Source organism: Lolium rigidum, chromosome 2 (genome assembly GCF_022539505.1).
Source record: "Lolium rigidum isolate FL_2022 chromosome 2, APGP_CSIRO_Lrig_0.1, whole genome shotgun sequence".
NCBI classification, from domain to species: domain Eukaryota; kingdom Viridiplantae; phylum Streptophyta; class Magnoliopsida; order Poales; family Poaceae; genus Lolium; species Lolium rigidum.
The window spans coordinates 6,131,582-6,203,670 of record NC_061509.1 but is presented as its reverse complement, the minus strand read 5'-3'; positions in this window follow the sequence as shown (position 1 = coordinate 6,203,670).

The window sequence follows — 72,089 nt, the reverse complement described above, 5'->3', positions numbered from 1 at the left end:
GAACAAATAAAAATTGAACCTGTTGTTGCAATAGTTAAAGATCTTGTGACTGAAAATGTTGAGGATGGTCATATTATTTTCTGTGAAGATGCTTCTAATATTGTTTCACATCCTAATAAACCCAAACAAGCTAGTGTTCCTATGCTATCTGTTAAAATTGGTGATCATTGCTATTATGGATTATGTGATATTGGTGCAAGTGTTAGTGCTATTCCGTATGAGCTTTACACGGAGATTATGCACGAAATTGATTCTTGTGAACTTGAAGATATTGATGTGGTTATTCAGCTGGCTAATAGAGAAACTATTTCTCCAATTGGTATTGTTCGAGATGTGGAAGTTCTATGTGGTAAGACTAAATATCCTGTCGACTTTTTGGTACTTGGTTCTCGCTGCTAGTGATTATTGTCCTATCATTTTTGGTAGACCTTTTCTAAATACTTGTGGAGCTATTATAGATTGCAAGAAAGAGAAAATTTTGACTAAATTTGCTGGTGAATCTTATGAGTTTAACTTCTCTAAATTTACTAAAACTCCTTATAAAGCTGATTTGCCTAGTAATGATTTTAAAATGGAGGAGTGTGCATCTATTGTTCTTGTTCCTAACAATCCTTTGCAGCAACATTTGGAGGATAGCGAGAGTGAAATTTTTAGGAAAGAAAGAGATGAACTTGAGGAAATTTTTCTTCGCCAACCTATTCTCAAGCATGATTTACCGGTGGAAGATTTTGGTACAACACCGCCGCCTAAGGAAGATCCTGTTTTTGATTTAAAGCCTTTACCTGATAATCTTAAATATGCTCATATTGATGATAAGAAAATATATCCTGTTATTATTAGTTCTAAGCTTACGAGTTTGAAGAAGAAAGATTATTGCAAATATTGAAGAAACACCGAGGTGCTATTGGCTATACTCTTGATGACTTGAAGGGGATTTCTCCCTCTATTTGCCAACATGCTATTAATATGGAAGATGATGCAAAGCCTGTTGTTGAACCTCAGCGTCGTCTAATTCCGAAGATGAAGGAAGTGGTAAGGAATGAGGTATTACGACTTCTTGAAGCTGGTATTATATATCCTGTTGTCGATAGTAGATGGGTTAGTCCTGTACATTGCGTTCCCAAGAAAGGAGGTATGATTGTTGTGCCTAATGATAATGATGAGCTCATTCCTCAAAGAGTGGTTGTAGGGTATAGAATGTGCATTGATTTTCGAAAAGTTAATAAAGTTACTAAGAAAGATCATTACCCTTTACCATTTATTGATCAAATGCTAGAAAGATTGTCTAAAAATACTCATTTTTGCTTTCTTGATGGTTATTCTGGATTTTCACAAATTGCTGTTAAAGCTAAAGATCAAGAGAAAACCACCTTTACTTGTCCCTATGGAACTTATGCTTATAGACGTATGCCTTTTGGTTTATGTAATGCTCCTGCTACTTTTCAAAGATGCATGTCTGCTATTTTTCATGGTTTTTGCGAAAGTATTGTAGAGGTATTCATGGATGATTTTTCTGTTTATGGGAATTCTTTTGATAGTTGCTTGCGAAACCTTGATAAAGTTTTGCAGAGATGTGAAGAAACTAACCTTGTTCTTAATTGGGAGAAATGCCACTTTATGGTTAATGAAGGAATTGTATTGGGACATAAAATTTCTGAGAGAGGTATTGAAGTTGATAGAGCTAAAGTCGAAGCAATTGAGAAGATGCCCTATCCGAGGGATGTTAAAGGTATTCGTAGTGTTCTTGGTCATGCTGGGTTTTATAGGAGGTTTATTAAAGATTTCTCCAAGATTTCAAAGCCTCTTACTAATCTTCTTCAAAAAGATGTACCATTTGTTTTTGATGATGATTGTAAGGAAGCTTTTGAAACTCTTAAGAAAGCCTTAACAACTCGCTCCTATAGTTGAACCTCCGATTGGAATTTACCATTTGAAATTATGTGTGATGCTAGTGATTTTGCTGTAGTGCACTGTTCTTGGACAGCGAGTAGATAAAAAACTGAATGTTATTCATTATGCTAGTAAAACTCTTGATGCTTGCTCAAAGAAATTATGCTACAACTGAAAAGGAATTATTAGCTGTAGTCTTTGCTTGTGATAAATTTAGATCTTATATTGTTGATTCAAAAGTTACTATTCATACTGATCATGCTTGCAATTAGATACCCGATGACAAAGAAAGATGCTAAGCCGAGGCTTATTAGATGGGTACTTCTTTTGCAAGAATTTGATTTACATATTGTAGATAGGAAAGGTGCTGATAATCCTGTTGCTCGATAATTTGTCTAGATTGGAAAATATTGCTTATGATCCTGTTCTCGTTAATGATAGTTTTCCAAATGAACAATTGGCTGTGATAAAGGTGAGCTCGCGAGACGAGTCCTTGGTATGCTTGATTATGCTAACTTTATTGTTTCCAAGTACTTGCCTCCAACCTTTTCAGCTCAGCAAAGGAGGAAATTCTTTTATGATTTGAGGCATTATTTCGGGATGACCCACACTTATATAAAGAAGGAGTGGATGGTATTATGCGAAGATGTGTTCCCGAATATGAACAACAAGAGATATTGAGTAAATGTCATGGCAGGTGCTTATGGAGGACATCACGCCGGAGATAGAACCGCGCAAAAAGTTCTACAATCAGGTTTTTATTGGCCAACTCTCTTCAAGGATGCGAGAAAGTTTATTTTATCTTGTGATGAATGCCAAAGGGTTGGTAATATCTCCAGACGCAATGAAATGCCTATGAATTATACTCTTGTTATTGAACCGTTTGATTGTTGGGGATTTGACTTCATGGGACCTTTTCCCTCTTAAAAAGGTAACACTCATATACTTGTTGCTGTTGATTATGTTACTAAATGGGTGGAAGCCATACCTACAAAAAGTGCTGATGGTGAGACCTCTTTAAAAATGCTTTTAGATATTATTTTCCCTAGATTTGGAGTGCCTAGATATATTATGACTGATGGAGGTTCTCATTTTATTCATGGAGGTTTTAGAAAAACTCTTGCTAAGTATGGTATTAATCATAGAATTGCTTCCGCTTATCATCCTCAAACTAGTGGTCAAGTAGAATTATCAAATAGAGAGATTAAATCTATCTTGCAGAAAACCGTTAATAAATCTAGAAAGAATTGGGCTAGTAAATTGAAGGATGCACTATGGGCTTATAGAACTGCTTATAAAAACCCCATGGGAATGTCACCTTATAAAATGGTTTACGGAAAAGCTTGTCATTTACCTTTAGAGCTAGAACACAAAGCTTATAGGGCTGTTAGAGAATTAAATAAAGATCCTAAACTTGCTGGTGATAAGAGGTTGCTACAATTAAGTTCTCTAGATGAATGGAGAAGTGAAGCTTATGAAAATGCTAAACTCTTTAAAGAAAAAGTTAAAAAATGGCATGATAGGAGGATCATCAAAAGAGAGTTTAATATTGGGGATAAAGTCCTATTGTATCGGTCTCGTCTCGGATTCTTTGCGGGGAAATTACTCTCGAAATGGGAAGGACCATATGTTGTCGAGGAGGTGTATCGCTCAGGAGCAATCAAGATTAGCTCTCTCCAAGGCAATGCTACGCAAGTGGTGAATGGACAAAGACTCAAGCATTATATCTCGGGTGATTCTTATAATGTTGATGTTGATATTATTCAAGTGGAAACACCGGAAGCTTTCATCAAAGGACAAATTGACAGTCCGCCGGAACTCGACTTTGAATAGGTAACAGTACTGGTAATGAAAAGTACGCAATTTACTTTCCGAACAATATTTTCGCTGTTTTTGGAAAATATGAGAAATTACGAGTTCGAAACGGAGTGGAAAAGACGCACGAGGGGGCGAAACCACAGGCCGGCGCGGGCCCCAGCCTGGCCGCGCCGACCTATGGTTTGGCCGCCCCGTCGCCCCTTTCCGACTCTGGTTCAATCTGGTACTTTCCTTTTGTCGAGAAAATTTTTGCTATATAATCCCCCGGACCCCTGGAGGTCCGTATATCGTGTTTTCGACGTGTTTTGTTTCGAGCTGTTTCTGCCAGGATCTGTTTTTAGTCTAGAAGCACCATGGTCTCCAAGAACAAGGGCAAGGAGTTTCCAGATGAAGAAGATCGAGATCTTGGGTGGAAAGAGGAAGACAAGGACGTCAAGGAAGAGGATGAAGAAGAGGTGGAGGAAGATTCGCGCGCACACCCGCGTGCTACCATTGCAAGCATCAAGGTGGTGGACAACACTTTTAGTGCAAACAAGAGCGCAAGGATTCGCACTGGAGGAGCGGTTCCACGTCATTATCTAGCTCCGAAAACATCTCCATCAGGCACTCATCACCCCTTCCACAATCTAATTTTCAATAACCAAATTGAAGGGACTCCCAAGGCAGCATTGCCTAGCCAGTGGGATATAGATCGCTCTAACACTGCAGGAGAAAAGGAGCCTGAGGCTGAAGAGTGGGGAAATAACTCCAAGAGCTGGGACTCGCCATTGGACAGACTCTCTAACCGCGTCGAGCACAATTCGAGAGATGATTCGCAATCTCATATACGGGATTGACGAGCTTCGGGAGCTTATTGAGAAGCTTGTCGAGAATTCATCACCACCATCGCCGAAGGAGTAATTCATCATCGGTATTGGCATCCCCTTGGTTTGTTCCAAGCTTGGGGGAGTGCCGCGGTATCACATTATCACTACCTTTTACTTTTATTGTCAAGTAGTGTCATATCATGAATAGGGAAGTTATCGTATGAGATGGGTTGCAGTGTGGAGTATCTCTCCTTTAGTTTGTCTATGTATCCCTTGGTGTGAGTTATCGTTATGGAATATTAATGAGAAGTCTTATCATTTACATATTGCACATCTTATTTTAGTTTGCACTCTCTATGACTCATCTTGTTGTTAGTATTGGTATTACTTTGGGAGCATTGAATAAAACTATTTGGTTTTGGCAAACTTAGCATTGGTCAATAGCAACAACACTTTGAGGTGTAAATAGAAAAGAGAAATACATGTAGATGTTTCATTGTCTTTCTTGTTAGCTCATAGCTCATTATTCTGAAGTTAAAATTGTTTGTGCTTACAAGGAAGATGCATGATTGTTTCTATCATATGTATATTTGTTTGTTTCCCTCGACTCTTATGCTTGCTAATTAACCTTGCTAGCCAAAGACCTCGTATCGAGAGGGAATACTTCTCGTGCATCCAAACCTTCAACCAAACCTATGTTATTTGTGTCCACCATACCTACCTATTACATGGTATTTTCTGCCATTCCAAGTAAATACTTCATGTGCTACCTTTAAACAATTCAAAACTTAGTATCTCTTATTTGTGTCAATGTTTCATAGCTCATGAGGAAGTATGTGGTGTTTTATCTTTCAATCTTGTTGGGCAATTTCCACCAATGGACTAGTGGCTTCATCCGCTTATCCAATAATTTTGCAAAAAGAGCTGGCAATGGGATTCCCAGTCCCAAATTAATTAAACTAAATAGACACTCCTCCATGGTATGTGATTGATGGACGGCACCCGAAGGATTCGGTTAGCCATGGCTTGTGTAAGCAAAGGTTGGGGGAGTGTCATCATCATCATAAAGCTAAAATAAAAAGGCACTCCTTCATGGTATGAGATTGTTGGCAGGCACCCGAGGATTCGGTTAGCCATGGTTTGTGAAAGGAAGGTTGGAAGGAGTGCCACACAAAATGAAAATATTATGGGAGCCGCTCTTAGGAGGTTGTCTGGCAAGGGGGTTAGAGTACCCGCTACCAGTCGTTGACAACAATAAACACCTCTCAAAACTTTACTTTTATTATCTCTATATGATTTCAAAACTGAAAGAGCTCTAGCACATGATTTAATCCCTGCTTCCCTCTGCGAAGGGCCTGTCTTTTACTTTATGTTGAGTCAGTAAACCTATTTCTCTCCATCTCAAGCAAGCATTTGAGTAGTTGTGATCAAACCATTATATTGTGATTTGCTACATCATGTCTTTTATTCTTCCTTGTTTAGTACGAGTTTTATCTGAATGAATATAGTTTTGCAAGTTATCCATGATTATGAAGAGACTATTATGATTGAGTATGCAAGTTGTGCATTATAAACTTTAACATGAGAGTGCTGCTCAATAAGATAAATATAATCTATTAATTGTTCTCTGACCAAGAACGAAGTTTGCCATTACCAATTATGATTTCTCATGCACCTTTACTTGTGATTACCTTATACTTGTTTCAATATGAGTTATAAGAGGTTGTTTACTATAATGTCCTGTGTGAATGAATATGATGCTTCTTGTCCGTATTTTATTTATCGACTCTTCACTCCATAAACATGTGGTCATGTCTATTGAGTTCAGTTTCGCTTGGGGACAAGCGAAGTCTAAGCTTGGGGGGAGTTGATACGTCCAATTTGCATCACTATTTTATATCATAATTTGCTGTTATTCATTGATATATTTCATATTTGGACACAATACTTATGTTATTTCATCTATTTTGCATGTTTCATCATTATTGGAGGGTCGAACGCCGGAGCCAGGATTCTGCTGGAAAAAGCACCGTCAGAACGCAATATTTCGGAAGATCAACTGTGGAAGGAAATTATACCAAAAATCCTATTTTTCAAGATGACGAAGGAAGCCACAGAGGGTACCTCACGGAGAGTTACAGCCGCCTCTGCGGGGCGGAGAACACCAGAGAGAAAAGAGCTCTCCGGCGGGCAGGAATCCGCCGGGGAAATTCCCTCCGGGAGGGGGAAATCGACGCCATCGTCACCGTCATCGAGCTGGACATCATCTCCATCACCATCATCATCATCTCCACCATCATCACCGCCATCTCCTCCGCAGCACCTCGTCACCGCCGTAGCAATTTGGGTTTGATCTTGATTGTTTGATAGGGGAAACTCTCCCGGTATCGATCTATACTTGTTGTTGATGCTATTGAGTGAAACCATTGAACCAAGTTTATGTTCAGATTGTTATTCATCACCATATCACCTCTGATCATGTTCCATATGATGTCTCGTGAGTAGTTCGTTTAGTTCTTGAGGACATGGGTGAAGTCTAAATGTTAGTAGTGAACTATGGTTGAGTAATATTCAATGGTGTGATATTTAAGTTGTGGTGTTATTCTTCTAGTGGTGTCATGTGAACGTCGACTACATGACACTTCACCATTTATGGGCCTAGGGGAATGCATCTTGTATTCGTTTGCTAATTGCGGGGTTGCCGGAGTGACGAAACCTAAACCCCCGTTGGTATATCGATGCGGGAGGGATCGCAGGATCTCGAGTTTAAGGCTGTGGTTAGATTTATTCTTAATTACTTTCTTGTAGTTGCGGATGCTTGCAAGGGGTATAATCACAAGTATGTATTTAGTCCTAGGAAGGGCGGTACATTAGCATAGGTTCACCCACACAACACTTATCATAACAATGAAGATTATTTAGGCTGTATGTAGCGAAAGCACTAGACTAAAATCCCGTGTGTCCTCGAGAACGTTTGGTCATTATAAGTAAACAAATCGGCTTGTCCTTTGTGCTAAAAAGGATTGGGCCACTCGCTGCAATTGTTACTCTCGCACTTTACATACTCGTACTTTATTCAACTGTTACATCAAAACCCCACGAATACTTGTCTGTGAGCATTTACAGTGAATCCTTCATCGAAACTGCTTGTCAACACCTTCTGCTCCTCGTTGGGATCGACATTCTTACTTATCGAAGATACTACGATACACCCCCTATACTTGTGGGTCATCATACCCCCACAATACCTGATTATGGGTAGGGCTTAACTGGAAGTTTATATATTTTAGTATGGGTTCCCTCTAAACAAGCGTCATAGGGGTTATGCCGAGGCTGCCTCCGTGAAATGTGAAATGACGTGAAAATGAGGTGAATGTCCTACCCAAGCCCTGTGCAGTTCCCGGGATAGCAGATTGCTATCACTGGGAGGCCAAACTCATGGGGTAGGTGCCTATACTAGGGTATGTAAGTGAAAGGTTAATGGTTGATGATCCGCATACTGAGTATGATTATTCAGGGCTATCCCTGACGGATGCAATCAAATGTTGTGGCACAAGTGTACAACCTCTGCAGAGTGTAAACCTATTCGAATAGCCGTGTCCGCAGTTATGGACGGTTGGATGGCCATACTGTTCCGTTATCAGATGTTTCTAATAATGAATGGTGAATTGAAAGGTGGTTTTGACTTGATCACAACAAAGTTGTGGGAATGACACTAATGTTTCCACTTGAGTTAAGTTAGGCAAATGCGGAGTCTTTTATTAATTAGTGCTTATGAGATAAAATTGGCTTTATGCAAATAAACCTAGAGTTTAGAATCCCATTGCTATAATTAAAAGTGCTTACACTAGTATTAGTTTGCGAGTACTTTAAAGTACTCATGGCTGTGTCTCTGGCTATTCAAATGGCCAGACTATGAAGAAGAGCAGCAGTATCAGGATGACGGACAACATGACGTCTACGATAACTAGGATCGTCTTCTAATGTCAAGCGTTGCCTGTGGAATAGATGGACTACTACTACTTCGCTTCCGCCATGTGTGGTGTTGATCATTAGATCAACTATTATTGTAATTTTGGATCATGTGATCTATTATTGTAAGACGACTATGGTTTGTAATGAATGATGGTTCTGTAATATCAACTGTTATGTTTTGCAAAAACAATCTTCCTGGGATTGCGATGTATGGCATAATAGGCATCTGGACTTAAAAATCCAGGTGTTGACAAGTTGGTATCAGAGCCATTGTTTGACCTTAGGAGGCCCTAGTTAGAATGGACGTCTGAAAAACTTAGTTTCCAGAACAAGTGAAGTGAATATTTGTGAAAAACTTATTCACACTCTTATCCTTGAGATCTTTTTCAAAATGTGAAATTCATGCTTTACTTTTCTTTGAAATTCTACATAAAATTTTGACACACTTGCACTTCTCTAACTTACTCATCTAATTCACTTACAGATGGAGCAAGTCAACAACACCAAGGTTTACCAGCTGGGCAATGGCGGGAGCCTGATTTTCGAGAGGGACTTGAATGCTTTGTCTGAGCATCTCGGGCACCCGCACCCGGAGTTCTTTGGAACTCAAGTCAACGACCAACCAGGAGGAGAACTACAGTGGATTGTAGTTGCAGATCTGAGAGGCAAGATGGAGCCTCCTATGTCTGAGAGGATCCATTTTTTCCATCAGGGAGAACAACTAGCTAGATGGACTAGCTAGAGCCCTGCACTAAGCACTTGCCCATCTGTGTGGGCAGAATGTGACTCAGATCCAGGGGACTCGCTTTGCTCACTTTGCAAGGCATGAATCCATTGGAGGACCCATGGACGTGCAGCCACACCCCGAGCTGAAGTATCACGTGGAGCACCTGGACTTTATGCTGCACGAGACCCGCAAGGAGCTGGACAACTCCCGCGTCTACGCCAACCAGACTCACCTCCACATGTCGCAGCAGACCGAGACCATCAAGATGCTTGCCAAGGATCGCAAGTCACTCCGCCTGCAGCGTGCCAAGAAGGACTCCACCATTGCGCGCCTCCACGCAAAGATAGCATCCTTGGAGGAGACTGTCCAGGCACAGGAGACTCAGTTGAGGGCGCTGGAAGAAGAAGGCGAAGACATTCAGGGAGGAGCAGCCTACCTGAGTGATGATGATGACTTTGAGGAAGATGAGACCACTGATGTGGAAGACTATGAGTTCATGGAGGCCGGAGAAGATGACTTCATCGAGATAGATGATTGATGATGAGTAGTTTCACTTGAGCACTTGCGTAGGTGTGAGTTTGTATCAGGGTCCCTTGTATCGTAGCATGGAGAAATGGTTCTTAAAACCATTGATGTGTTAGCTTGTAATGTGTGTTGTTTGAAATGAATGAAAGTGTTGTTGTTTTCAATGTGACAAGTACTCAAGTTTAAAACTTCTAAACTTACCCAAAACAAGACATAGAAAATTCCCTCTTATCTCATGATATATCTCAATGTTCAGATGGCCCCTCCAACCCGCAGCACCAACCAAGATGCAATGTTGCAGATGCTGCAAATGATGATGGCAGATAGAGAAGTGGAAAGAGATGAGAGGCAGGCAAACCTTGCTGCACTGCAACAGCTGGCTCAGAACAACCACGACCATGGAAACCATGATCATCCGGGATCTAAGCTGAAGAATTTTCAGAACACCAACCCTCCTATGTTCAGCAAGACTGAAGAGCCACTAGATGCTGATGATTGGCTCCAAACCATGGAGAACAATCTGGAAGTTGCGGGAGTAGAAACCGCAGAGAAAGTACTGTTTGCCACTCACTATTTGGCAGGACCTGCCAGAGCTTGGTGGACAAGTGACCGTGCAATGAATGCGTGACAAATGATGACTTGGGAGGATTTCAAACTCAAGTTCAGCAAGTACCATGTGCCCCCGGGTCTAATTAAGAAGATGAGGGATGAGTTCAAGGAACTCAAACAAGAAAGGATGTCCGTGGTGGAATACCACGACAGATTCCTCACTCTGTCAAGGTACGCCCCGGATGAGACCGACACCACTGAGAAGAGGAAGGAAAGATTCCTGAATGGACTGCATGATGAGATGCAGACTGTACTTGTGAACATTCCATTTGCTGATCTAGAAGCCCTTGTGGACTCAGCCATTCAGATGGAGGGAAAACTCCACCAAGCCAATGAGAACCGCAAGCGCCGAATGATGAACCAGAGTGGGCCCAACAATACCGCAAGGTATCGCCCTAGCTCAGGTGGAGGATTTGCCCCAAGAAACAACAAGCCACATGTGCCGCTGTCACGTCCAAGTTTCCCCAATCGGAGTGGAGGACACCCAAGGTCAGGAGGCCACAACAACAACAACCACAACAACAACAATCACTTCAACCGTGCCCCGATGAGAGCCCCCGGCAACCACAACAAAAACCACACCGCTCCAAGGACTGGGAGTAATGTTGTCCCCGTCACCCCGAAGGACAAGTCAACTGTGACTTGTTATGAATGTGGAATTGTGGGTCACTACTCCAACGAGTGCCCCAAGAAGCTTGCCAAGACTGCCCCCAATACCGCTACACCTGCTCAGCAGCAACGCCGTGTCTCAACCAGCAGAAAGTTTACCCCTGGCAACCCGAACAACCGCAGCGGCCGCCTCTTTCACATGCACACCGAAGAAGCCCAGGAAGCACCAGATGTCGTGTTGGGTATGTTTTCTGTTAACTCAGTACCTGCAAGAGTGTTGTTTGATTCTGGAGCATCGCATTCGTTTGTTACTGAAGATTTTACATGCACTAGTAAGATTCAACCAATCATTTTGAAGCATGTCATGATAGTTCAAATACCTGGTTCAACTACAAAAGCTAGAAAAAATTGCAAAGATGTACCCATCAGAATACATGAAATAGATTTTTATGCAAATTTGATTGTTCTTGGAACAAAAGGTTTGGAAGTAGTATTGGGTATGGATTGGATGTCAAAACATCATGGATTGATTGATTGTGCCAAGAAGGCCATCACCATGACTAGTAGCACCGGTGTGTTAGTAGAACACGTGTCTGAAAGGCTGCCCAGAAAATTCACCTGCAACCAGAATTTAGCCAAGCCAACCTTGGATCAGATCAGGGTAGTCTGTAGATAACCTGATGTGTTTCCTGATGATCTACCCGGTAGGCCCCTAGATCGGGATATCGAATTTATCATTGAGTTAATCCCTGGAACAGGACCCATCGCTCAGAGAGCCTATAGTATGAACCCAGCAGAGTTAGTGGAACTGAAGAAACAACTGGATGGCATGCTGCACAAAGGTCTGATTCAACCAAGTGCGTCGCCTTGGAGATCACCGGTATTGTTTGTGGATAAGAAGGACGGTACCACTCGTTTATGTACGGATTACCGTAAGTTGAACGATGTCACCATCAAGAACAAATACCCCTTGCCAAAGATAGAAGACCTGTTTGATCAGTTGACCGGTGCCAAAGTGTTCTCTAAGATTGATCTTAGGACTGGTTACCATCAACTGAAGATTCGTGCAACCGATATCCCCAAGACTGCCTTTACCACCAGATGTGGATTGTATGAGTACAATGTCATGTCATTTGGATTAACCAATGCCCCCGCTTATTTCATGAATCTCATGAATAAGATCTTTATGAACTTTCTGGATAAGTTTGTCGTTGTCTTCATCGACGACATCCTAATCTACTCCAAGTCAGAAGAAGAACATGAGCAACACCTGGAGATAATCTTGGAAACCCTCAGGGAGCATAAGTTGTATGCCAAGTTCAACAAATGTGAGTTTTGGTTGAAGGAAGTAGGATTCCTGGGACATATCTTGTCTGCAGGAGGAATTGTTGTGGATCCCGCAAAGATCAAGACCGTTGAAGAATGGAAAGCCCCAACCACCCAGACTGAAGTCCGAGCATTTCTTGGACTAGCGGGATATTACCGCAGGTTTGTTGAAGGATTTTCAAGCATAGCAAGACCAATGACTCAACTGTTGAAGAAGGACAAGAAGTTTGAATGGACTGATAAATGTGAAGAGAGTTTCCAGAAACTCAAGAGCAGATTAACCACAGCCCCAATATTGATCATGCCAGACATCACCAAGCCATTTTACGTCTATTGTGACGCCTCCAAGATTGGTCTTGGATGTGTGTTGATGCAAGAAGGAAAAGTGATATGATACCTGTCTAGGCAACTGAAGCAACATGAGCAGAATTATCCAACCCATGACTTAGAGTTAGCAGCAGTGTTTTAGCCCTGAAAGTATGGCGTCATTACCTCATGGGTAATCGATGCGAGATCTATTCGGATCATAAGAGCTTGAAGTACATTTTCATTCAGAAGGAGCTGAATATGAGGCAGAGAAGATGGATAGAGTTAATCAAGGATTATGACATGGAAATTCACTACCACCCCGGCAAGGCCAATGTGGTAGCGGATGCTCTGAGTAGACAGCCGTGTCAACTGAACTCCATGATCGCAGAAGCGCAACCTAGTTTGTATCAGGAATTTGAGCAGTTTAGACTGGAGCTAGTGAGTGAAGGATTCCTAGCAAGCATTGAGCTCCAGCCTACCTTGATCAGTCAGATAAACGAAGCACAGAAAGGAAATGCCAGCATTGATGGAATCAAGAGCCAAATAGTTGCAGGAAAGGCACCGGGATTTGCCGAAGATGAAGAAGGAGTTCTTTGGTACAATGGACGCCTATGGGTGCCATCAGATTCAGAGTTGAAACAAGTCATTTTGAAGGAAGCCCACGATACCCTGTATTCCATTCATCCTGGTGGAACCAAGATGTACCAAGACTTGAAGGAACAATTTTGATGGCATGGAATGAAGAGAGAGATTGGAAGTTACATAGCCAAGTGTGATATCTGTCAGAGAGTCAAAGCAGAACATTAGCGACCCGCAGGATTACTGCAGCCACTACAGATCCCTGAATGGAAATGGGATTCTGTAGGAATGGATTTCATAACTGGATTGCCCAAGTCAAGTAGAGGAAATGATTCTATTTGGGTAGTGGTCGATAGATTAACCAAGGTAGCTCATTTCATCCCAGTCAAGACCACCTACCAAGGCCCCAAGCTAGCAGAGTTATATATCTCCAGAATAGTGAGGCTGCATGGAACACCAAAGTCAATTGTGTTAGATAGAGGATCTCAATTTACCTCAAGATTCTGGCAGAAGGTACATGAAGGACTAGGAACCCGTCTGAATTTCAGTACCGCTTATCACCCGCAGACTGATGGACAGACCGAAAGAGTCAACCAGATACTGGAAGATATGTTGAGAGACTGTGTGCTAGAATATGGATCTAAATGGGAAGACTGTCTGCCTTATGCAGAATTCTCATGCAACAACAGTTATCAAGCCAGTTTGCAAATGGCCCCCTTTGAAGCCCTGTACGGAAGGAAGTGTTGTACCCCTCTGAACTGGTCAGAAGTCGGAGATAGTCAAATCTTTGGACCAGATATTCTCCGAGAAGCTGAAGAGAAGGTTCACAAGATCCGCGAATACCTCAAGACAGCCCAATCTAGACAGAAGAGTTATGCTGACAACAGACGCCGAGAAATGACTTTCAATATCGGAGATTTTGTGTATCTCAAAGTATCACCCCTTAAAGGAATGCAGAGATTCCAACTTAGAGGAAATCTTGCACCTAGATATGTTGGACCCTTCAAAGTTCTGAGTCGCCGAGGAGAAGTATCCTATCAGCTGGAACTGCCGGAGGAAATGGTAGCTGTGCATGATGTGTTTCACATCTCGTTACTTCGGAAATGTTTAGAAATTCCTGAGAAGACGGAGGTTTTCAAAAACATCGATCACAGATCGGTGGATATCAACAAGGACTTGACCTATCGCGAAGTACCTATTTGTATCCTGGAAGAAGCTTTCGGAACCACCCGCACCAGGAGTATCAAGTTCCTAAAAATCCAATGGAGTAACCATACCGTAGAAGAAGCCAGTTGGGAGCGAGAAGACTATATGATGACTGAATTCCCAGATCTCTTTAGCTCCTAGTTTTCTTTAAGATCTCGGGACGAGATCTTTTGTAAGGGGGAAGGGTTTGTAACATCCCAAAAATTTCAAATCAATAAAGAGAAGGAGTTTTCTATTACCCAAAATTTGGAACCAACAAAAACTTAAATAGGATAATGTGCTATGCATAGTGTTCATGCTTGATTCTTGTGCTTTTCCATGATATGTGTTTGAAGTGATTGACAATATGTCTAAACCCTAAACCATGATCATTTAAGATCAAAGAGAAGCAAAGAAGAAAAACAGAAAATGCAAATAACCTCACATATGAGCCTATGGCTATTTTTGCAAAACTCTAACCTAGGCCATCTTAGCTTGTGCCAATGGTTTGGAAACATAACTAAACTCAAAAGAATACCTTTTGAATCAAAGAAACCCAAATCAAATCAAAAGAAAATTCAAAACCATGCAACATGTGATAATGGTCAAAACTGGTTTTTATATCAGGGTACCCACTTTGAGCCCCTGTATTAAGAAACTTTTGAACTAAAATCTCTAAAATCTTTGCACCTCATCCAAGACCTCATCAAGTTGAACACTTTTGATGTTGACCACTTTGACTGGTTCCTTTTCTATTGCTTAATATAAGAGTGCAAAGTGGCAACCTCAAATCAGATTCAAGATCATGCCATTTTGGGATTTTCTCAAACCAGCTTCTTTTTGCACACCACCACCACCAACATGTGCCAAATATTAATTGAATCACATCCACCAAATTTTTTGGCAAAATTCCAATAAATTGCTCTTGCGGCCATTTCATCGAGCACTTGGCATGCACTAATCTGCCAACCCTAGACACTCTAATACCCAGCAGATTTTAGACTAAATCATCCATGCTTTGGTCATCATTAGTCCTCTCCTGCACCCTTTACACCATGCCAAGCACCAGAGACAAGGTTTGAGCATGATCTCATCAACGACAAGACCATGCCGTGGCATCATGCCACTCAACCATGTCATCCTCCTCTCCTCTCCCATCCAGCATGCATCATCATGTCCTGGAGACTCTCCTTGCTTTGCTGAATGATACGTCTCCGACGTATCGATAATTTCTTATGTTCCATGCTACATTATTGATGATATCTACATGTTTTATACACATTATATGTCGTATTTATGCATTTTCCGGCACTAACCTATTAACAAGATGCCGAAGAGCCGATTCTTCGTTTTCTACTTGTTTTTGGTTTCAGAAATCCTACAAAGGAAATATTCTCGGAATTGGACGAAATCAACGCCCAGGGTCCTATTTTTGCACGAAGCTTCCAGAAGACCGAGGGGGAAAGGAAGTGGGGCCACGAGGCGCCGACACAATAGGGCGGCGCGGCCCAAGCCCTAGCCGCGCCGGCCTAGCGTGTGGGGCCCTCGTGTGGCCCCCCGCGTTGCCCTTCCTCCTACTTAAAGCCTTCGTCATGAAACCCCCAGTACCGAGAGCCACGATACGGAAAACCTTACTAAGACGCCGCCGCCGCCAATCCCATCTCGGGGGATTCTGGAGATCACCTCCGGCACCCTGCCGGAGAGGGGAATCATCTCCCGGAGGACTCTTCATCGCCATGATCGCCTCCGGAGTGATGAGTGAGTAGTTCACCCCTGGACTATGGGTCCATAGCGGTAGCTAGATGGTCGTCTTCTCCTTATGTGCTTCATTGTTGGATCTTGTGAGCTGCCTAACATGATCAAGATCATCTATCTGTAATACTATATGTTGTGTTTGTCGGGATCCGATGGATAGAGAATACTATGTTATGTTGATTATCAATCTATTACCTATGTGTTGTTTATGATCTTGCATGCTCTCCGTTATTAGTAGAGGCTCGGCCAAGTTTTTGCTCTTAACTCCAAGAGGGAGTATTTATGCTCGATAGTGGGTTCATGCCTCCATTAAATGCGGGACGAGTGACGGAAAGTTCTAAGGTTGTGGATGTGCTTGTTGCCACTAGGGATAAAACATTGATGCTATGTCTAAGGATGTAGTTATTGATTACATTACGCACCATACTTAATGCAATTGTCCGTTGTTTTGCAACTTAATGCTGGAAGGGGTTCGGATGATAACCTGAAGGTGGACTTTTTAGGCATAGATGCATGCTTGGATAGCGGTCTATGTACTTTGTCGTAATGCCCAATTAAATCTCACAATACTTATCATATCATGTATGTGCATTGTTATGCCCTCTCTATTTGTCAATTGCCCGACTGTAATTTGTTCACCCAACATGCTATTTATCTTATGGGAGAGACACCTCTAGTGAGCTGTGGACCCCGGTCCTATTCTTTTACATCGCATACAATCTATCGCAATTGTTCTTTACTCGTTTTCTGCAAACAATCATCTTCCACACAATACGGTTAATCCTTTGTTACAGCAAGCCGGTGAGATTGACAACCTCACTCGTTTCGTTGGGGCAAAGTACTTTGGTTGTGTTGTGCGGGTTCCACGTTGGCGCCGGAATCCCTGGTGTTGCGCCGCACTATATCCCGCCGCCATCAACCTTCAACGTGCTTCTTGGCTCCTCCTGGTTCGATAAACCTTGGTTTCTTTACGAGGGAAAACTTGCTGCTGTGCGCATCATACCTTCCTCTTGGGGTTCCCAACGAACGTGTGAGTTACACGCCGTCAAGCTCTTTTTCTGGCGCCGTTGCCGGGGAGATCAAGACACGCTGCAAGGGGAGTCTCCACAATCCAATCTCTTTACTTTGTTTTTGTCTTGCTTTATTTTATTTACTACTTTGTTTGCTGCACTTAAACAAAACACACAAAAAAATTAGTTGCTAGCTTTATTTTATTTACTGTCTTGCTCTCTATATCGAAAACACAAAAAAATTAGTTACTTGCATTTACTTTATCTAGTTTGCTTTATTTACTACTGCTAAAATGAATACTCCTGAAAACACTAAGTTGTGTGACTTCACAACCACAAATAATAATGATTTCCTATGCACAGCTATTGCTCCACCTGCTACTACAGCAGAATTCTTTGAAATTAAACCTGCTTTACTGAATCTTGTCATGAGAGAGCAATTTTCTGGTGTTAGTTCTGATGATGATGCTGCCCATCTTAATAATTTTGTTGAACTATGTGAAATGCAAAAGTATAAGGATGTAGATGGTGATATTATAAAATTGAAATTGTTTCCTTTCTCATTAAGAGGAAGAGCTAAAGATTGGTTGCTATCTTTGCCTAAGAATAGTATTGATTCATGGACTAAATGTAAGGATGCTTTTATTGGTAGATATTATCCTCCCGCTAAAATTATATCTTTGATAAGTAGCATAATGAATTTCAAGCAATTAGGTAATGAACATGTTGCTCAAGCATGGGAGAGAATGAAATCTTTGGTAAAGAATTGCCCAACCCATGGACTGACTACTTGGATGATCATCCAAACCTTCTATGCAGGACTAAATTTTTCTTCGCGGAATTTATTGGATTCAGCTGCTGGAGGTACCTTTATGTCCATCACTTTGGGGGCGGCTACAAAGCTTCTTGATAATATGATGATAAATTACTCTGAATGGCACACGGAAAGAGCTCCACAAGGTAAGAAGGTAAATTCGTTGAAGAAACCTCCTCCTTGAGTGATAAGATTGATGTGATTATGTCTATGCTTGTGAATGGTAGATCTAATGTTGATCCAAATAATGTTCCTTTAGCTTCATTGGTTGCTCAAGAAGAAAATGTTGATGTGAATTTCATTAAAAATAATAATTTCAACAACAATGCTTATAGGAACAATTCTGGTAATAACTATAGGCCATATCCTTCTGCTAATGGTAATGGTTATGGTAATTCTTATGGGAATTCTTACAACAATAATAGGAGTGTACCCCCTGGTCTTGAAGCTATGCTTAAAGAATTTATTAGTACACAAACTGCTTTTAACAAATCTGTTGAGGAAAAGCTTGATAAAATTGATATTCTTGCTTCTAGAGTTGATAGACTTGCCTCCGATGTTGATCTTTTAAAATTGAAAGTTATGCCTAATAAGGATATTGATAATAAGATTACTACTACAGCAAATGCCATCCAAGTTAGAATTAATGAGAATATAAGATTAATGGCTGAATTGCGTGCTAGGTGGGATAGAGAAGAAAATGGAAAACTAGCTAAAGAGAATAATGTAGCTAAAGTTTGGACTATTACCACCACAAGTAATGTTGATTCCTCACATGTTTCTGCACCTCCTACTATCAATGGTAAAATAATCGGTGTTGGCAATGTTTCTACTCCTAGTGCAAAGCGTACAAAACTGCCTGAAATTGCTAAAACTGCTGGAAGCTCGCTTGTGATAAAACTGCTGAAAATTTTTCCAACCTTGGGGACAATGATTCCATTGCTGTAGCTCATAATGATTTAGATTTTGATGATTGTCACATCTCTGAAGTTATAAAGTTCTTACAAAAACTTGCTAAGAGTCCTAATGCTAGTGCTATAAATTTGGCCTTTACAAAACATATTACAAATGCTCTCATAAAAGCTAGAGAAGAGAAACTAAAACTTGAAACCTCTATTCCTAGGAAGTTAGAAGATGGTTGGGAGCCCATCATTAAGATGAGGGTCAATGATTTTGATTGTAATGCTTTATGTGATCTTGGTGCAAGTATTTCTGTTATGCCTAAGAAAGTCTATGATATGCTTAACTTGCCACCATTAAAGAATTGTTATTTGGATGTTAATCTCGCTGATAATGCTAAAAAGAAACCTTTGGGGAGAGTTGATAATGTTCGTATTATGGTTAACAATAACCTTGTCCCCGTTGATTTTGTTGTCTTGGATATTGAATGCAATGCATCTTGCCCCATTATATTGGGAAGACCTTTTCTTCGAACCGTTGGTGCTACTATTGATATGAAGGAAGGTAATATTAAATATCAATTTCCTCTCAAGAAAGGTATGGAACACTTCCCTATAAAAAGAATGAAGTTACCTTATGATTCTATTATTAGAGCAAATTATGATGTTGATGCTTCATCTCTTGATAATACTTGATTCACACTTTCTGCGCCTAGCTGAAAGGCGTTAAAGAAAAGCGCTTATGGGAGACAACCCATTGTTTTTACTACAGTACTTTGTTTTATATTTGAGTCTTGGAAGTTGCTTACTACTGTATCAACCTCTCCTTATCATTTTGTTGTGCCAAGTAAAGTCTTTGATAGTAAGGTTCATACTAGATTTGGATTACTTGCGCGATTCTGATTTCTTTCTTTGTCACGAATTTCGACCTGCCTCTCTGTAGGTAGCTCAAAAAAATATGCCAATTTACGTGCGTAATCCTCAGATATGTACGCAACTTTAATTCAGTTTGGGAATTTTCATTTGATCATGTCTGGTGCCATTTTAAAATTCGTCTTTACGAACTGTTCTGTTTTGACAGATTCTGCCTTTTATTTCGCATTGCCTCTTTTGCTATGTTGGATGAATTTCTTTGATCCATTAATGTCCAGTAGCTTTATGCAATGTTCAGAAGTGTTAAGAATGATTATGTCACCTCTGAACATGTTAATTTTTATTGTGCACTAACCCTCTAATGAGTTGTTTCGAGTTTGGTGTGGAGGAAGTTTTCAAGGATCAAGAGAGGGAGATGATACAATATTATCAAGGAGAGTGAAAGCTATAAGCTTGCGGATGCCCCGGTGGTTCACCCCTACATATTTTAAGAAGACTCAAGCGTCTAAGCTTGGGGATGCCCAAGGCATCCCCTTCTTCATCGACAACATCATCAGGTTCCTCCCCTGAAACTATATTTTTATTCAGTCACATCTTATGTGCTTTGCTTGGAGCGTCAGTTTGTTTTCGTTTTTGTTTTGTTTGAATAAAATGGATCCTAGAATTCATTGTGTGGGAGAGAGACACACTCCGCTGTTGCATATGGACAAATATGTCCTTAGGCTTTACTCATAATATTCATGGCGAAGGTTGAATCTTCTTCGTTAAATTGTTATATGGTTGGAATTGGGAAATGCTACATGTAGTAATTCTAAAATGTCTTGGATAATGTGATACTTGGCAATTGTTGTGCTCATGTTTAAGCTCTTGCATCATATACTTTGCACCCATTAATGAAGAAATACATAGAGCTTGCTAAAATTTGGTTTGCATATTTGGTATCTCTAAAGTCTAGATAATTTCTAGTATTGAGTTTTGAACAACAAGGAAGACGGTGTAGAGTCTTATAATGTTTACAATATGTCTTTTATGTAAGTTTTGCTGCACCGGCTCATCCTTGTGTTTTTTTCAAATAACCTTGCTAGCCTAAACCTTGTATCGAGAGGGAATACTTCTCATGCATCCAAAATCCTTGAGCCAACCACTATGCCATTTGTGTCCACCATACCTACCTACTACATGGTATTTCTCCGCCATTCCAAAGTAAATTGCTTGAGTGCTACCTTTAAATTTCCATCATTCGCTTTGCAATATATAGCTCATGGGACAAAATAGCCTTAAAAACTATTGTGGTATTGAATATGTACTTATGCACTTTATCTCTTATTAAGTTGTTTGTTGTGCGATAACCATGTTCCTGGGGACGCCATCAACTCTTTGTTGAATATCATGTGAGTTGCTATGCATGTTCGTGTTGTCTGAAGTAAGAGAGATCTACCACTTTAATGGTTAGAGCATGCATATTGTTAGAGAAGAACATTGGGCCGCTAACTAAAGCCATGAATCATGGTGGAAGTTTCGAGTTTTGGACATATATCCTCAATCTCATATGAGAACACTAATTGTTGCCACATGCTTATGCATTAAAGAGGAGTCCATTATCTGTTGTCCATGTTGTCCCGGTATGGATGTCTAAGTTGAGAATAATCAAAAGCGAGAAATCCAAAATGCGAGCTTTCTCCTTAGACCTTTGTACAGGCGGCATGGAGGTACCCCTTTGTGACACTTGGTTAAAACATGTGTATTGCGATGATCCGGTAGTCCAAGCTAATTAGGACAAGGTGCGGGCACTATTAGTATACTGTGCATGAGGCTTGCAACTTGTAAGATATAATTTACATAACTCATATGCTTTATTACTACCGTTGACAAAATTGTTTCATGTTTTCAAAATAAAAGCTCTAGCACAAATATAGCAATCGATGCTTTCCTCTTTGAAGGACCTTTCTTTTACTTTTATGTTGAGTCAGTTCACCTATCTCTCTCCACCTCAAGAAGCAAAAACTTGTGTGAACTGTGCATTGATTCCTACATACTTGCATATTGCACTTGTTATATTACTTTACATTGACAATATCCATGAGATATACATGTTATAAGTTGAAAGCAACCGCTGAAACTTAATCTTCTTTTGTGTTGCTTCAATACCTTTACTTTAATTTATTGCTTTATGAGTTAACTCTTATGCAAGACTTATTGATGCTTGTCTTGAAGTACTATTCATGAAAAGTCTTTGCTTTATGATTCATTTATTTACTCATGTCATTACCATTGTTTTGATCGCTGCATTCATTACATATGCTTACAATAGTATGATCAAGGTTATGATGGCATGTCACTCCAGAAATTATCTTTGTTATCGTTTACCTGCTCGGGACGAGCGAGAACTAAGCTTGGGGATGCTGATACGTCTCCGACGTATCGATAATTTCTTATGTTCCATGCTACATTATTGATGATATCTACATGTTTTATACACATTATATGTCGTATTTATGCATTTTCCGGCACTAACCTATTAACAAGATGCCGAAGAGCCGATTGCTTGTTTTCTACTTGTTTTTGGTTTCAGAAATCCTACAAAGGAAATATTCTCGGAATTGGACGAAATCAACGCCCAGGGTCCTATTTTTGCACGAAGCTTCCAGAAGACCGAGGGGGAAAGGAAGTGGGGCCACGAGGCGCCGACACAATAGGGCGGCGCGACCCAAGCCCTGGCCGCGCCGGCCTAGCGTGTGGGGCCCTCGTGTGGCCCCCCGTGTTGCCCTTCCGCCTACTTAAAGCCTTCGTCGCGAAACCCCCAGTACCGAGAGCCACGATACGGAAAACCTTACTGAGACGCCGCCGCCGCCAATCCCATCTCGGGGGATTCGGAGATCACCTCCGGCACCCTGCCGGAGAGGGGAATCATCTCCCGGAGGACTCTTCATCGCCATGATCGCCTCCGGAGTGATGAGTGAGTAGTTCACCCCTGGACTATGGGTCCATAGAAGTAGCTAGATGGTCGTCTTCTCCTTACGTGCTTCATTGTTGGATCTTGTGAGCTGCCTAACATGATCAAGATCATCTATCTGTAATACTATATGTTGTGTTTGTCGGGATCCGATGGATAGAGAATACTATGTTATGTTGATTATCAATGTATTACCTATGTGTTGTTTATGATCTTGCATGCTCCCCGTTATTAGTAGAGGCTCTGGCCAAGTTTTTGCTCTTAACTCCAAGAGGGAGTATTTATGCTCGATAGTGGGTTCATGCCTCCATTAAATCCGGGACGAGTGACGAAAGTTCTAAGGTTGTGGATGTCTTGTTGCCACTAGGGATAAAACATTGATGCTATGTCTAAGGATGTAGTTATTGATTACATTACACACCATACTTAATGCAATTGTCTGTTGTTTCGCAACTTAATACTGGAAGGGGTTCGGATGATAACCTGAAGGTGGACTTTTTAGGCATAGATGCATGCTGGATAGCGGTCTATGTACTTTGTTGTAATGCCCAATTAAATCTCACAATACTTATCATATCATGTATGTGCATTGTTATGCCCTCTCTATTTGTCAATTTGCCCGACTGTAATTTGTTCACCCAACATGCTATTTATCTTATGGGAGAGACACCTCTAGTGAACTGTGGACCCCGGTCCTATTCTTTTACATCGCATACAATCTACTGCAATTGTTCTTTACTGTTTTCTGCAAACAATCATCTTCCACACAATACGGTTAATCCTTTGTTACAGCAAGCCGGTGAGATTGACAACCTCACTGTTTCGTTGGGGCAAAGTACTTTGGTTGTGTTGTGCAGGTTCCACGTTGGCGCCGGAATCCCTGGTGTTGCGCCGCACAACGTGCTTCTTGGCTCCTCCTGGTTCGATAAACCTTGGTTTCTTTCTGAGGGAAAACTTGCTGCTGTGCGCATCATACCTTCCTCTTGGGGTTCCCAACGAACGTGTGAGTTACACGCCATCACTGAACACGAGGGACACCTCCCTTGGCCAAGGAGAAGCCAGCAACAGCCAGGCCAGGACGTGCCCGTGATGTCCAGACCATGCCAGCACGCGCACGGACACGCCCAGAGCGCGCCAGAGCGTCGACTCTCCCCGTCATCCTCGTCCTTCCCTTGACCCCTCCTTTCGCACACGCACGCAACAGTGACCCAGCAACCTCCCAGACATGCTCTCCTGCGCCGGAGAGGACGGTCGCCGTCGTCACCATCGGCGACTTCCACCACGGTACTGCGAGCTCACGTCAACCTCCCGCTCACGTCAGTGCATCATTTTCAGCGCCGTCAAGCCCTCCGTGCTCGCCATGACGTTGCCAACGCCCCTGTGTCATCGCTCGAGCCACTCCACCACTGTATCCTCGTCGCCATGGTCGACTTAATCCATGCGCCTCGGCACCACCTCGCAACTATAAAAGGAGGCCACCCCGCCTCAATTCTCCACACCAATCTCATTCTCTCATCTCAGAACCACTCCTCGAGCTCTCCCTCTTCCCAATTCCACCCGTAGAACACCAATTTCTCGCCGGAGTGCTGCGGAGCCGCCGCGGAAGAAGAAGAGGATTGGCGCCACCCCAGGCGTCGCCGCTTGTACCAGGAGGACCGCCGTCGTCCACAACTTCGCCGTGCATCAACGCCGCTCGTCGCCGGCCACTGGTTAGCCCTCCGACCCCCTGGTGCTCGCTGCCAGTGAGCTCGCGCTCGTCGTCGACGACGACACACGCCAGCCGCTCGATCTGTTTCTAATCCAACGCCTCCTATTGATCCATACCGCTTCGTTGTTAAATAGCCGCTGACAGTGGGTCCCGCTGACAGTGGGTCCCGCTGACAGTTAGCCCACGCGTGCGAGACGCGCAGTTGGGCCGGCCCACCTTTATTTTTCTCGCTGGCCCGTTAGTTTTTCCCGCGCGAGCCCACAGTTCAAATTTTGATTTAACTCATTTAGTTGAATGCAATACTGGTGCCATTTTCAAATTTGAATAAAACCAAATCTTCTGAGCCAAATTTTATGAATTTGATATTGTTGGAAAGCTCAGGAAATTCTCTAAACAACTACACTGGTCTCAACCCTAGATTCGTTGTAGCATTCATGTAGTAAAAATAACAAGGCAGTACCTTCTCAAACTTCAAATATTTATTAAAAATCAACCATGAGTTATTTTGAGTTGATTCCACCTCTCAAAATTCACATTTCCAATACTCTATATGAATATGTAAAAATATGACAGTGGTGTTTACCATGATCATGGGCTAGAGCAAAATAATGGCTATGTGGCCATTTCTAGTCCATTTAAACTACCCAAAGTTATTTCTTAAATACTATGAGAGGTATTCTCTCATTTAAATCATTGTCTCAAGTAATTCAATATGAGATAATAGCTTAGTATTTAGAATCTCATATTTAATTACTTTATGATATTAAATTACTCCAAATAGTATTTAAATTTTATGAGATATAGTATCTCATTTAAATCAATTCCTCAAATGGATAAATATGAAGTGTTGACCTTGGTCAACATATGTTCATGCTTATCATTTGAGGATATTAAACCTTAATAAGAATCAATGAGAGGAAATTATTTCTCAAAGGAAATAATTAGAAACTCTAATAAATATTTTCAATGAGAGGAAATTATTTTTCTTAAAAAGAAAATAAAACCAATCACCATGTTAATAATTTTAAGAGGATAGGATTGTTTGTGTGATTCCTTTGTGTGTTAAAGTCTAGTGCTTAAGATTTGTTTGGTGATTGTATACCTCGTATCCGTTTATAGACGCTAGTACCGAGAGCTTCGAAGAAGAGGAGGTCTTCTACGAGGAAGAAGAAGAAAACTTTGATCATTGTACCACTCAAGGCAAGCTATACTCTTGCAAGCTACACTAATGCAAAGCTCTACTAAAGCAAGGCACCATTGCACCATTACTTTATGTTTAATGATCCAATCCCAAGTTTTATTCTTGCAAGTTTTTACTTTGATTATCAAAGCTTACTTTTATAGTTAACTTTGGTCTAAGTATAGAGTACTACAAGAGTATCAAGTTTAGCCTAGAGAGCTACAAGTTAGCTAGCACCCCTCATGACTAGTTGCTAGTGCTAAAAACTAAAATTGATTACTCTAGATGGGAACATGTGAAATCAAATGACTTTGAAAACCTTGGAATGATGAGTCATTCTATTGAAAGATTTTGAAGGTGAATATGACTTGAATGACATGGTGAATCTGACAAAACTGATGATTGGGTTCGGATGTGATACCATTCCAATTTTAGAGTACCCCCACATTACCTGATTATGGGTAGGGCTTAACTGGAAGTTTATATATTTTAGTATGGGTTCCCTCTAAACAAGCGTCATAGGGGTTATGCCGAGGCTGCCTCCGTGAAATGTGAAATGACATGAAAATAAGGTGAATGTCCTACCCAAGCCCTGTGCAGTTCCCAGGATAGCAGATTGCTATCACTGGGAGGCCAAATACATGGGGGAGGTGTTTATACTAGGGTATGTAAGTGAAAGGTTAATGGTTGATGATCCACATACTGAGTATGATTATTCAGGGCTATCCCTAACGGATACAATCAAATGTTGTGGCACAAGTGTACAACCTCTACAGAGTGTAAACCTATTAGAATAGCCGTGTCCGCGGTTATGGACGGTTGGATGGCCATACTGTTCCGTTATCAGATGTTTTCTAAAAATGAATGGTGAATTGAAAGGTGAATTTGACTTGTTCACAACAAAGTTGTGGGAATGACACTAATGTTCCCACTTGAGTTAAGTTAGGCAAATGAGGAGTCTTTTATTAATAAGTGCTTATGAGATAAAATTGGCTTTATGCAAATAAACCTAGAGCTTAGAATCCCATTGCTATAATTAAAAGTGCTTACACTAGTATTAGTTTGCGAGTACTTTAAAGTACTGATACGTCTCCAACGTATCTATAATTTCTTATGTTCCATGCTAGTTTTATGACAATACCTACATGTTTTATTCACACTTTATAATGTTTTTATGCATTTTCTGGGACTAACCTATTAATAAGATGCCACGGTGCCGGTTCTCGTTTTCTGCTGTTTTTGATTTCAGAAAAGCTGGTTTACAAATATTCTCGGAATTGGACGAAACAAAAGCCCACGGCCCTATTTTCCACAGAGTGTTCCAGAAGACCGAAGAAGAGTCGAGGAAGGCCAGCAGGGGGCCCACACCATAGGGCGGCGTGGGGGGCCCCACTGCCGCGCCGTGATGTGGGGAGGGAGCCCCCCGGCTCCCCCGATGCTGCCCCTTCGCCTATTTATTCCTTCGTCCCCGAAAACCCTAGTACAGAGAGCCAAAATACGAGAACAGTTCCAGAGATGCTGCCGCCGTCAACCCTATCTCGGGGGGTTCAGAAGATCTCCTCCGGCACACTGCCGGAGAGGGGAATCATCACCGGAGGGCTCTACATCACCATGCCCGCCTCCGGACTGATGCGTGAGTAGTTCATCCTTGGACTATGGGTCCATAGCGGTAGCTAGATGGTTGTCTTCTCCTATTGTGCCATCATGTTTAGATCTTGTGAGCTGCCTATCATGATCAAGATCATCTATTTGTAATGCTACATGTTGTGTTTGTTGGGATCCGATGAATATGGAATACTATGTCAAGTTGATTATTGATCTATCATATATGTTATTTATGATCTTGCATGCTCTCCGTTGCTAGTAGAGGCTCGGCCAAGTTGATACTTGTAACTCCAAGAGGGAGTATGTATGCTAGATAGTGGGTTCATGTCTCCATTGAATGCGGGGAGTGACGAGCAACCCCTAAGGTTGTGGATGTCTTGTTGCCACTAGGGATAAAACATCAATGCTTTGTCTAAGGATATTTGTATTGTTTACATTACGCACAATACTTAATGAAATTGTCTGTTGTTTGCAACTTAATACTGGAAGGGGTGCGGATGCTAACCCGAAGGTGGACTTTTTAGGCATAGATGCATGTTGGATGGCGGTCTATGTTCTTTGTCGTAATGCCCTAAGTAAATCTCATAGTAGTCATCATGATATGTATGTGCATTGTTATGCCCTCTCTATTTGTCAATTGCCCAACTGTAATTTGTTTACCCAACATGTTATTTATCTTATTGGAGAGACACCACTAGTGAACTGTGGACCACGGTCAATTCTTTTACATCTGAAATACAACCTACTGCAATCATTGTTCTCTTTTGTTTTCTGCAAGCAAACATCATTCTCCACACCATACGATTAATCCTTTGTTTTCAGAAAGCCGGTGAGATTGACAACCTCACTGTTAACTTGGGGCAAATTAGTTTGATTGTGTTATGCAGGTTCCACGTTGGCGCCGGAATCCCTGGTGTTACGCCGCACTACACTCCTTCACCAACAACCTTCACGTGATCTTCATCTCCTACTGGTTCGATAACCTTGGTTTCTTACTGAGGAAAAACTCGCTGCTGTAATCATCATACCTTCCTCTTGGGGTTCCCAACGGACGTGTGCTTTACCGTCACAAGCAGCTACTTTTCTGGCGCCGTTGCCGGGGAGATCAAGACACACTGCAAGGGGAGTCTCTCACACCCAATCTCTTTACTTTGTTTATTGTCTTGCTTTATTTTATTTTCTGTCTTGTTTGCTTTATTTATATCAAAAACACAAAAAAATTAGCTAGTTGCATTTAATTTATTTTGTTATCATGTCTAGTCCTGTACTTGTTACTCTGTCACCTGAGGAATTGATCTTTACTTTTAAACAAGGGGATGAGGAGAGTTTTAAAGAAGCTTGGTCTAGAATTTTTGATTCTTATGGTAAAACTGAACCTAAAATGACTCTAAGCCTACTTCTTAGTAACTTTTATTTTGCGCTTATTCTTCGCTATAGATATGCTTTGGATGCTGTAGTGGGAGGAGATTTCCTTCACTGCGATGGGGATCAAGCTTTTAATGCCATAAAAAAATTGGTTGCATCATCTAGCTCAGCTAATAAATTTGATTCATCTCTTGCTAGCATTCATGATAGATTAAACACTCTCGATACAAATATATCTTGTTTAAAAGAAGGGTATAATCAGATTCGTGAATATTATGATTATGTTCCAGTAAGCTTTGAACCTTCGATGTGGGTCCCTACTATTAAGGTTGCTATTTGTGGTGAAACTTTTTATGCCCGTTGTGATATTATGTCTGAGTTTTGCCTTATGTCTAAAAATGTTTATGAATCTTTCAAACTTTGGGGACTTACTGAAGGTGGAGAAGGAATAACTCTTGCTGATAATTCTGTTATAATTCCTAAGGCGATAGCTGAAGGTGTGTTCAAAACCTTTCTTGGAAGAACGGTATCCACTGATTATCTCGTTATTGAATGTGTAGGGACAGGACAAATCACACTTGGAAGATCCCTGCTGAAACTCTTGGGAGCAATCGTAGATGTGGGAATAGGCACTCTAAATTTTACCTCTACACCCGGATGCGGTCATGTATTCCCTAGACCAAAGAGTAAGAATAAGAGTAAGAAGGGTAGGCGTAAAGCCCTTGGTAATAATGTTAATGATTCTTCTCTTGATGTTACTTGATTTTCACTTTCTGCGCCTAGCTGAAAGGCGTTAAAGAAAAAAGCGCTTACGGGAGACAACCCATTATTTTATTTCTGCAATTTTTGTTTTATATTTGAATCAAGGTGTTTGTTACTACTGTAGCAATACCTTTGTATCTTTATTTTCTTGCATTGTTGTGCCAAGTAAAGTCTTTGATAGAAAGTTGATACTAGATTTGGATTTCTGCGCAGAAACAGATTTCTAGCTGTCACGAATTTGAGTTTTTCTCTCTGTAGAAGAATCGTAAAATCCTGAAAAAATTCATGAGTAATCCTCAGATATGTACGCAACTTTCGTTAAACTAGAGCTTTTCCATCTGAGCATGTTAAGTGCCTCTAAAAAATTCGTCTTTACGGACTGTTCTGTTTTGACAGATTCTGCCTTTTATTTCGCATTGCCTCTTTTACTGTGTTTGAGTGGATTTCTTTGCTCTATTAAATTACAGTAGCCTTGGGTAATGTCCAGAAGTGTTGGGAATGATTGTGTCCTTGCTGAACATGTGAATTTTTGATTATGCACTAACCCTCTAATGAGATTGCTTTGAGTTTGGTGTGAAGGAAGTTTTCAAGGATCAAGAGAGGAGGATGATATAATATGATCAAGAAAAGTGAAATGTATAAGCTTGGAGATGCCCCCGTGGTTCATCCCTGCATATTTTAAGAAGACTCAAGCATCTAAGCTTGGGGATGCCCAAGGAATCCCCTTCTTCATCAACAACTTATCAGGTCACCTCTAGTGAAACTATATTTTCATTCCGTCACATCTTATGTGCTTTAATTGGAGCGTCCGTGTGCTTTTATTTTCGTTTTGTTATCTTATTTCTCGGAGTAAATTGGATCCTAACATGCTTGTGGGGGAGAGAGACACACTCCGCCTTTTCATTTGAACATTTGTGTTCTTCGTTTTATCTTTCATGTTCATGGTGAAAGCTGAAAGCCGCATCACTTATTGTTATTTGGTTGGAAACAGAAAATGCTTCATGTGGTAATTGGTATATTGTCTTGAATAATTTGATACTTGGCAATTGTTTTGAGCTCTCAAGTAGATCATGTTTAAGCTCTTGCATCATGTAGTTTAAATCTATTAGTGGAGAACTACCGTAGAGCTTGTTGAAATTTGGTTTGCATGATTGGTCTCTCTAAGGTCTAGATATTTTCTGGTAAAAGTGTTTGAGCAACAAGGAAGACAATGTAGAGTCTTATAATGCTTGCAATATGTTCTTATGTAAGTTTTGCTGTACCGGTTTATACTTGTGTTTGCTTCAAACAACCTTGCTATCCAAAGCCTTGTACTGAGAGGGAATGCTTCTCGTGCATCCAAAACCTTGAGCCAAAACCTATTTCATTTGTGTCCACCATAACTACCTACTATGTGGTATTTTTCTGCCATTCCAAGTAAATACTTCATGTGCTACCTTTAAACAATTCAAAACTTTATTACTCCTTATTTGTGTCAATGTTTTATAGCTCATGAGGAAGTATGTGGTGTTTTATCTTTCAATCTTGTTGGGCAGACTTTCACCAATGGACTAGTGGCATATACATCCGCTTATCCAATAATTTTGCAAAAAGAGCCGGCAACGGGGTGCCCGACCCCAATTAATTAACTTTCATTAATAATTCTCTTCACATGTTTTGCCCTGATTTATCAGTAAGCAACTTAATTTTGCAATAGACACTCCTCCATGGTATGTGAAATGTTGGAAGGCACCCGAGGATTCGGTTAGCCATGGCTTGTGAAAGCAAAATGTTGGGAGGAGTGTCATCTATAAATAAAACTAAAATACATGTGTAAACAAAAGAGAAGAGGGATGATCTACCTTGCTGGTAGAGATAACGTCCTTCATGGGAGCCGCTCTTTGAAAGTCTGTTTGACAAGGGGGTTAGAGTGCCCACTACCATTCGTTGACAACAACAAACACCTCTCAAAAATTTATTTTTATGCTCTCTATATGATTTCAAAACTTGAAAAGCTCTAGCACATGATTTAATCCTCGCTTCTCTCTGCGAAGGGCCTTTCTTTTACTTTATGTTGAGTCGGTTTACCTACTTCTTTCTATCTTAGAAGCAAACACTTGTGTCAACTGTGTGCATTGATTCTTACATGCTTGCTTATTGCACTCATCATATTACTTTGTGTTGACAATTATCCATGAGATATACATGTTGAAAGTTGAAAGCAATTGCTGAAACTTAAATCTTCCTTTGTGTTGCTTGAAAACCTCTTATTAAGAATCTATTGCTTTATGAGTTAACTCTTATGCAAGACTTTTTGATGCTTGTCTTGAAAGTACTATTTATGAAAAGTTTGTGCCATATGATTCAGTTGTTTAGTCATTATCTTTTTGTTAGAAAACTATAGACCATTGCTTTGAGTCACTTCATTCATCTCATATGCTTTACAATAGTATTGATCAAGATTATGTTGGTAGCATGTCACTTAAGAAATTATTATTTTTATCGTTTACCTACTCGAGGGCGAGTAGGAACTAAGCTTGGGGATGCTTGATACGTCTCCAACGTATCAATAATTTCTTATGTTCCATGCTAGTTTTATGACAATACCTACATGTTTTATTCACACTTTATAATGTTTTTATGCATTTTCTGGGACTAACCTATTAACAAGATGCCACAGTGCCAGTTCTCGTTTTCTGCTGTTTTTGATTTCGTAAAAGTCTGGTTTACAAATATTCTCGGAATTGGACGAAACAAAACCCCACGGCCCTATTTTCCACGGAGTGTTCCAGAAGATCGAAGAAGAGTCGAGGAAGGCCAGCAGGGGGCCCACACCATAGGGCGGCGCGGGGGGCCCCACTGCCGCGCCGTGATGTGGGGAGGGAGCCCCCTGGCTCCCCCGACGCTGCCCCTTCGCCTATTTATTCCTTCGTCCCCGAAAACCCTAGTACGGAGAGCCAAAATACGAGAATAGTTCCAGAGACGCCGCCGCCGTCAACCCTATCTCGGGGGGTTCAGAAGATCTCCTCCGGCACCCTGCCGGAGAGGGGAATCATCACCGGAGGGCTCTACATCACCATGGCCGCCTCCGGACTGATGCGTGAGTAGTTCATCCTTGGACTATGGGTCCATAGCAGTAGCTAGATGGTTGTCTTCTCCTATTGTGCCATCATGTTTAGATCTTGTGAGCTACCTATCATGATCAAGATCATCTATTTGTAATGCTACATGTTGTGTTTGTTGGGATCCGATGAATATGGAATACTATGTCAAGTTGATTATTGATCTATCATATATGTTATTTATGATCTTGCATGCTCTCCGTTTCTAGTAGAGGCTCTGGCCAAGTTGATACTTGTGACTCCAAGAGGGAGTATTTATGCTCGATAGTGGGTTCATGTCTCCATTGAAACTGGGGGAGTGACAACAACCCCTAAGGTTGTGGATATGCTGTTGCCACTAGGGATAAAACATCAATCTTTGTCTAAGGATATTTGCATTGTTTACATTACGCACAATACTTAATGCAATTGTCTGTTGTTTGCAACTTAATACTGGAAGGGGTGCGGATGCTGACCCGAAGGTGGACTTTTTAGGCATAGATGCATGATGGATGGCGGTCTATGTTCTTTGTCGTAATGCCCTAAGTAAATCTCATAGTAGTCATCATAATATGTATGTGCATTGTTATGCCCTCTCTATTTGTCAATTGCCCAACTGTAATTTGTTTACCCAACATGTTATTTATCTTATTGGAGAGACACCACTAGTGAACTGTGGACCCCGGTCCATTCTTTTACATCTGAAATACAACCTACTGCAATCATTGTTCTCTTTTGTTTTCTGCAAGTAAACATCATTCTCCACACCATACGATTAATCCTTTGTTTTCAGCAAACCGGTGAGATTGACAACCTCACTGTTAAGTTGGGGCAAAGTAGTTTGATTGTGTTGTGCAGGTTCCACGTTGGCGCCGGAATCCCTGGTGTTGCGCCGCACTACACTCCTTCACCAACAACCTTCACGTGATCTTCATCTCCTACTGGTTCGATAGCCTTGGTTTCTTACTGAGGGAAAACTCGCTGCTGTACTCATCATACTTTCCTCTTGGGTTCCCAACGGACGTGTGCTTTACCGTCACAAGCAAGTACTCATGGCTGTGTCCCTGGCTATTCAAATGGCCAGACTATGAAGAAGAGCAGCAGTATCAGGATGACGGACATCAAGATGTCTACGATAACTAGGATCGTCTTCTAACGTCAAGCGTTGCCTGTGGAATAGATGGACTACTACTACTTCGCTTCCTCTATGTGTGGTGTTGATCATTAGATCAACTATTATTGTATTTTTGGATCATGTGATCTATTGTTGTAAGATGACTATGGTTTGTAATGAATGATGGTTCTATAATATCAACTGTTATGTCTCGCAAAAACAATCTTCCTTGGATTGCGATGTATGGCATAATAGGCATCTGGACTTAAAAATCCGGGTGTTGACAGGCCGGCCCATCGGCCGACAGTCGATCGATCGAGTCACAGATTCGTAAATTTTTAAAACGCGTATTAGTTGTAAACTTGCTGAAAAAATGTACAGTATAATTTTAAAAATATCATGAAAGTTTGTTTAAATTTAAATGTATTTAGACACTATTTAGTGTATATATACATCCAAATTTAGACAAATCCCCAACATCCTTTTATGGACAAAGGGAGTACAATATACATAATATTATAACATGTTTCACATAAAAGCATGCCAAATTATATGTATATACAAATATAACGAAGGATAGCTTGGAACGGGATGGAACATCTTAAATAGCGGGGAATACAGTTCCCCCATATCACTACTAGGGAAAACGCTACCGCCCGTGCACCAAAAAATGGTACCGCCAACGCACTAGTGCTAGCTAGCGGTAACACGCGGGTGGTATTGCGTTATTTCCAGCGCACCAGGCTAGCCCATCGGTGTTAGCATCATATATCGTCGGTGCACCACTATGGTGCGCCAGCGGTAATTTTTCAGAATTCAAAAGAAAAACCCTAGATCTAGATCTGGTCGTCGCTCAGGAACTGTGGGCGTGGTGTTGGAGGGAGGGAGGTAGGGAGAGGAGGTGGTCGCCAGAGGGAGGGATGGAGGGAGGTGGTCGCTGGAGGAAGGGAGGGAGGGAGGGAGAGGAGGTGGTCGCTGGAGGGAGGGAGAAGGGGGAGGGGAGGGAAAGGGGGGAGAGGAGCGCTGGTCGCCTGAGAGTTGCTGGAGGTCGTATTTGGGAAGCACCGACACACCGATATTTGCTGCGTCAACGATAATATAGAGCCGACAGAATACTTTTTTGGTGCGTCGGCAGTAGCTATGTGCCTATAAGCCTTTTCCTAGCAATGTATCCATTTCTTAATACTCCGTCCATTCATAAAAAAAATGTTGAAGATTTTCATAATTCAGATATTCTATATACTAAATAGTATATGAATACTTCTAAGTTTAGATAAAATTGTGATATTAATATTATTATATGAACAGAAGAAGTAGATGAATTTTCCACGGATTCAGTGGCTCATTGCCATATCCTAATCATACGCAAGCGTGTCGCCGCGTAAATTAAATAATACCACGTGCGTGCTAGCAGTCAAGTCAAACACAAAGTACACTATTCGAAGGAAAATAGGAGCAGTAGCGTCACCCTGTCGCTGTCGGTAACATCCTCTCCAACAAAGTACAGCAGTTGAAGCAACTTGAGGGTTGCACGTCCGAAAACTCTCTTTTACCAACGCCGGCACCTACCGGTGTCCGTCCCTCCAATCAAGAGGCGCCAGCGCTGAGAGTAGAGCCCCCTCGCTTTTGTATGCGTTTTGTATAGTTCTATCCTGTGGCGCGCGTATATCCCTTTGGGCCCCACCCACGTGTCCAATTTTCTGGTTTTCTTTGGACTCCACTCACGTGCATCCCTCACGTTACCTGCGTGTCCCTTCAGTGCAATGTGAACGTTGCAGGGTGGAAAAATTGTAGTACTGTAATAATTTATAGACAAATATGGAGTCAATACTCTCCAAATTTCAAACTAGATTATGCAACCATATTGAATCAGTATTTAATTTTTTTATTGAAACTAGTACAAATTGTGAAACCAGACTGGAACACGTTTAAAACTATAGATTGATAAGTGAAACATGACCGAAATTGTGAAATCAGATTGGAACATGTTTAAAATTATAGATTGTAAAACTGAAACATGACCAACATTTTAAAATTTGTGGAACGAGATATCATTAGGTTTCACCTTTTCACATTAGTTTCAACCTTTTCAAACAAGTTTCATAAGTAAAGAAAACTCAAAATTTAAATATCACTGTTTTCATATCGGTTTCACATCTTATTCAAACATTTGTCGAATCGGATTGAATTTTTTTCATATCAGTTTCAACTTTTTCACCGATTTGTGATGTCTATGTGGGAAATATTACTGAAACTAGTAGTAATTTTTAGAACCGGATTGAAAAATGATTGAAACTAGATTAAAATTGTGAAACTTGACTGGAATTGTGAAACTTATCAAGAACTAGACTGATCCAAGAAACTAAAAGTTTTACGTCTATTCATATCGGTTTTAGTGCTTCTAGAGAAGTTTCACCATTATTTCACATGAGTTTCACAAATATATCAAGCCCAAATTTTGATACTAGTATTTTCATATAAACTAGTAGGAATTTTTTGAACTGGATTGGAAACATAATTGAAACTAACTGTAATTATGAAACTTGTCGAACTAGATTGATACAAGCAACTGAAAGTTTTACATTTTTCACATCAATTTCACCACTTTCAATAAAAGTTTCACCCTTATTGGACATAAGTTTCACAAATAAATCAAGCATAAATTTTGATACACGTGTTTTCATATAAACTAGTTGTAATTTTTGAAACGAGATTGAAACTATGAAACTTATCAAACTAGATTGTTACAAGAAACTGAAAGTTTCACTTGTTTAACATTGTTTCACTAATTTCAATAAAAAAGTTTCACGTTTATTTCACATGAGCTTCATAAGTAAATCAAGTCCAAATTTTCGTACTGGTGTTTTCACATCAATTTCATTGTCGTTTCACTAATTTTCACTCAGTTCCAGATAGGCTTCACAAAACATACCCCAAGCACATTCATCAATTTACAAAGTGTAAGAACAGTTTTACAAAATTACAAAACAAGAGCAAGAAACCATTTTGGTTTCACAACCGGGTCTGCTTTGGAAAAATACATGAACACAATCAACTTACAAGGTTTCAAATGGAGCCCCAAAAAAAGACACCACAAAGCTGCACCAGATCAAACAAAAAAAAAAAGGGATCTGAGAACTTAAATCCCAAACCTAGCCAAGATGTGGAGAATGCCGTTCACTTCTTGGAACGTGCGGTTGGTGATGTTCATCTCGAGTTGCTGTAGTCGTGGGCGCAAAGCCGTCGTCAAGCTTTGACGGCCGAGCCGCCGGATCTGGAGCCGGAGGAGTAGGTCGTGAGGAGGTTCTTGCCTTCCAACCTGGAGGTACCGCGCCCGTGGCGGCGGAAGGGAGCTCCGTTCCAGCGTCTGCCGTCGACTCGTGGTACCGCAGCCCGCACCACTGCTCCTCTCACATGCGGGATGCGGTGGCGTCAGACCTGGTGATGGTGGCAACAAATCTGATGGCGGCGACACCACTTCGGCTACCACCTCGTCGTCACCGGGAAGAGCGAGATGGGGAATGAGCAAAGAGAGAGAGAAGAAGATTCGTGGGTGGGTGGATTTTCATTACTGTACGTGCTGCGGGACCATGTATTCTACATATCTTAATCGGTATCCTCCACCGGCCCAAACAGTTCCCTAAAGGACCTCACCAATCTTAAAGCCATAGTGGATGGCCGATGTGACGCCGGCACATACCGGCGCCTGTAGAATCGCCGGGTTCGTTGCACTTCAAGCTAGCAAGTCCGTACGCGTGGGTGGTCGGAAATAGCTAGCGCAGACACGGTATGCATGCAATTTGGCACATGCACACCTCCCAGGTCGTCCATCAAGGGAACTAAACACTAAAACGGCCGCTGGATGATGACCATCCACATTCCACATAGTATCAATCCTTCTGCTGCTTTTATTATTACATTGTCAAATCCACATCCCGCGTTGTACACTGCACCTGGCTGTTTGACAAAGGCATACTGTGTATATATAATCAGAGCCAGAGGTACACATATCCAGTTTCGTTTCCCTCGGACTAAAGCGGCGCCGACATTCTTTTCCTCTCCTTTCAGTACATACAGCGGCGCCGACATGTTCATGTATACTTGCTTCCTATTCGGCAAATAAAAAATGTATATTTACTTCCTAGCTTCTTGTACCAATACTACGCATGCGTCTATGCGGCGATCGGAAAACGACGAGGCGAGGATAGCGACTGCACGTACTTATCTAGGCGGTACAACAAAAGAAATTAGATGCCTGCTCTCTGTACGGAGCCAAACAACGACTATTCAAACTTTATCTGAAACTAGCATAATACCCGTGCGTTGCTACGCATGAACCAAACCACAGTGATGAAGCCACGCATAACTTATGTAGTTAACTGACTACATGGTATTTTTAGCTATATAAGAAGAAATCATGCAAAAAATAATATTTTTTTATATAAATACATAATATATAACTACACATTTTTTATTTTCCTACACAAGTCTTACACATGTTTATGTCTTGATTTATGTGTTCTAAAATGTATATGCAATTGATTTGCATTTGCCATGTTATGAACTTGCTACTGGAAGGAGGAAAAGGGACTTCGCAATTGATTTTATCAGGGGAGGTTGCTGCGACCGTCTATATTTTTCTTACACAATCACTCTCTCATCGATACCTTCCCCTCTTTTTAACTCGTCTTTTCCTCTTTGAAAATAAAACTTTTATTCTTTCATTCAATTTTTCTTTTTTCTAAAGGATATTTGAAAAAAGTTTTAAACAATTGGAAAAACAATTAGAAGAAAATAGTGAGGCAGCCAATCGTGTGTATTGTACATGCAAAAAAAAATTGTTTAAATTTTGTGAGACTTAGAAATATGTATGTAAAGTACAACGGGTTCATATGTACCCTACCCATTGTGTACTTTGAAGGGTGCCAGGGCAACGCATTTCGGACGTCCAAAAGTGGTCGTGAGCGTCCGTTTGCGTCGCCCCGCGGACATATTATCTCCGCGCGTCCGTTTGCGTGTGGGTGTGGTCCTAGCGGGGCGACCCAGTTTTAGATTTGCAACATATTTAAAAAGCATAGAAACTACTACATAGAAACTATACAAAGTAGTTGTAGAAACCTAGACTACTTGCCGTGCGGCCGCTAGGGCTCGGTGCGCCGCCGCGTCCTCTACCGAGCACGGCCGCCTCGCGTTCGCGGCGTAGTCCTTGAACGTCTCGAAGGAGTCGACTAACGCCCTCTGCTCTGCCGCCTTCTCCTCCGGGGTAGGCGCATCAGGATCATCGGAAGACCATTAGATGTCGTAGTCGTCGTCCTCTGCGGCTGCGGTAGCCGCCTGTTATCACCAGATTTTGGCTAAATCAGGAGGTGGGCCGCGATCAAAATGGGCTTGGAAGATTACACGTGGAAGATCTTTGAAGCGGCCTTGCTCGGTGAAGTTGGGCCAGATTGCCCATGTATCTTTAATTATAGTAGATTGTATCTAGATTAAAAGTTAGAGTTTTACCCGTGCACGGTTTAGTGCACGCCCACATTAGAAAGTCCCCGGACTATAAATATGTATCTAGGGTTTATGGAATAAACAACAACCAACGTTCAACCACAAACAAATCTCGGCGCATCGCCAACTCCTTCGTCTCGAGGGTTTCTACCGGTAAGCATCATGCTCGCCTAGATCGCATCTTGCGATCTAGGCAGCGACAAGCCTGCCCACGTTGTTCATGCGTTGCTCGTATCGAAGCCTTTTTGATGGCGAGCAACGTAGTTATCTTAGACATGTTAGGGTTAGCATTGTTCTTCATATTACATGCTTTCGTAGTGCAACCCTTGCATGTCTAGCCGCCCTTACACCTATCTTAGGTGTAGGGGCGGCACCCCGCTTGATCATAGTTTAGTAGATCTGATCCGTTACGATTGCTCCTTGTTCTACAAGGATTAGTTTAATATCCGCAATAGTTAGGCCTTACAAAGGGGGAGGATCCAAGTGGCACGTAGGGTGTCGTTCGTTGGCCCTAAGCGGGATGTTCCGGGATCAACCTCGTGTTGGTTTTTAGGCCTTGTTTAGGATCGGCTTACGATCACCGTGCGTGGCCGCGAGGCCCAACTCCGGAGTAGGACGATCCGATTATGCGGTGAAAACCCTAAATCGTCGTAGATCTCATTAGCTTTACCTTGATCAAGCAGGACCACCATATATTCGGACACCTCGTCCGAATCATGGGTGGATCGGCTCTTTGAGCCGATTCACAGGATAACCCGAGAGCCGATCGAGGCTCGTATTTAACGTTTACGTGTGTGCCCTGCGAGGAAACTAAGCGAGGCATCATCCACACCTTCCCGACCGGGTATAGGTCGGGTGGCACGCCCTTGTGATAAACATCGGCGCGTGCGACCAGGAGGCTTTGCGGGCCGTCGCTCCGAGGGACCGGGGCCGGCCGCAGCCCTAGTTGTTCCCGGCTCTACGGTGTTGCCCGTCTCCGCCCGCCGGGGGTTTCGACGTCAACACATTCTGGCACGCCCGGTGGGACAGCCTTCGACATCCACTACATCGCCATCTACATCCGAGATGGCGGAAGACACTCCGGTCACGTACGAGGATCTGCCTGATGAGCTCAAGAAGAAACATGACGAGATCAAGGCAACCCTCGAAGCCGAACTCATCGGCTCCTTCCACCGAACCCGCTCCCATGGCGTCGGGTGGAAGGGTTTCACACCTGAAGGCGCACTCGATGGAGTGGACCTTTCCGCCCCGTCGGAAGAACGCACCAGGTCGCCGCGGCAGAAATCAACTACATGGTGGCTCATTCGCCGCACCGCCACTCGAGAGCCCGGTGAACACCTTGGAGCGTGTCGCTCGCGCGTCGTCAAGGAAATCATGAGTCACCGGTACTCCCCGTCGGGACCGGCTCGGGGACTTTCAAAGGAGAGATGCCGCTCCAGCCCCGGCCCGTTCGCATGGGCAGCACCGGAACCGCCGAACTCATCGGCATATGTCGTCTACAAGATTGGTGGTGATCCTAGTGACTACCAATTCCTACCCGAGGCACCCAAGGAGATCCCGCCCGGATACTCGTGCGCATACGTACCGGACCGCAACGCCCGGGCACTCTCGAACCAGGCTGCAATATCGTGGGCCTCCGGAACGGCAGGAGGAACGTCGGGAGCCGATCCCGAGAAGCAATCGTGGCCGGCTAAGTACGCCACCCCGACAAACCTCCAAAGCCCAGCTCCTGCAGCTTGGCTTAGAACCGGAAAAGCAAGCATGGCTGGTTAAGTATGCCACCCCGGCGAATCTTCGGGGTTCGACACCTTCAGCCATCACAGCGGATCAGATTTGTGCAATTCGAAAGATCGGTTCGGTATGATGCCGAAAAGGAAGGCGTTCGGCTACACCAAGCCGTACCCCAATAACTACGAACCGATCCCGCTGCCACCCAAATATCGGCTCCCGGACTTCACGAAGTTTAGTGGATCGGATGGGTCCAGCTCCATCGAGCATGTGAGCCGATATTTGGCACAGCTCGGGCACGATCTCGGCGTCGGACGAGTTGCGCGTGAGGTTCTTCGCACAGTCCCTCACAGGATCGGCTTTCGGGTGGTACACATCGCTACCACCGAACTCCATCCAGACTTGGAAGCAGCTGGAAGAGCAGTTCCATGAGCAATATCACTCAGAGGCTTCCGATGCTGGTTTTGCCGATCTAGCGCAAGTTCGACAGAAGCGCGGGGAGACAGTGGCAGAATACGTCCAGCGCTTCAGGACCATTAGGAACCGATGCTTTTCGGCTCGTATAAGTGAAAAAGAAGCGATCGAGTTGGCGGTGGTGGGTCTCTCATCATCAATCAAGGACGTGGCCTCCCAAGCGGACTACCCTTCGCCGGCGCACATGGTGCGAAGCCGTCGGCATATGAACAGCGCCACCCGGATGTTTACCAGGATAAATTCAAGCGTGCGGTGGCCCCGGTTGAGGCGGACGAGGATGAAGGTGCTGCGGGAGATCGGGAGATAGCGAGTGGCTGAAGGGACTCGAGCGACGGCCCCGTGACCTGCAAATGGGTGAAGCCACAAGGCCCTCCAAAAGGGTTCGACTTCGACGTGACCAAAACCGAGCAGATTTTTGATCTCTTACTCACGGAGAAGCATATAAAGGTACCCGAAGGCCACAAGTTCCCCACGGTGCAAGAGCTGAACGGAAGGCCATACTGCAAATGGCATAACACGTTCTCCCACACAACCAACGACTGCAGGGTGTGGCGGCAGCAGATCCAAATGGCAATAGAAAATGGACGGTTGATTTTCAACCAATACGCCATGAAGGTCGACACACACCCCTTCCCCGCCGTAAACATGGTGGAGTATGCTTACCATGGAGGATGCCAGCCGGATTTCTCGTGCCAAATCAATATGGTAGATCTTGGACACCACGCTGGCAAAGATGGAGATGAGGGCAGCTGCTCTCATGAAGAAGATACAGAAGAAGCCGCTCCACGCGATCGGCTCCGCCAAGATGGCAAGCGCTACGTCACAGAGGGAGAAGTGAAGAACATAAGATATCAGCGACCTCTCTCTGATCACCTCCTCAACAAGTATGTGAGTCAGTACGACCAACGCCGACGGTCCAGCGATGATGATGAAAGAGATTGTCTGGCCAGAGAAGCCAGAAGACATCGTCGGCACAATCGCGATGAGGAGGAGCACGAGCGTTGTGCCAAGGGGAAGGCAAGGGAGCAAGACGACGAGGACAGGCACTGGGATTGTCCCTTCTTCAGGCACTGCTGGGATTCAGGAATGAGCCGATTGCCAACAATCGGCAATTGCCCAGAATGCAACCGGAAGAAGGAGGAGGCAGCCAACGTGTCCGTGTTCGAGCGCTTAGGACCTCTCCCGCCACGAGCACACGAGCTGAGTCCCCTCGGTTGAAAGATCTCGAAGATTCAGAAGACGAGGGAGAAGAAGAAGACAGTATCACCGGCCAAGGTGGTGCCCCGATGGACTCAGCCGTTCCCGAAACGCAGGGTTCAACGATTGCGCGGCCCGGAAGAAGCCGAGAGGTTATACTTGCATACATTGAGGAAGGCAAGGCCTGATCTGGCTGCGAAGGTTCAGCGAACCCTGGATGAAGAGGGTCGCCCACGGAAAATGGAGTGGCGCCCCAAGCAAAGGAAAGCCGATGATGAAACATCGGCTGGCACAAACATGGTGCTCGTTCTTCCGGCAAAGCTTAGCGCTCCACGATCACACGATGCACTCAAGGTGGGCGACAGCAAGCGCACCAACATGATAAAGTCAGAGATTGGGCTGGTTTTATCTACCGGCCTGAACGAGTAGCAAGAACACGTCAATGAGCAAACATGGCGAGGCTGATCCTTGTGATCGGCCCCAAAATTTATGAAGGGACATTACAAAACCTTCATCGAACAAGCAACATGGAGGCCGATTCCAGCAATCGGCCAAAATTATCCTCACCATCCATTTTGCCTGGGTTCGACATGTTATCCAACAGAGCCGATACCATCAATTCTCTTGACAGAATCGGCTCCGGGGGGCACCCAAGTGGATAAAACACGAGGATATGCAGTAAAATTAGCTCATCCTTTGGTGATGGGTATTGGAATATGGGGGCCGATGCACTAGTCGGCCGTAAAAAAAAAATTCTGAAAATTCGAAAATTTTCGAGCACAGCCGATGCAGCAGACATCGACTTAAGGATATAGCCGAGGATATGTAACTGTTACGATCAGAGGGTCAATGGAGCACGAAGGGAGATTGTAATGGAAGAACTCCTCAATGGAGTAGTTTAAGGGCTCGGATCCTCTCTTCTAGAACAATGCCAAGAGCAGCCTGGACGTGCAGATCAGGTCAAGGATGGATTGCATAAGATCCACCAAAGGAAAGGAGCCGATCCAGCCGACAAGGTGCAGGAAGAACTGAAGAAGCTCGGGGGGCAGTTCACCTTGAAGGCTCTCTGCCCTGGGAAGCCGATTTATGTGCAAATCGGCTGGTTTTGCATAAATACAGCTAATTGGCGTATCCTCATCTCTGTCTTGCCTTGGCTAAGACTCGGAGGGCAACAGGCCTGATAGGTGCTCTATTTTGGAGAGCCGATTGGAGTTACCTCGGCTATCTCTGCATCATGATCTTCTCAGGGAGGAATTGGGAAGGAAAAGCCGTCGTCTGGTACGAGGTTTGGACCGTGTTGGTGCTGCAAGGAAAGGAAGAGACTAGTTTCTCAAATTAGCCGATGAACAGTCATCGGCTGCGGGACTGCAAAACGCCACGGTCAAGAAACAATGATAGCCCGATTCGTTACCATCGGTCTTGATATGGCAAGCGGGAGGATGGAAATTGGATTAATGAAAGGAGAAATTGGAAGAACAATTCTCATTAATTCAAAAGAGCGGCTTTACAAGAAGAGCCGATGGCTCTCAAAAGAGGGATCCGGTGCCTAGTGCACTGCTACTGCTAGTCCTACTCTACTAGTCGTCGCTGTCTTCATCATCGCCGTCGTCGAGGTCGTCGGCGCCGCTCCCCGGAAGTTCCTCGCCGCTGCTGCCCCAGCCGTCGGCTGGAGCTTCCTCCTCCTCCTCGTCATCATCATCATCCTCGCTATCCGCCCAGCTGCGGAAGCGCTTCGTTGGAGGATACCCAATGGAGGAGGAGGAATCATCTTCCTCCTCCTCATCTTCTTCTTCCTCGTCGTCATCGTCGTCCTCGCTGTCCGCCCACATGCGGGAGCGCTTCTTCGGCGGAAGCCTGGCGGAAGGGGAGACCTTGATCCCCTCCGCTTCTCCTTCCTTCTTCTCCTTGTCAGAGGAGATGGGGTGCGCCCCGGAGCGGGGATCGTCCTCTTCCTTGTTCTTCGGCAACGGTTGGAGAGAGAGGCCTGAAGCGGAGGAGGAAGAAGAAGACATGGCTGCAGGAGAGAAGGGTTTTTTGGTTTGGTGAACAGAGCGCGAGCAAGGGGATGGAGTGGTGAACCGTTTGGCACGGATAAATAAAGAGAGTGTAGTGGAGATTTAATGCCATGACGGTTCTCGAGGACGTGATGCCGAAATTGACAATTCATACGAGAGAAGCCCAGGAGACGAGGCGTAATGATGGAAGACTCTGCGGCAGTTCTGCTCTGCCACGACATGACCCGGCGAAAGAAGAGCATAATGATTTTGGAAATGTCATTTCCAAAACCAGGGGGGCATGTGTTATCACCAGATTTTGGCTAAATCAGGAGGTGGGCCGCGATCAAAATGGGCTTGGAAGATTACACGTGGAAGATCTTTGAAGCGGCCTTGCTCGGTGAAGTTGGGCCAGATTGCCCATGTATCTTTAATTATAGTAGATTGTATCTAGATTAAAAGTTAGAGTTTTACCCGTGCACGGTTTAGTGCACGCCCACATTAGAAAGTCCCCCGGACTATAAATATGTATCTAGGGTTTATGGAATAAACAACAACCAACGTTCAACCACAAACAAATCTCGGCGCATCGCCAACTCCTTCGTCTCGAGGGTTTCTACCGGTAAGCATCATGCTGCCTAGATCGCATCTTGCGATCTAGGCAGCACAAGCCTGCCCACGTTGTTCATGCGTTGCTCGTATCGAAGCCTTTTTGATGGCGAGCAACGTAGTTATCTTAGACATGTTAGGGTTAGCATTGTTCTTCATATTACATGCTTTCGTAGTGCAACCCTTGCATGTCTAGCCGCCCTTACACCTATCTTAGGTGTAGGGGCGGCACCCGCTTGATCATAGTTTAGTAGATCTGATCCGTTACGATTGCTCCTTGTTCTACAAGGATTAGTTTAATATCCGCAATAGTTAGGCCTTACAAAGGGGGAGGATCCAGCGGCACGTAGGGTGTCGTTCGTTGGCCCTAAGCAGGATGTTCCGGGGATCAACCTCGTGTTGGTTTTTAGGCCTTGTTTAGGATCGGCTTACGATCATCGTGCGTGGCCGCGAGGCCCAACCTGGAGTAGAACGATCCGATTATGCGGTGAAAACCCTAAATCGTCGTAGATCTCATTAGCTTTACCTTGATCAAGCAGGACCACCATATATTCGGACACCTCGTCTGAATCATGGGTGGATCGGCTCTTTGAGCCGATTCACGGGATAACCCGAGAGCCGATCGAGGCTCGTATTTAACGTTTACGTGTGTGCCCTCGCAGGAAACTAAGCGAGGCATCATCCACACCTTCCCGACCGGGTATAGGTCGGGTGGCACGCCCTTGTGATAAACATCGGCGCGTGCGACCAGGAGGCTTTGCGGGCCGTCGCTCTGAGGGACTGGGGCCAGCCGCAGCCCTAGTTGTTCCCGGCTCTACGGTGTTGCCCGTCTCTGCCCGCCAGGGGGTTTCTGACGTCAACACCGCCACCCTGCGGCGTTCCATCTCGGCATCGAACGCCGTGTGGGCCGCCCGCTCGTCATGTGCTTCCTTCTCCGCGTCAGCCAGGGCCTTGGCGTCCCTGACCGGGTCGAGGAGGTCGTCAGTGCTATCGTCGTCGAACTCCTCGTTGGAGCTCGAGGCCGGGGGAGGTGGAGTGGGAGATGGAGGTGGAGGTGGAGGCGCGGCAGCCTGGTCGCGGCCGGCGCTGCTCATGGTGGCAAAGGTGGAGATTGAGCGGCAGCGGCGCTACGGTGGAGGTTGTGCGGCGGCTAGGGTTTAGTGTGGGAGGAGATGAGATGCGCGTGCCCCTGTTTATATAGGTCGGAGGCAGGCGATGGCCGTGGCACGCGTGGCATCGCCATTACTTCGTGCGCAGAGGTAGGCAATGGCCGCGCGCCACACGAGGCATCATCATTACGCGACCGCAGACTACCGAAGCGACGCCTCGGCGATACTACTGGCGCCGCTGAGAAGACGCATCGAGGCTGGGTCACTATCAGACGGGCCCGATGAAACGTCCGCCAGACGCGAGCGGACGGTTTACACGTCCGCGTAGCGTCTCCCGCGACGCATCCGAGACGTATATTTGGGCAGGTTTGCGTTGCCGCGGCCGGATCGCCCTGCTGAAACGTGTACCGGACGTATTTTCGGCTGAGCCGGACGTAAACGGTCGTCGCCCCGTTGGAGATACCCTCACCTATATTTGCACTTCCCAATGCATCATGAAGCCATACAATTTTCTACCTGATTTTTCTCTTCTGAAGGATTTGCATAGTACGTCAGCCTAAGTGTCTAGTAGTAGTGAACAGCAGAGACCAAACCATATATTGTGAAGTTATGAGAAATAAATTGATTGCTAAAAAGTGCTTGGATGCCACTTGTCAAAACGAGCATCCGCTTCCTGGCCGTCCGATCAAGAGGATTAGGCACATCCCAGACAGGTCCCGACAAAAATCAGAGCAACCGCTTCCCGTATCGTTCCCCACAACTCTCCTCCCCATCGAGCTCGCCGCTGGCCAGGCAACCGCCGCCGTCCGGCCGCGATTCGCCGCATCTTGACCCCTGCGTCGCGTCGACGTAGGCTTCCTTCATCGCCGCACTCTGTGGGCTTCCGCCGCCATGCTCCGAGGGCGTCAGCCGCCGCGCCCAACTGCGTTTCTGTTGTCGCCGCCTCGATGCAGCCACGCGCTGCTCCTCGCCGGCCAGGAAACGGCCGCCGTCGGGCCGTGTGCCGCCGTATCTTGACCCGTGCTCCGCGCCTCCGCGCTCTGTGGGCTTTCGCGGCCGTGCTCCGAGGGCGTCCGCCGCCGCGCCCGTGTGCGCTTCCGTCACCACCGCCCCGATGCAGCTCCACGCGCTGCTCCCCGCTACAGCCCAGATTCTCCGCTCTGCTCCCACCTCTGGTAGGCTCGTGTGCGGTGGCTCATGCGGCCGTCGCGAGCCGCGCCTCTCCCGCGGTTGTAAGAATTTTCGTCTCTCGCGCGACGAGCTGTGTATACTAGCCGCAGGCGATGGCCGATAGACCTCTTGATTTGCCCCGCATATGCTTCTAAGACCGTCAACTGAATGACTGAAGTTGTGTTAGTTGCACCGCGCTGCTGCCAGTGGATGCGCACGCCCTGCCACCACCGATCTTGCTACTGTATCGCTGGTCTAAAGAAACAGAGGAGAGAGATAATTTTGTGAATACAGAGATAAGATAGGAGCAGAAGATAAAATTAGAACGTCTCTAGTGAAAAAATAACTCGTTTTAGTGCAAAAATCTTAGGAATAGCTCATTGATTGTTGTATTTTTGTAGTCCCTAAGAAACAATCACTCATTTTACTGCTGTATATATGATGTATTTTCTCCAGCGACAAGTGCTTTTTTATTCTCAAATTGCATTTATTTTCGATTGGGTTGTAGTTCGACTAATCAAAGTTGCATGTTGAATATGTTAAGTCGCATTTACTACAGTAAGCTTTTGCTTCAGATATGTGCTAAGTTGTGCTAAGTTGCATTTACTAAATTGTATTCTTTCGTTGGTATTATTGGTTCCACGAATGACCTATGTTGTATTTTGCATATAATAATTTGTTTACTCACACATGTCGTGTTTACTGTTGTCTTCACACATGTGGCAAGTTATGTTTAGTCATCGTGGATCTCAAATGGGCCACGACGTATTCTACAGTGGCAATCTCTTTTGTCGGTAGTCACTTGATCGAGCTATTGCTACCAGAGGTGTGAAGGCAGAGGCCACCGCAACGGGGCAACATCAGGATAGAGGAAACTAGAGCGGCATGTGGTGGCATCACGATTACACGAAGAGATGGCGGGTCGGGCCGTCGGGGTGTCGATGCCAGGATAAAGGCCAACACATGTGATAACTTTTTTTTTGTCAACGGTATATACTGGCTCCACATTTTAGAAAAGTTTTTTTACACACAATAATTTGATTTTCACACAATTTTGCTAAGTATTTTTTTCTCAACAATAGCTTTTTGCTTCACAATGTGATAAGTTGTATACCCCTAGCTCTAAATTTCCTACCACTATACGAGAGTGACAAAAACTTGCTTGAAGTGACAACAACTATAGCGTGCACCAAATGCAACTTAGTGGGGGTATGGCTGCAAATAAAACACCTCCCGTAACAAGTTGATTTTATCCCAAGTTGCATCCATTTACCAACAGAGATGTAACTGAAACAAGTAATGTTCGGGTCGTGTCATCGGGGGTGTACAATAAATTAGTTCTTCACATTTGTGCTAAGTCGAATTTTTCTGGCAGTAATTTTGGTAGCATAGGCAAGCTAAGTTGTATTTTATACGCGATAAATCATTCACTAACATATTTCCTAACTTATGTTTTTAAGCAGTTAATTGTTATTACACACAAGTGCTAAGTTGCATACCAACTATTGCTAAATTATATACTCATTAGTGTTAGGTTGCATACCCACTAGTATTAAGTTGTATACTCATTAGTGTTAAGTTGCATACTCACTGGTATTAAGTTGCATACCTCCTATTGCGAAGTTTCATGCCCATTATTGCTAAGTTGTATCGCGTAGTGCTTAGTTGCACATTTATTATTGCTAAGATGTATACCGCCTAGTGCTAAGTTTCATACCCACAATTGCTAAGTTGTCTACTTCTAATGCAAAGCTGCGTATCCCATATATTAAGTTGCACCTCACGTACTTTTATCTACAATGGGGATGGCTACCACTATGTTGAAGTTGTATCTCACGTAATAACACGACTAAGTTGCCCACCAGCTAGTTGGGCTCCATTATCGTGAACTTGTGTATCATCGTGTCTAAGTTACATACTGCTAGTACTAAGTCAGCTAGGATTATTGTTTGTCAAAATGGTATACCATTATCTTGAAGTTGCATATCGATGTACCAAAGTTGCAAACTGTTTGATATGAAGTTGTATTTTCATTGCTACTAAGTTGTGTACATCGAAAATCAGGTTACTAACGGTACTAGAAAGTATGATCGGCAACAAGTAGAGCAAAGTTGATGTCTCAATAATAGAGTTGATGGCAGTTGTTGCTAACCATGTATCGTAGAAACTAAGTTGGTACGAAATATTCAAAAAAAGTAGTGTAACCACTCTTTGTATGAAGTTGTTTCACCACAATACTATAGTTGATTTTTCGCAACAACTGAGTTGGTTTTCGAAAAAAAAATTGTCGAAACATATGCAAATGGGATCTAGTTTTGAAGATCTCGTCGCAAGCGGTCCAACGATGAAACGGATCGCAATTTCGACAAATGGTTTAAAAGTTATGACTTTTTCGAAAAAAAATCACATGACATTAAATGCACGTATAATCTTCATGGGCTAAACTTTCTATTTTTAGGGAGAGTGCTTGGGTGGACAAACGAGCATCCGAGTGCTCCCTAGCGTGCTAAAAAGTACCCGGGTGCTAGTTGTCAAGTTTAGCACTCGCTCGGTGGCCGTCCGATCCACTCGGGCACGCGATATCAACATGTCGCTCCGACATGTCGGCACCTGGGCCCCGACATCCCCCAGGTGGGTCCACCGTATGTCCAGGAGGTAGACGTGGGATACGCGGCCGCTCTCTCTCTCAATCTTCCCCATCTCAGTTTCTCTCGTGTCGTTCCCCATTTTAGTTAGGGTTTGCGGAGATGCTCCCGGCGATTCCTCGGTCGGTGGCGGCGGTCCGGCGGCGGCGGCGCGTGACTGCGTTGTGCTTGTCGGCGGAGAGGCGAGGCTCGCGCGCGCGTGAGGGCGCTGTGCTCCTTGGTGGAGGGGCGGGGCTCGAGCGAGGCTTTTGTGCGGGGGTGAGGCGCTTGTCTTGAACGGGATCCTTGCGGTGCGGCTGCGTGATTTGAGTCGAAGAGCAAGCCAGTCGTTTATGTGGGGAGCGCAGCATCCAAGAGCGGGCTAGGGGAAGTGATGCGCAATCTGCTTCGAGGAGCTAGACTCGTGCGATGGCGGTGAATTCTTCGGCGCAGGTTCGAGCCTCGTGTGAGGATGCTGGGGTGCTCAGGGTGCGAAGATTCTCCACATCGACTACCTAAGGTGAGCTTGGTACGCTCAAATCCAACTAATATAACACTCGATTCGTGCTCAGCAGTAGTGCAATTCAGGCCATGTTCGTTAGTAGGATATGGGAATTCATATCGAGGTTACACTCCCAGCTCAAGGTTTTTTCCCTTTTAGCATCTGTACTGTTGTTTGTTTTAGATGGTGTGAATTAGCAATCTATGGCACAATCTGCTGGTGGTTCAACCTCTCGGTGCCCATTGCCCAACGAATCTGTTCTGTACATGTCCCTCATATTTATTTAGGAGTTGACAGCATGCTCCTGATAGCACTACCGACGAATCCTTTTGTGGTATAATAGAGATTATCCCTATCTTTTCTTAGGTTCATATGTACCTTTGTTTCATTTTTCGTTTTCAACATGGAACTTCTTGCTCCTATGCTGGAGAAGACGGTCCGACAGCGAATGTTAGCTTTGGACCGTCAGCCAAAAAAATTCTAGATGCGTTGCTATGCAGTAGTAGCAGCATAGTTTCAGTCGGAATAGTTGATGTTTCGTTGCCAGCAGATAATGCGGAACCTAGCGATATGGTCTCATGGAGCACGCGCTGCTTTTTTCTATGTTTGCGCCCAAGCAATGCCCTTGCAGCGTGTGCACTGTTTCGAATGGTCGGTGCCTACCGGCAGGTTGGTGCGACCCAAATAATGCGGGCAACACTTGTTTTATGTCGCTGGTGTTTTTGTTTGCAATGTGTTGTTCCACAAGTAAGGTGCGATCGACCAATTTCACAGTGTATCATGGTTTTTGAGTCGCGACTCAAAAGTGAGTCCCCAAACCCTGCGACTCATGTATAGTCGAGCAAAAAACGTGTAGAGTCACCATAAGTCGATGTATAGTCGCGAGTCGCCGCCATTTTTAGAAAACGACTCCGTGAGTATACAACGACTATACATCAACTCAAAAACCATGATGCACTGTGAACTCAAAAACCATGATGCAGTGTGAATATATCTAAGTTGGTTACTGGAATCCACCATAGTCGTATTTTCTATTAAGTTGTCTAATGATTTCCATTTAGTTGCTTGACCAACAAGGCTTAGTTAGTTATTGAATTCATATTAGTTGCTTCTCTGTCAACATTCCTTAGTTGTGTTTAACTGCTACTTAAGCTAATTTTCAGCACCATTATTAAGTTTTGCATCGTTTTGCATCCTTATCTAATTAAGTTGGGTTTCAAACATGGTTAAGTTGGTTATTAAAACCAACATAGTTGCAACTCTGTCAGCATGCCTTAGTTGTCTTTAATTGCTAGTAAGTTATTTCTTTCAGCACCATCATTAAGTTTTGCATTCTTATTTTATTAAGTTGGTGTTGAAACATGGTTAAGTTGGTTAGTGAAATAAACGTTTCTAATGTGTATGTGATGGAGCGATCCCAACCCGCGGCCTCATCTAGCTCTACTGTCATATCATGGAACTACGACCTTCTTGGCGTGAGAATTATTTGTAAAGTGCAGGTGCACACGACGTGTGGTCGACAACGGCGAGTTTCCAGGAACACCTAAAAAATTGTTTTCCAAGAAGATGCTTTTTTTTTGTTTTCCAAGAAGATGCTTTTTTTAGCAAGTGCTTAAGTTGTTTCAACCATGTAACTAAGTTGTGTTTTATCACCTAACCAAGCTGTTTTACAAGCAATGTCCGAAGTATCGCGTACTGATTTAATGAAGTTGCTTCTATCAACTTGATTAATTTGGTTCCACCATCTAACCAAGTTATCTTCCAGTTATTTTACAAGCAATATACCGAGTTTATGCAGTGATTTAATTGAGTTGCTTGTATCAACATGCTTAAGTTGCTTCTACCATGTAACTAAGTAGTTTTTATCACCTAACCAAGTTATTGTACCTATGTCCCTAAGTTACATAACAGGTTTTATTAAGTTTCTTCCATCAACATGCTTAAGTTGTTTCCACTGTTGAACTAAGTTGTTCTTATTAGCTAACCAAGCTCTTTTACAAGCAATGTTCCGAGTTTACATAGTGATCTAACTAAGTTGTTCCTATAACCTTACCAAGTTGATATCAACTAACTCAGTATGCGTTAGTTGGTTTAATCCTTTGTTTTTAGTAAGTTCTATGCTAGATTTCATTAAGTTGTTTTGTCCAACATGCTTAAGTTGTGCACGGATTCTAACTAAGTTGGTATTGTCAATATACTCTTTCGTTTGTGTTGTATCCTATGGTTTAGTAAGTTATATACTGGATTTCAATAAGTTGTGTTTGTTCAACATGATTAAGTTGTGCACATAATCTAACTAAATTGCATACTGATTTCTCAGAGTTGTTTTGTTGAACTCGCTTAAGTTGTTTACTGAATTTGACTAAATTGCTTTTTTCACAGTAAATTGCTTTTTTTTTGTTTATACATGCAATGCCTTCATGATTTGAACAATGATATTAATTAAAACAAGTAGTTTCTAGGAGTCAAGCTCTTAAGTATATCATTTTACTTGATGTATCATATTAAGTTGTTTCGTGTATATATTCGAACTAGGATTTCAGGTGTTTGATAAGGCAATCATAAATTCGCTTAAGTTTGCTTTAGTCGATCGCTTTTCGGTTGTATGACAAGACGATCAGCAAAATGATATTTCTTCTCTTTGGTATATGTTTTTCAGGAAAGAACATTTGACATCTAGCCATCATGACAGACTCTACTGCAGCCGCACCCTGAACTAATGTAGTTACAGCTGCAGCTACTGTAGTCGCACATGGGGTTTTAGTGGATATGCAACCAAGTTTATTTTCGAAATTTTTCTTTTTGTTGCATGAAACTTAGGTTTACTTTTCTATCAAAGTTGATGCAGGTTTGCTATATGTTGTATCCTCACAGGACCTCTAAATCCAAATTAGTTGTTGTAGGGATTGTTGTCCTTGATTTCAAGGACCTAAGTTTTTTTCTTGTTATCTAAGTTATTTCAAGTTTGTTCTCTAATCCATACAACTAGGATCTATGAATCCAACTAAGTTGATTTAGGGTTACTAGATATTGCTTATTGCACCTGTGATTTTTCTACAGTTTAAATCGATGCAGACCTTAGTGGGGTGATCCGGCACATACATATTTTTCTATGTTTTACACGTTTATGGATTTTTTATGTATCTCCATGTATTCATGGAGGAAGAAGACAACAAATAGTAACGGGTGGACCTGGGTAGCGCTAAGATGTGTCAGGTAACAGAAGAATAATGGAGTTGTTCGCCAAGCGCATCTCGCGCACTGCTATTTGCTTACTTTTCTCTCATGTGTAACCTTCTTTTTTACTGGTCGGGTGCTAAATACACCAAAGTAGGATCCGGATGCTGGGTAAAGCAAATTAACATCCGGATGCTGGAATGGACAAACCAGCACCGGATGCTGCCTAGCCATTGCTAAAAAGTGCTTGGATGCTGGTTGGCAGTTTGAGCACTCGGTTTTTGTCCGTCCGATCCGCCTGATCGAAACGCGTCGTGAGTTTGGTTTCCGACAAATTCCCACCTGGCCACGTCCCGCACGCCCCACCTACTACTAGCTTCCGCTGCCTCACGAACCCACGCCGCCGCGGAATTGGCTTCCGCCGGCCGCTGGCCTGGTTGCTTGGTCGCCGCCCGCCGTCGGCGCGGGTTCCCCGCGCGCACCCGCGCGCCTCGCGTAGCTCGCCGCCATCCCGGTTGTCCCGCGCGCCTCGCGCCGCCGGACGCCGTCCCGGTTCTCCCGCATGCTCCCGCCGCAGGCAGTTTCCCCTGCTCGCCACCAAACCGGATTCCCAGCACGCCGCCGCTCTAGGCCCGGTGGCTGCCGGTCGAGACCCCATTCCCGCCCCCAGGGCCCCAGTCATCGCGTCCGCGGAGGTCGCGTTCTGTCAACTTGCGCGTGCTTTCCTAACCGCCACCAGCAACCTGCGCTGAGCCGTCGACCACGTCTTCCTCCTCTAGCTCGGCCTTGTTCTACAGGAGGGGCAGCTGAGGCAGCTCTACGAGTTGGTTGGAGCTGTATCGCAGGATGGCTTCATAGCTGCTGCTGCGAACTGACGAAGCTCCGGCCCCTGCAGAGGATGCGCTCAACCATGTACAGCCTCGACGAGAAACGATCTCTTCATTTTTTTCTTCAATTTTGTCCCCCAACTTTACAAAATTTAGGCATAAATACATGTACTATTCTTTTTCAGCTATTTTTAAGGCTTAGGTGAATGTTGCATGGTTTAGCCTCATTCCGCCAAAGATCGATCACCGCACACATTTGATGTTCGATGTCGAAGCTCCTCTTTTACCTAGCTATTTTGCTTCTGATGCCGCCGTATGCCGACCTGAATGGTCCATCCATCATCCTGGAGCTCTCATAGGGGCTAGTCAACGCCGATCTCAATGGACATCCCCTTCGGCTCTTGCAACTCAGTCTCGCATGACACCCGCTTCGGCTTCCTGCAACTCGTGTTGTGCCTTGTGTCCTAGCTGATCACTTTAAGTTGTACCTTGCGGCACTAGGTTCCATGGGGTTGGGCACCGCCGGTCTCAAAACGACATCTTCTTCATCTTATTGTGGCTCGTGTTGCGTCTCGTGCCATGGGTCACGATACCGGCCACATCTATGTTGGTGGAGTTGTACCTCATGTCGGTGGCTCCACGAAGATTGCAATTTATTTCTTCGCACATATGTTAAGTTGTATTTGTAGGCGGTACCATTGGTTCCACACATACGAGCTTAGTTGTATTTTGCATCCAATAAATTGTACTCTCACACATTTGCTAAGTTGTGTTCTGTAGACGGTACATTGTTGCTTCACACATGTTCTAAGTTGTATACTCACTACTATTAATTTGTATACGCACTAGCATTAAGGTGTATACCCACTAGTTATTAAGTTGTATAGGTAATAGTATAAAGTTGCATACCCACTGCCCACTGGTATTAAGTTGCATATCCAGTATAGTTAAGTTGCACCCATTGTCCATAACCAGAACATAATTGAATGACCTCGAGTGAAATTGCATGTTCTGGTGTCTAAGTTACCTACCGTTAGTACTCAGTTGGCTACCAGGATTTATTGTGAAGTAGCGCACCATTATTGTGAAGTTGCCTACCACATCCTCTAAGTTGCGCATTATTTTGTCGGCGGTATTAATTGTTCCACATATAAGCTAAGTTGTATCTTGCACATATAAATTGGTTAGTCCCACATTTTCTAAGTCTGTTTGTAGGCGATATATTTGTTGCTTTACACGTGTGCTAAGTTGCACGCTCATTAATTCTAAGTTGTATATCAACTGTTGTTAAGTTGCATACCCACGATGATTAAGTTGCATCCAGTGTCCAATGTAGTTTCACCATATCTAAGTTGTGTACCACCACTACTAAGTTGGCCAGAAACATTATGGTGAAGTTGCGTACCATCATCGTGAACTTGCAAGTCCCTGCGTCTAAGTTGCCTACCTTTACTACTAAGTTGGCTACCGTAATTTGTTGTGAAGTAGCGCACCATTGTCGTGAAGTTTTCTACCGATGCATCTAAGTTACACATTATTTGATATATGAACTTGTATATTGTTGGTACTAATTTGGCTACCTCGAAAACCAACTTGCCAACGATTAGATTGGTATTATTGTTGCGTACTATTATTGTTGAGTTGACTATCTAGAAAACTAAGTTGCCTACAAAATACAAAAATATAGTGAACTTGCCTATCAACGTGCCTAATCCACATATTAGTAGTACTAAGTCGGCTAGCATCACTCTTGTAAGGTTGCGTAGTTTCTTCATGGAGTTGCATACAACTGCCCCTAAGTTGTTTACTATTTCCTAAGTTGTATACGTGGTAATGTTAAGTTTCATAATCATTATTGCTAAGTTGTATACTCCTAGTGCTAAGTTGCATACCCCATATGTGAAGTTGCATCTTGCGTAATTTGCCTACAATAGGGATGGCTATCAAAGTGTTGAAGTTGCTTACTACTAGTACTAAGTTGACTAAGATCATGCCTAAGGTCTCCAGCACCATCCCTAAATCAGCTAGCACCATATCGTGAATTTACGTGTCTAACTGAGTTGGTTTTCCAAACAACTGAGTTGCCTTTCTGTAACAACTGAGTTGGTTTCTAAAAAAAAAGTTTATCAAAATATATACAAATGGGATCTAGTTTTGAAGATCTTGTCTCGAGAGGTTCAACGGAGAAAATGAAATGCAATTCCGACTCACGGTTTAAAAGTTACGACTTTTTTAAATTTTCTTTCGCATGAAATTAAATGCACATGCGATGATTACGGGGCAATTTCTATGAGCTATCATAATCTTTCCATTTTTGGATGTGAGATCTTTCCTTTTTTAAACAAGTGCTAGGTTCACAAAGGAGCACCCGGATGGGGTGGATGCTGCCTAGCCACACGGAGGGATAAGCTTCAGTCTCGTGATGCCCTGTACAGAAATTTATGGATAGTTTCTGCTCAGTCGCTGGGAGAGGCCGAACGGAGGGGTGAGGTACAGCCGTACAGGGCCGTCCGCGTCGATTCACAGCGCCTCCTGGAGGATTAGCGCCTCGCGCGTTGCCGGAAGGGCGTCGCCACACACTGGCCGTGCCGCAGCGCCGTGGGGGTCGCCGTCAACACCAAGGGCTGGTGCGATGCGGCATGGTACCTACCGCACGAGGTGCCGCCTCCCTCACCTGCCAGTGCGGCTCGGCCCTCTTCCGGCTGCCCCTCGTGCTGCTCGAGGACGGCTCGCGTCGATTTGATTTTGTGGATGGGTATGGCGGCCAACGACGGCACCGTCTGATGGCACCCTGCTAGGAGGCGACCTCCCATGGTGCAGACCGGACAGCGGCAGATCCGGGAGTAGCCAGAGCTGCTCGCTCTCCGGGTCCACGGCGAAGCTCGAGCCCTCCGCCCTCTTAACTCGCTGCTCCCACGGCGGAGATTGGATTTCCCCATCTCCACTCCCTGGTTCGCGGTGGTAGCCGGTAGGGAAGGGGAAAGAAGAAAAATCGAACCAGTCATTTAACTTAGCGGTGGCATACTCGTAATATCTGTCAAATTAAGGGGCAATTTTATAGCGACGTACGACGTACCGGTCTCACTGCAATTTAATAGTTAAGATCTTAGAGCTTGTTTGGTACCCATTTTTTATTTTATTTGCAGGAATGAAATGAAACGAAATTAACAATACTACTATTTTATTTTAGAAATCCACAAAAATGGTAGGCTGCCAAAAGAGAAATTATGGTCAGACACATCAGATAAAAATTCATGAAATTCTCAATTAAATTCTAATACCAATTGTCGGCAGGCACCAACCAGTCCAAAAAAAAATTCACAATGAATACCACATATATTTATAGTAACAAATAGTATATGGTAGAGATACACGAGGTGTCTTCAACGATTACAAAATAAAGTCTAAATGATACTAGCAAGTCTTCGAGGTTTTCAAACTCTTTTTTCTTCCAAGATACAATCTTGTACCTTTCTGAAGGCAGTCAAAGATAGATTACAAACCATAGACATGTAAATACCAACGAAGGTTCTCCCATGATTTTAATTTGAGCCGCAATGCTAAGGCTAAATGCATGCGCACAATAATTAAAGTAGTCAATTAACATTGACAACAGTACCAACACGGCAACACCAGTATGTCAGGGAATAAGAACCGACCAGCCTTGTCGATGTCGCTAGAGAGTTGATTATACGAATCACCATTATTGATGATGTAGCAGCCGAAACAAAAACCGCGTGGATAATCTTTATCGCGGCAACAACGAGAAAAAATCCAAAATCGATGCGAAGTAAGATCTGAAAGCCCATACCTAGAGAATTGTAATCTTTCAACACCACCATTAACGTCGGGAAGGAGATCTTGTCGTCGAACGAAAATCCGAAGATCACTTATTGCAGACGATGCAATCTCCATTAAGAGGAACAAACAAGAACACAACTACCAAAGCCCTAACATAATCTACTGAAAACACTACTTTTATTAGAAACTCCACACATAGATTGGGTTCCCCATTCCTCCCGACGCCGGCGAAGCCGACCAGAGGAGGGGCACCGATCTATGGAGGAGGCTGAACTAGAGGCGGCTAGGGTTTTCGAGAGGCGGCTGTCTTTTTCCATGAGTAGTTATATTCTCTATTAGTATAGACACTTACGTGATTGTTACAAGGAACGGATATCATGTTGGTGGAGAAACGGGAGGGAGATTTCCGAGGCAGATCAACTAACTGAGTTTGGATCTTTTTGTTCTTCCTTGTGTAAAAGGCACTAGACGTGTTTGGGTACCTCACCTGCTCACCGGAAAGGCTAATGTTGGTGACGTACGAGACAGCTGACCCTGTACGCGGAGAACCGAGACCGTACTACGTCCTAGACAGTTCCAGCTTGTACTCCTATAACTCATCTGCAAGTCTCCAAACCACTCGATGACGACGACACGACGTCAGGTGGATGGACGTAAGCATGGATTCATACTGTATGCGTAGCGTATATTGTCGGGCTCGCGCTGACTTGTCTTAGGTGGATCAATGGGATATACGAGTATTGTATGCTGAAGACAGAGCAAATTCGCTTACTTTTCTTGCTAATTTGGACATATACAAGTAGCACACGGTTCTAGCTGGGTCCTAATAGGCTGGTCAACGTGTCAACGCGAGGTGACCGACTGACCGGAAACTCAAGAGCATGCATGGAGTCGCTCGCCTTTTGAGTCAGCTGTCTTGTCAATTGTCATGCAAACGTCCGAGATTTGCGATGCATGTCTTTAGGTTTGCGCATGCAGACGAGCACCGATAGGTATGCCATGAGCATGGCTCGTTCTCGTGGAAGTGTGCACGCTGCAACCGTTGGCCACCGAATCTACCATTTCTGTGGAGCATGGCTTGTTCTCGTGGAAGTGTGCATGCGCTCGTGCAACCGTTGGCCGCCGAATCTACCATTTCTGTGGAGCATGGCTCGTTCTCGTGGAAGTGTGCACGCGCTCGTGCAACCGTTGGCACGTGTGGAGTAGCGCGGGAGATGCCTCGGTTACTCGTGTGCTCCAGTCTCTGCGCCAGTCACAGCCCCCTCTCTCTCTCACTGAAATCGAGCCGCACGTCCCATCAATCGCCGTTTCATGGCCTCCTCGCCACGTCCGACCCCTCCATCTCTCATGCGGTGAATCTCAGTCCTCAGCGGGTCTCATACCGCACACGAATCATCCGCGAGTACGAGGCTGGAGGCCTCCACGATGCAGCGGCGCCGATTAACCAAGTAGTAATGCGGGTGTTAAATCGGCCCTCACCCATCTCAGTGAGGCCGATATGGATGAGAATAGCAGCGGTGGCGACCTTGGCGGCCACCGAGATTCGACCATCAGATCCCCAGATAGGGGCAAATAATCCCCACCTAGGATTTGCGAGGGCCAGAGCGGCGGCCATGGCGGCAGGTGCAGCAGGCTCCAGCCAGGAGATGCGCGTGCCACCAAAGTTCATCCCTTTCCAGTGGCACAGTACACCACGAGCGGGGCAACCCCGACAGTTTCTCCTTCTCAAGCGGTGACATTGTCGCCTCCCGTAGGATTTCAAGCGACGCCTCCTCCCGTATGGGGCGTGGGACATCGTCGAGCACAGGCAGGAGCAACGACACAGCATGCAGGCTTGACCTCTGATGGGGCGACTTTCCCTCTGTACGATTGTAAGTTTCCAATTCCCCTATTTTCCATTTTTGTTAGGGCTTTTAAGATCCGATACTATTTCATCCCAGTTGGGTTAGGGTCGTTCGATTTAGGGTAGAACACTGATTTTGTACTAGTAGTCTTCGCCGGCCGTGAACGCATGAACGTGATTTTGTACTAGTAGTCTTCACCGGCCGTGAACGCATGAACGTGGGACAGAAGCAGGGAGGTTCCTGTGACATGGCGTGGTGATCGCTGCGTCAACATGCTTGTCAATTGCATGCTTGCCATTGACATGCCGTGGTGATTATTGCGTCGGCATGCTTGCCAATGACTGTTGTGGTGATCACCGCGTAGGCAAGCATGCCATTCAATGCCATTCCATCGGAAAGCATGTCATTGTCATGCTTGCCAATGCTATGCCTATCACCATTCCATGGCCTCAACCACATTGTTAATGCATTTGCAGGACTGGGACTATCTGGGGGACTACCTGGATGGGCCAATGGAGGGGATGGAATACATTACGACCAGGTTGCAGCTTCGGGACAACAATGTTGCACTCATGGATGTCTACCGTGAGATTTACGTGCCCAAGGTTCATGTCGGCCGTCCTGCACACCTAGGGCACGATCTGAGGTAGAAGCTTCTATCTTCTTCATGCAGCTCTCCACCAGTGACCTCCTTGCCCTGAGTATGCCACCCACCATGGAGTAGATGTTGATCAAGAAGTACAAGGTCAATGAAGATGGACATCCCATGAAAACGTTGTTCTATCTCGGCAAAAATTGTGAGAACAATGTCCAGTTGTAGTGGAGGGATGAAAGGGTCGCAATCATCAAAGGTTGGAGCGAGTTCGTTGGGAAAACCGGGATGGCCGTCGTTGACACGGTCCTCTTCATCCCCATGAATGCAGCTTCCACTTGAAGATGTACATGAACGAAACCTCCGTGGAGATCATTTGGAGCTGCTTGAAGCACCACCAGGCCCTTGGAAAGATCCTCGGTATGAAGGTCGCCATTAGAGGGAGCCATCCCCCTGCTTGTGTGGTTGCTTTTGTGATGTTCTGATTGTATTGTTCGCCTGAGGAGGCATCTGAACTATCCTTTTGTGCCAGGGATGTATGCCCCTGATGTAATTATGATACTGATTAGGCTGAATTAAGTGTGCACCGATTAGGCTGTTGAAGCAAGTTAGTAGTATGTCAGATGTTAACATGATGTGTAGTATGCTTGATTGCTTGCTTTGATCGTATGCATGCTTCACCATATCTGAATGTTGTGAGGAGATACCACATGGCTCAAAATAGTAAACTAAACACATGTGTTTTGGCTCAACACGGATGTCGTTTTTTTTCAAGCAACCAAACAAAATAGTACCTGAGAGTAGCAAATGATACAGCTCAGCTTACCAAATAACTAACCAATGTTTTTTTTTTGCGAGAAATCCACCGATCTATTAATAATCATCACCAGTAGTACAAATAAGCTAAAAAGTAAAGAAAATTACAAATTGGTACTCGGACCACCTAGCGACGACTACAAACACTAGCACGAGCCGAAGGCGCGCCGCTGTCCTCGCCCCTCCATCACCGGAGTCAGGCCAAGCTTGTCGTAGTAGAGCTTGTTGTAGTAGACAGATGGGAAGTCGTCGTGCTAAGGCCCCAAAGGACCAGCGCACCAGAGCAGCAACCATCGCCAATGATGACAACCGTAGATCGGAAGAGACTATCATGAAACCACACCAATAAACACGAAAACCGACCGGATCCCAGGAGATCCAATGGGCACACAACTCCACGCGCCCTCCGTCAGCGCTAGATGCATCACCGGAGCGAGGATAGGGCGGGGATGACCTTATTCTGACTTCAGGATGTAGCCGCCGCCTCACCGTCCCAAAAGAGAGACTGAAAAGCAAACTAAATTAAGAACGGAAACTCCCCGCCGGCGAGGGACCGTGGTCCGCCACACCTCCAAGGCCCCAAGGCCACCGGAGGCGGAGCGGACCGACGGTATCGCCGGCGAGGAGGATGGAACCCTAGATGGGTTTTGTGGCTTCTTTCCGCCGCCGCCTGTGCGAACCCTTAATAACTAACCAATGTTAGCCTGTGGTGCTTTGACAACGGGCAACCACCCTAGAGCAAGCCCCCACTAAACCTTAGAGCATCTCCAGCCGCCTTTCCGACGAGGCCCCTAGGACGTTTTTTTATCCGGATGAACGAAAACGGCATAGCCGCGTCCCCGGATCCTCGCTTTCGTCCGGATTTGGGCTTTCGTTCATCCGGGGAGCCCAGGTCATCCCCGCCGCCCCCCCCGGGGAGCGCCCGGGGACTCCGGACGAAACGAAAGCGCGGGAAACGCTGAGAAAACTTCCCGCGCGGCTGGTGGCCCTGACTTGTCGGCGAGAAAGTCATCTTCTGCGCGCTGTAAAAGCCTGCCGCCGGTCAGTCTTTGCCGGACGCGTAGCTTCCACGCGGCGAGTTAATGCTGTCGCCTCGGTTTCACGTGCGTCACCCTCTATTTATCGCCGAATTACCGCGTCTAGCCGCATTCAACACGCTGTCTCTCTGTTCACCACCAATCTTCTCCAACCTCATCGAGCGAGAGCAAGCGGCGATTATCCATGGCGAACAACGGAGCGGCCAACAACGGCTTCGACCGCCGCTCTCTCCACCAATGGGAGGGGCGGCTCCTGCACGCGGCGGGCTACCCCGCGCCACCGGACTTCCACGCGTCGGGAGGATGGTGACTCCGCGCGGGCGGCGTCCCGATCCCGCCGCCGCCGATGGGTCGCGCCGCCCTGGAGGCGGAGATCGACGCGGTGCTCGTCACTCTAAGTGACGAGCAGCGCGCGGAGGAGCGCTTCTGGTCGGACAACTACGAGGCGTGGACGAAGTACTTCCGGCAAAGGTACGAACGCGAGCTCGCCGCGTACGACGTCCCCCTCCTCCTCCCGCTAGGAACAACGCCGCCGGTCGCCGCCGGTGGTGGAGCGCGCCAGGCTGCACCCTCGAGAATGTGCTCGAGCACATCGAGGGTCGGAACTCCCCCGTTCTGGGGATGCCGCCGGTGGATGGCGCCCTCCTCCTCCTCCTCGTCTGGGTCGAGGTCCGCGTCCAGGTCCGGCGGATCAACTCCTCCGCCATCGACACCGTGCTTCCTCAAGAAGGAGTCGGTGTCGCCACCGCCGACCAGAGGGCGCAGCAGCAGCGCCTCGTCATCCGCGACCAACCCTACTCTCCATCGCACGGGCGGAAGCGGAAGTCATCGAAGAAGGAGGCCGCCGCCGCCGTGAACCAGCTCGCCGAGGAGGAGGCCAAGCGCCGAGGATGTCGCGGTGGCGGAGGTGATTGCCAGGTAGTTCAACGACCTGGTCCCCAACGACAATGCGCTCCCCATCGACGCCGCGCTTGACTGGTCCACGCGGGACTGGGAGCGGCAGGAGGCGGAGCAGTAGCGTCGGCTGCTGGACCTGGCTATCACGCGGAAAAGCGCCGTCCGCGCCGCCGCTCCAGCCGCAGCAACGAACGCCGCGCCCAGGCCCGTGTCGCTGATCAAGCTCGAGGAGAGCAGCAACGACGACCTCTACCGGCCAACTCCGCCACGCGCCGGCGACCCTGGCCAAGGTTCTAGCCACTGGTACGAGGCGCCGCCCGAGGATGCCGGCAACTCGAGCGACGACGACGACGGCGACGACTACACGGCCTTCTACCGCCATTCCGACATGTAGAAAGCCGCTATTATTTTTAGTTTATGTTTCCATCTGGCCGAATTCAAATATATAAACGAATTGGGCCTATATATGTACGAACTCGTCTATATATTTTAAATATCTTTAAATTTCTTATGTTTGAACGAGTTTTGCCTAGTTTTATCTGAATTTGCCATATTTTGTCAAAAAAATCATCCATCCTAGGTTCGCCGCTGGTAAAATGGGTCTCCCCAAATCAAAAAAATACATCCATCCGACGCTATTTAGCGCCGAATTTCAGCCTGGGAACCCAACGTATGGAGATAGGATGCTCTTAAACAAGACTACAAAATGCGTCCACCTCTGCGACATACATCAGTTGAAGCAAGACCTGAACCAGGCTTGTCAAGCAAGCAAGTCCGTACGCGTAGGTCGTCGGAGTACACGGTATGCATGCATGTTGGCACATGCCCACTTGACGGTCATCATATGGGAAAAACGGCCGCCGGTTCATCATCCACAGTTCCACACACAGGGTCAAATCCACGTACATTCCGCGTACATTGCACCTTGCTGTTTGACAAAGACATACTGTCACTAGTGGAAAACAGGCCTTTTGATCCGGGTGGTTAGGGCCTTTTGTCGCGGGCGGCCAGCCGCGACAAGCAAGGCGCGATAAAAGGGAGGCCTTTTATCCCGGGTCACTTACGACCCGCGACATAAGGTCCACCACGTGGCAGCCGCCTGGCGCGCAGGGCACAGGCCCTTTTGTCGCGGGCGGTATTACCACCCGCGACAAAAGGCCCTCTACGTGGCGCGCGCACAACGCTTCTGCTTTAGGGTTTGAGGGGTGCAGCACCCCTCCCCCCCGCCACCGACCGCCTGTTATATCATTTTTTCGTTCGAAAATAAAAGTTGCATATATTTGTACGCTACTAGAAATTGTCCACGTTCATTCAATATATATATATATAGATCGATCAAACAAATGTTGGAAGCAAAAGTCGATTCCTCTTTACATGTAGCCCTTGTTGGTAGTAACGACCGTCTATTTGGAGGTAGAGCATCTATTTGGACTAAACAAGCCTTTGTTGTTTAGTACATCTTTAATCAAAAGTCCCGCCAGTTCCTCCGCGATTCCTAGTGCGTGTTCCTTTGGTTGGAGTCTGTCCCGCATGAAGTCGACCTATATACGAAAATGAGATGAGTATGACTATATCAGTCTTGATAACGAAATATTGATGATAATAAATAAAGTTGTGAATGTTATTGCTTACGTTGAATTTATTATTGTTCTGCTTCTCGGTGGTTAACATGCGAATGGACTCGCAAACGTAGTATCCACATAGATTCGTCCCTTGTGGCTGCTGGGGGCACGGTACGAGAGTAAATGTTAGCTTCTCCGCCAGGTTTCGTTCTTACGATGTCTCTTGAAAGCGGTCCAAGCCCTGCCAGGCAAAAGAATGATTGAATGAGTGGATAATTAATTGATATCTCACGAATGATAAAGCGCGGCGATGAAGGAAATTACACTTGGAGCAACTTACGCAAGTCCTGGAACCCGTCCACGCCTCTACTCGGTGGGTCTTTTACCTCAACTATTCCCTTATCAGGTTGAATGTCTAGTAGAATCCAGTGGAAGCTGCACATGTTATGCATATACGTCAGGAATTACACTTAACATCGAGTAAGAAAAATTGAATGTGCATAAAGATCATTAAGACTCTCACTCGTAGTTGTAAGGAAACAATATTGAATCACGAAATATTGCTCCCCCAAAAACCTTAGTAGGTTTCCCCCGTTTCTTGGGCATTAAACTTTACCGTTTGAACATGTACTTTATCCGGGTCAATAAACCCAATATTGATAATATTATTACTTTTGCATTCACTGATCTTCAGTCTGCATAAGAGAACACATAAGATATAATGAGTATATATATGCAATGAAAACGAACATGAACTGAATGAAAATGAACTTATATGTAGTTAACAACATCACCATCGGGCATCTTTTCTGATCTTATACCGCAATGCACCACATATCGGGCATTTATTCAAATTCTCGTACTTCTCACCGCGGTAGAGGATACAGTCATTAATGCATGCATGTATCTTCTGCACATCTAATCCTAGAGGGCAGACAAGCTTCTTTGCTTCATATGTACTGACGGGCAATTCATTATTTCTTGGAAACAGCTTCTTTAATATTATCATCAATTTCTCAAATCCCGAGTCGGTCACACCGACCTCTGCCTTCCATTTCAGCAATTCCAATATGCTACCCAGCTTTCTATGCCCATCTTCACAACCTGGGTACAACAATTTGTGGTGGTCCTCTAACATCTTGTCGAACTGCAACCTCTCCTTATCCGTGCCACGGTCTCTTCTTGCATCAGAAATGGCCCGACGAAGATCATCATCAACAGGATCATCCGATGCCTGTTCTTCACCTCCTTCTTCTTCATTGTCGTCCATTGCGGTATCAAAGCATTCAGAGAACATAGATCGGTACTGGTCATCATTATCTTCTTCCTCATCGCCGTCTTCCATCATAACCCCTTCTTCTTCGTGCTTGGTCCAAACATTATAGCTGGACATGAATCCAAACCGAAGCAGGTGGCTCTTAATGTCTCTTGAGCAAGAGTAATCCTTCTCGTTCTTACATTTTAGACATGGACAGCACATAAAACCTTGCTTCGACTTGTTGGCCTCGGCCACAAGCAGGAAAGAATTCACGCCCTCTCCGAAAGCGGGGGCACATCGGTTACCGTACATCCATGGATGACTCATCCGCATCATAAGTACAATTATATATGTATCGGATGCAATCACCTTGCTAAAATTAGTATTGTACGGACTATGCATATATATATAGTCGAGAAAATAGTTGCTAACCTTTTAGGATCAAAAAAAGGAGAAATCTTATCAAATAAAACCAAGTGGCATCCCTCTCACAAGCATTCCATCAAACACCTCTTGTGCACATGTAGAAAAAATGAGCTAGCATACACCTCCACCTTCACCACCAAGGAAAAAATGAGGTGGGGGGGGGGGTGGCTGGCTGCTTCTATATATATAGGGGGGGACATTTTGTCGCGGGCCGTATTACGACCCGCGACAAAGGGTGGCCACGTCGCTCCTAACCCTTTTGTCGCGGGTCGTAATACGGCCCGCGACAAAGGCCGCGACAAAAGCCTCCGCGCGCTCCACATGGTTTCGGGGCGACGTGGCCAGGCCATTTGTCGCGGGTGCAGGCGCGCCCGCGACAAAAGGCTCCCACGGAAGCCCTGTTTTCCACTAGTGTGTATATATAATCCGCGGAAATTCAGTTTCCGAGGTAAACTTATCCAGTTTCGTTTCCAGCAGACTACAGCGGCGCCGACCTGTTTATGTGTACTTACTCCTTAGGGCATCTCCAACGGGCGATCCAAACCGCGCCCGCACGTTCGGATGGATTCAACCGGACAAAAACACGGCCTAGCGCGCGGACCCATCCCTAAAACGGAATGTACGTTTCTATTTCTGTTTATTTCTTATTTTCTTTTCTTTTATATTTATTATTTTCTATTTCTTATTTTCTATTTCTCTTTTTTCTTTTCTTTTCTATTTCTTATTTTCTATTTCTTATTTGCTGTTTCTTTTTCTTTTCGTTTTCTTTTTCTTTTATGTTCCTTTTCTTTTAAGTTTCCCGCCACAACGCCACGCGGGAGAAAAAAGGCGGGAAAGAAAGGGCCGGAATAAAATTTTATTATGATTGAACTCGAATTAAAAGTACATAGCTTAACTGAAAATTAAGATACATGGCCAGATTCGACTGTTGGAGTCATTCAGTTATACTCGTGCCTAGCCCTATAGTAGTCACCACTGCATCGTACTCGCCGTCATCATCGTCGCTGGCATCGGGGTCGCGGTAGTCGAACCTCGGTGGGTGAGCACGCGTGGGCTGGGACTGAGGGTAGCGCAGGCGGGGGCCACGGTAGGCCATGATGCCTTGGAGAGTCCGGTCGCGCCACCACAGCCGACGGCCGGCCTCGTTGAAGTTCGAACGAGGCGGGCCGTCCTCCTCGTGCCTGGCAAGCGCACTCTCACGCCGATTGATGAAGAAGCTTTCCCAAGTCGGGCTGTAGTCGGGATGCCACTGGGGATTCCTCCGCTGCTCTGGCGTGAGCTCGAAGTAGTAGTGGTTCGTGATGGCCATCTCGCGCGCCACACCTAGAGGGACAGGAGGGACCGGTACGCCTCCGACGCTCAGCAACCAGCCGGTCGGGACGCGGTAGCCCGGCGGGCAGGGGTAGTTCGAGGCGCAAAGCGCCTCCGCCTCCCGGGGGTTAGAGATACGATGGAAGCCATGGGAGAGAATGATGAGGTTTGCAGATATGAGTCTAGATGTGATATGTAAATGGAGGCCAAGCCTACATATATATAGTGAAAAAATGGCGGGATGACGGAGGCGGGAAGACAGAGGCGGGAACCGGTGGAAAGCGCGGGAAGAAAATAGGCGGGAATGCAATGGCGCGGGAAACTTAACCCTAACCCTAACCTTTAGTACCGGCTGGTGGGTGCAACCGGTACTAAAGGTGGTTTTTCTGTCATGTAACAAAACTGTTGGTGGGATAAGGACGCGTGGGTAACCTTTCGTACCGGCTGGTGGGTACAACCGGTACTAAAGGTGGTTTTTCTGTCATGTAACAAAATTGTCGGTGCGATAAGGATGTGTGGGGGACCTTTAGTACCGGCTGGTGGGTGCAACCGGTACTAAAGCTGTCGGCAGGATAAGGACGCCCTGCTCGATGAGATAAAGCATGTACCGCACGATGCCGTGTCGGAGGAACAAGACAAAGCAGAAGCGGCGCCATGCCTATAAAAGGAACACCGATACGCCTTGGCAAGCAGATCAACAAGCAGGTAGGGAGAGTTTCATCCCCATGGATGGAGGAAAGGGTTGGGAAATCTCCCGTGGCGGAACTTCTCGAAGATGCCCTTGGTGCGCACGCCCTATGGCATTTTCGGAAGTTCCGCCTCGGAAAAATTTCCCTGCAAGCCCGTGAAAGACTCCATCTCCTCTAACAATGTTGGGGAAAGGGTTGGGAAATCTCCCGTGGCGGAACTTCTCGAATATGCCCTTGGTGCACATGCCCTATATATGGCATATTCGGAAGTTCCGCCTCGGAAAAATTTCCCTGCAAGCCCGTGAAAGCTACTTAACTAGTAAAACAAGCCAACCATCTCCATTGTTAATATCTTACATACAGTAACATCATTACACAAAAGTGATTTCCATATTGAGATACACAAGTTATGATCCCTATCTAGCTAGTCTTCTGAGTTTTCTTCGTGTGTTTCCCTTTCTTCTGACTGCGACGCAACCATGGACAATCTTCATTATTTAAGATGATGCTTGGGTCAGTTTTTACCTTGAAGGGTGGAATATCATCAAACTTATTATAATCTTCTGACATGTCTGTCTTGTCCTCTACTCCCACGATGTTTCTTTTTCCTGAAAGAACTATGTGCCGCTTTGGCTCATCGTGTGATGTGTCATCTTGCCTTTCTTTTCTTTTTTTTCGGTTTGCTAGACATGTCCTTCACATAAAAAACCTGAGCCACTTCACTGGCTAGGATGAATGGTTCGGTGTCGTACCCTAGATTCTTGAGATCCACTGTAGTCATTCCGTACTGCGGGTCTACCTGTACCCCGTCTTTCAGGTTGAACCATTTGCACCGGAACAAAGGGACCTTGAAATTAGGTCCATATTCAAGTTCTCATATCTCCTCTATGTACCCATAATATGTGACCTTGTTCCCATTGTCATCTTCTGCATCAAAGCGGACACCACTGTTTTGGTTGGTGCTCTTTTTATCTTGGGCGAACGTGTAAAATGTATTCCCATTAATCTCGTACCCTTGAAAAGTCGATATAGTCGAAGATGGTTGCTTGGCCAACAAGTACAGCTGCTCGTCATCAGTGACATTCATGAGATGTGTTTGCAACCAACCGCTGAAAGTCTTCATGTGTTCTCCATCAATCCAATCTTCACGTTGCTCCGGGTATTTAGAGCGTAAGATATCCTTGTGTTCCTCTTTGTACGGAGCCACCAAGATGGAAATATGTAGAACTGTGTAGTGTGCTTGAGTGAAAGAATGTCCGTCCATACACGTTGTTGCTTTCTTTCCTAGCGTGCCTTTTCCACGCAGTCTCCCCTCATAGCGCGATTCAGGAACACCGATCGGCTTAAGGTCAGGAATAAAGTCAACACAAAACTCAATGACCTCCTATGTTCCATAGCCCTTGGAGATGCTTCCTTCTGGCCTAGCACGGTTATGAACGTACTTCTTTAAGACTCTCATGAATCTCTCAAAGGGGAATATGTTGTGTAGAAATACAGGACCAAGAGCGCCAATCTCTTCGACCAGGTGAACTAGGAGATTTGTCATAATATTGAAGAAGGATGGTGGGAACACCAACTCGAAGCTGACTAGACATTGCACCACATCCTTCTGTAAATGTTGTAGAGTAAGTGGATTGATCACCTTCTGAGAAATTGCATTGAGGAACTCACATAGCTTCACAATGGGTACTCGAACATTTTCCGGCAGAATCCCCCTCAATGCAACCGGAAGTAATTGTGTCATAATCACGTGGCAGTCATGAGACTTTAGGTTTTGAAACTTTTCTCTGACATGTTTATTATTCCCTTTATATTCGACGAGAAGCCAGACGGGAGCTTGATGCTACTCAGGACTTCAAAAAAGATCTCCTTCTCCTCTTTGGTAAGAGCGTAGCTGGCAGGACCTTGATACTTCTCTGGATTCAGGTTATTTCCTTCGTGGATACTTTGCTGGTTCTGCCGTGCATCCGGTGTATCTTTTGTCTTCGCATACACGCCCAAGAAGTTTAGCAGGTTCACGCAAAGATTTTTCGTCACGTGCATCACGTCGATTGCAGAGTGAACCTCTAAGAATTTCCAGTAGGGTAGCTCCCAAAATATCGACTTCTTCTTCCACATGGGTACATGTCCGTCAACATCATGCGGAACAGATTGTCCGCCAGGAACCTTTCCAAAGATCACTTTTAAATCCTTGACCATATCATATAAAACTTCCCCAGTAGGGCGGGTAGGCTTCGTTCGGTTATCTGCCTCACCTCCGAAATGCTTTCCTCTCTTTCTTACGTGATGTTGTTTTGGAAGAAATCGACGATGCCCCAGGTACACATTCTTGTTTCCTAAATATTTACTGTCAGTCTCACCTAAACAGTGTGTGCATGCATTGTATCCCTTGTTTGACTGCCCTAAAATGTTACCAAGAGCAGGCCAATCATTGATGGTTACAAATAACAACGCTCGTAGGTTAAATTCCTTTTGTTCGTGCTCATCCCACACATGTACACCTTCTTCACGCCACAACTCTTAAAGTTCTTCAACCAATGGCCTCAGGTACACATCAATGTCGTTGCCGGGTTGCTTCGGGCCTTGGATGAGCACTGGCATCATAATGAACTTCCGCTTCATGCACAACCAAGGAGGAAGGTTATAGATACATCGAGTCACTGGCTAGGTGCTATGACTGGAGCTCTACTCCCCGAAAGGATTAAAGCCATCTGTACTTAGACCAAATCTTAAGTTCCTTGCGTCATCTGAAAATGACTTGAACTCTCTTTCGATTTTTCTCCACTGCGACCCGTCAGCGGGGTGTCTCAGCATCACATCTTTCTTACGGTCCTCTTTGTGCCATCGCAACAACTTGGCATGCTCTTTGTTTTGGAACAAACGTTTCAACCGTGGTATTATAGGAGCATACCACATCACCTTCGCAGGAACTCTCTTCCTGGGGTTGGACTCGCCCTCAACATCGCCAGGATCATCTCGCCTGATCTTATACCTCAATGCACTACATACCGGGCATGCATTCAAATTCTCATACTCCTTGCGGCAGAGGATGCATTCATTGATGCATGCATGTATCTTCTGCACCTCTAATCCTAGAGGGCAGACAACCTTCTTTGCTTCGTACGTACTAGACGGCAATACGTTCTCCACTGGAAGCATCTTCTTTATTATTTTCAGCAACTTTTCAACTACCTTGTCAGAAGTACCATTCTCTGCCTTCCATTGCAGCAATTCCAGCGTGGTACCCAGCTTTTTCTGGCCATTTTCGCAATTTGGGTAGAACAGTTTGTTGTGATCCTCTAACATTTTCTCCAACTTCAACCTCTCCTTTTTATTTCCGCAGTTCATCTTCGCATCAAGAATGGCCCGACCCAAATCGTCATCCAGGTCATCAAAAATCGGCTCATCAAAAATCGGCTCTTCTTCAGCTTCGTCTCCCCCATTCTACTATCACCGTCTTCAGTGAATAT